At 45.3% G+C, this 59,634-nt stretch overlaps 1 protein-coding gene across 1 annotated transcript; it reads right to left on the bottom strand.

Annotated features, from left to right (window-relative positions):
* Positions 1 to 34,368: 34,368 nt before the first annotated feature.
* UNC93B1 (unc-93 homolog B1, TLR signaling regulator) lies at positions 34,369 to 46,033 on the bottom strand. The gene is made up of 11 exons (XM_074272360.1): positions 45,763 to 46,033; positions 45,329 to 45,470; positions 43,330 to 43,483; positions 42,401 to 42,562; positions 41,948 to 42,077; positions 41,326 to 41,419; positions 39,162 to 39,286; positions 37,681 to 37,863; positions 37,221 to 37,494; positions 36,354 to 36,472; positions 34,369 to 35,608 (listed from the first exon to the last, which is right to left on the bottom strand). Exons 1-11 carry the CDS (start codon positions 45,865 to 45,867, stop codon positions 35,282 to 35,284), a joined length of 1,815 nt encoding a protein of 604 aa, XP_074128461.1. The 5' UTR covers positions 45,868 to 46,033; the 3' UTR covers positions 34,369 to 35,281.
* Between the last annotated feature and the right edge of the window lie 13,601 nt (positions 46,034 to 59,634).

The raw sequence follows: 59,634 nt of genomic DNA on the forward strand, positions 1-59,634 counted from the left end.
ATCAGTGCTGGGTGGTCCCACACTCACAGAGTAGCACTGTGTGACATGTTGGGAAAGTTCCAGTTCTCAGAGAAAGAGATCGCCTTCTTTTCCCTTGGTCCCCCTCCTTCTACGTGGCCATGTCAGCTTGTCAGCCTAAGAGATGTGGCCACTGTAGCTGATCCAAGTAGAGTAACTCTGAGCCCCCACCTCTCCCCCAAATTTAAAATATTTCACTGGCTCCCAGATATAGGCCCTTGGAATAATGGAAGCATCTTTCCAAAGAGAGTCAGAATGGGCCTCTCTGTGCCTTATTCTTTGCATTGAATAAAAATGTCTCCTCTCTCTTTCCCCCCTAGGCAACCAAAGCCTCGCTGATCTGTACAAGAAAGCTGAACATTATATGTGTTATAGGAAATTAATAAATATTCATCAGTTTATTTATGTTTACTTATTAGTTTATTTCTTACTTTATTCGTTTACTTTTCTTGCTATGTTCTGAGTCCTATGCTAAAGAAAAAGAAAATGTTATTTTAGCAGCTGAAGATTAATTGTAAAGATAAGAGTTTGAAGAACAGGAATCCATTGGAAGGCATTTCAAGGATATTTTATTTATTTATTTGCTTTAAAATTTTTAAAATTGACTTTGTTTTTCTTTTTTTCTTATTTTTTATTTTTTTATATATTTTTTTAAATTTTATTTATAAATTTTTTGACAGTATGTATGCATGAGTAATTTTTTTAATAACATTATCCCTTGTATTCATTTTTCCACATTATCCCCTCCCTCCCTCTACTCCCTTCCCTTGATGACAGGCAATCCCATACATTTTACATGTGTTACAATATAACCTAGATACAATATATGTGTGTAAATACCATTTTCTTGTTGCACATTAAGTATTAGATTCAGAAGGTATAAGTAACCTGGATAGATAGACAATAGTGCTAACAATTTACATTCACTTCCCAGTGTTCCTTCTCTGGGTGCAGTTGTTTCTGTCCATCATTGATCAGCTGGAAGTGAGTTGGATCTTCTTTATGTTGAAGATCTCCACTTCCATCAGAATACATCTTCATACAGCATTGAAGTGTACAGCGATCTTCTGGTTCTGTTCATTTCACTCAGCATCAGTTGATTTAAGTCTCTCCAAGCCTCTCTGTATTCCTCCTGCTGGTCATTTCTTAGAGAACAATAATATTCCATAACCTTCATTCAAGGATATTTTAATATTTGCAATTCAATTGCAGTATTTCAGGAAACAGGAAAGGAGGGCTTGAACAAGGTGGTGGCCATTGAGAAAGGGACAGATATGGATGCCATGGAGGCAGAAATGTTGAGATGTGGCAGCTGAGGGGGTGAGAGGAAAAGAATGAAGAGAAGCTTTGAAGAAAGGCTTTGGGACAGCTCATCACTGCAAGAAATGTTTTCCTTGTCCACCCCTTTGGAAGTCCCTCCTATTTCTTCTGGTTCTCAAGTCTTCAAGGTCCCAAAGAAGAAGGCTCACCCCTCCTTTACATAAGAGCCTTTCAAATACTTGAAGGGACCTGTCATGTCCCACTTAGGTCTTTCTTTTCCAGGTTAACCATACCCAGTTTCTTCAGCCCCTCCTCTTCTGGGCTCTGCCATCTCTTCTCAAAGTCTTTCTTAATCACAAGGTCCCAAACTGAACCCACTACTCCCAGGTGAGATCCAATTAGGGCCCAAGGTATTGGGACAATCATCTCTACCTTCTGGGAAGCTCCACTTCTCAGTGCATCACATTGAATAATTTTTTTGGCTTCTCACTGAGATTGCAATGATCCAAACCACCAACCTCTTTCCAAACATCTTCAAGTAACCTGCTCCCTCTTCTACTTGTGAAGTTGATGGGTTTGTGCTTGTGCAAGACTTTGCATTTGCATATTTTGAATTCAGTCCAATGCTCAAACCTGCAAAGAGCCTTTGGAACCTGATGCTATCATGTTAGTCAATTAGTAAACAAGCATGTGTTGGGCGCCTTCTAGGTGCTAGGAGCTCTTCAGACTTCTTCGTGGTCTCCCCAGGAAGAGATCAGTCCCCATGCACCAGGACCAGGATACCAGTTGCTGCCCAATTTCCATCACTCTTCATAATGGCTCAGTCTTGCTTCCTTTGGCCACTTGTGGGCATTTAAATAAGCACCTGGTTGGAACTTATATAATCAATGATTCCATCTCAGCAACCCAACTCAGATTTCTTTGCTTTACCTCCACAATCCAAAGCCCCAGCCACTCCCAGAAACTCCCATTAATTTCTCCCCTCCCTTTCCCACCAACTTGCTTAACACTCTAAAAGATAAAGGGATAATTTAGGGGAGGGTGTGGGGGAAGGGAGGGAAAACTAGAGCATAAGGTTTTGCAAGGGCTAATGTTGAATTGTCCATGAATGTTTTGAAAAATAAAAAACTTTAATAATAACAATAAAAAAGATTAGGGCTAGATATGTACATTTAGGGGTTACCCATATAGGTCTTGCTTCAGTCAAGGGACCTGCAGTGTCTTCCAGCTCCCCAAAGGGTGGGCGTCTTCGCTGGAACTACTCTGTAGAAGAGACATTCACATAGTCTATTAGGCCTTTTGGGGGCACGTTCCCCAGCTGTTGCCCTAGTGCTGGAGGAAATGTCTGTGTCTGTTCTTGCTACCTTTTCTCAGCAAAGATCCCTTTGTAAAAGCTAATAGGTGCTCATTGGCTAAATGATGTTGAAGCACCCATTGCCCATTAACAGTAGAAGGAACATACAAGAATGGGGGGTGGGGAAGAGCTGAGCCAAATGGCAGAAAGATGCCCCAATCTTCTTAAGGATACCCTAAACCATGAAAGGGAGACACAACCATAATTAGGGACCCAAATGGCCTGTGAGACTGGGCAGCTGCAGGAGAATGCCCCCAAATTTCTATGATCTATATAGATAATGCAAAAGTGCATTAGAAAGAAGTGTAGACAAAGTACTTTGGGGGGTTTGAGAAAGTTATACTAATCAAGGGGACCAGGGACGACCTACTGGGAAAACTCTTATTGGAGCTCAGCTATAAAGTATGGTAAGGAAAGCCACAAGCAAGGAAGGGGTGAAGAGATTTCAGAAGTGGCCTGGGATGCAAAGAGCATGACTCGGGCTCAGAAGGCAGCTCAGCGTGGCCAAAGTCCCAGGTGCGTGGAGCGGGCTGACTGCCACATTCTGAGCTTCCTTTAATATCTCCTTTATTGGCCAGTTCAGCAAAAATGGATTGGGTTCCTACAATCACATTAGAGACAGCTAGGAGGCGCCAACTCGGATCATCTAAAGCCTAAAGACAGGGAGACCTGAGTTTCAGATGCTTACTAGCTATATGGCACTTCTCTGCCTCGGTTTGTTCACCTGTAAAATGGGGAAAGTAATATTTCCTAAGGTAATTGCGAGAAGCAAATGAGAAAACTTTTGTAAAGTTCTTGGCCTGCGACCTGGCACATAGCATAAATATTATTATTCTATAGTATACAGTGCCTTGTTTTGAGTTCTGGGGGTGTTGGCAGATATACCCTGCCTCAAAAAGCTGATGGTCTAGAAAAAGGAAGGAGGCAAATCAGGGATGAATATAACAAATAATGGCTATCATATGTTGTCTTAAAAAACTGTCGAGTGGGAAGGGGATTCTGCCCCAGAGGACAAAACTGGAACAGGCAGGCAAGATGGGGGAGGAAAGTTGTCCCAGAATGATCGCCGAACCCCATGAACCATCCCATCCTTCTTAGGCCAACTTTCCTAAAGAGTTTTCGTCCATAAGATCCTTCTCATCCTTTTTACGTATAGTTAGAAATCTCCTCTTCACAAATCAAGGGTGCCAATTGGACTCTGCTGCGTTTCCCCAAGTTTTGAGATACCAGGGCATTTCTCAAGATGTCCATCACTTGATCAATTCTGATGAACGTGGCTCTTTTCAACAATGAGATGATTCAGGGCAATTCCAATGAACTTTTGACAGAGAGAGCCATCTATACCCAGAAAGGACTGTGGGAACTGAGTGTGAATCACCACTAAGTATTTTCATTCTTGTTGTTGTTGTTTTGCATTTTGTTTTCTTTCTCATTTTTTTTCCTTTTTTGATCTGATTTTTCTTGTACAGCAATTATTGTGGAAATATGTATAGAAGAATTGCACATTTAACATATATTGGAACATATATTGGGAAGGGAGAGAGAAAAACTTGGAACACAAGGTTTTGCAAGAGTGAATGCTGAAAACTATCTTTGCATGTATTTTGAAAATAAAAAGCTGTTATTAAGAAAGATGTCCATCACTTTGACTTCTGCTGCCAGTCAGTCAGTCAATATTTATTAAAGACATACTATATGTTAAAGCCTTTGTTGAGCACTGTTCCTCTTTGTTAGTCAGAATAAAGTTACCTTTGGATGTTCTCTCATTTTGAGGAGAAGAATTGAAATGATCAGCAAAAGGAGGGGAAGAGTAGCTGCTCTCCTTTTGACAGAGATAGAGAGACTTTAAAAGATGTCTGTAATCACTCAGATCATTTTCTCTGGGTCCATCCAGCTTAGGCTCTGTCTCCCAAACTCCTCCCATAATTCTTTTTTCTCTATGAAGTCCCAGTGTGAGAGAGCACAGATGACATTTTTTAATGAGAAGGAAAAAAACCTTCAAGAAATCCCATGGGCTATTTTAAGAGGAAAATAAGAGGAAAAGAGAAAAAAAATTTAAGAGGAAATTTAAGAGGAAAAAGAGAGGAGAGAAATTACCTCTTGAATCATGGATTCAGCAGTTCTTTGAATTTACTCACTAGGAATTAGAAAGAAGTCATTTTTTATTTTTTAATTATGAAATTTCAGCTAACTTTTCTCCTAGTACCTGCTAGTGCAGGATGATAAATTTTGTCCCCCAAATTATGATGAGAGTAAATTTCTGAAACAGGAGGAAGTTATTTATATAAAAGGTTCCTTTCCACAGGGACCAGAGGACATTTGGCTACTTCTGGGACAAAAGGTCAGCTTGACCAAAGCCATCATGCTCCCTAAAATGATCACCCTCACTTTCCACCTCCTCTACAGTTTTCTTGAATGCACTGATTCACAAAACTCCTCTCCCCCATAGGATGCAAGCTCCTTGAAGATTGGGGATGGGGTTGCTTTTTATTGGTTCTCCCAGGGAGATGACAGACACTGATTTAAACACATTCTGGGGGTGATCAGGGAGGACTAGCACCTCTGCTGGGAGCCCTTCTTGAGGAGGCTCATCCATTTTTGGTGTCCACCTGGCACTTAACTCTCACCTGTGGCTCCAAGAAACTGTAGCCATACCCTGGGAAAACCTCCCTGGCAGACAGGCTAAAGCAGGTTAAGGGTAACAAGAGCCTCAAATCCATCGGGGAGCAAGGAGAGCGGCTATCTCAAGCATGGGATGCTTCCCCCAACAGACTGGGTGGATTAGAACAATTTGTTCCAAGGTCCTGAAAGAGGCTGAAGCCGGGGCAATGGAGCACTTAGAGCTTGGCGAAAACACTGAGGATGCTGAGGTCATCTGCCACATCCCAGACCATCGTCAGTCCTCCTGACTTTGGGATCCATTTGCCAAGTCTGTTAATTTGAAATCATAGGGGTGGAATGATGGGGTAGAACGATTTGGGTACTCCCATCCAAACTTTTATGAAGGGAGTCAACTCCTGAGCTGCTCAGGAGTCTGGGATTAATGCTGCTCATTATGACAACAATGTCATCACCGCTCTCATTGATAATAATATTTAATAATATTTATAATTTAAATAATTATATAATAATTATATAATTAAATAATTATAGTACGATTATATATGATATAAATATAACATAATAGAATTATAAAGTAATAATATTTATAATTTAATAATTAATACTGATAATGATAACTACTGACTTATAAGAGAGTCAATAGAGTGTACTGGACTTGAAATCAGGAATGGCAAGGTTCAAATCTCTCCTCAGAGAGATTTGCTGTATTGCTGTATTACTTACATTACTAAATTATGGTACTTTATATATATATATTTCTATATTTCATCATCCGTAAAATTATCAGCTATACTGCCTTTGGATTTTTCCATCAAGCCTTCCTTCCTGAGGAGACTCATTGGAAAGATTATTAGCCATATAGTGGCTGGGCTAACCCAGGAGGTCAGAACTATCAGGGGAACAAATATGGGAGGCAGAGCTTCTCGTGGTTAGTGCTGGAGAAATGAAAGAAAATTCCCTCCTCTCTTCTAGGGAAGGCCCAGGGGTCATACTCCACATAGTGGTGACCTGACTTGAACTTTGGCTGATGGCTCCCAGGTCTAAGATTCTTGTCTTTGGAGGGCCATCATGGCAGTCTTCAAGAAGCCAACACCAACCCCCTCTTTCAATTCAATCGGGGAAATTTCTTTCATACTTCATAAAAGGATAACAGGACAGAGATACTTTATTCTTTTTCTTTTTTAATTTAAAAAATTAAAATTTTTATGTTAATCAATTATTCTTTATTAAATATCTTCTCAATAAGTGATTTGTTATCCATTCAAATAATTTGAAATTAATTTAATTTAATTTTTTTCAAATGTTAGCTTTTCTTGTTATATTTTAAAATTAAATTCATTTTTTATCTCATTTTTAGCTCCAAATTCTCTTACCTTTCCCTCCCTGCTACAAGTAGGAAAAGTGAAACGAAACACATTTCCACCTTAATCACCAATTAATCAGTAAGCATTTATTAAGTACCTACTATGTGCCAGGCCCTCTGCTAAGATTAGGGATACAAAGAAAGATAAAAGACAATCCTTGCCCCGAGAAGCTCATACTATAATGGGAGAGACAATATGCAATCAAATATGTACAAACTACAATTATAATAATACTAATAATATCCACATCAATAATGTTATAATATACTAATTATAACATTTATGGTGATGATTTAATAATATTATAATAATAAATATTTGATGAAGAAAAGACATTAGAATTAAGAAGGAAAGGCTTACAAGGTAGAATTTTAGTTGGAGCTTGAAGGAACACAGCTGAGGGAGAACATCCCACACGTGGGGATCAGAGAATATTCTGCAGCAGAGATGGAGACTGAGACATTGGGGGGAATCCACACCACTAGATCAGAGAGGACATGGTTGGGAGTAAGGTGTAAGGAAACTGGAGGGAGAGGGAACTTGGCTATATGGCCGGCTTGGAATGGCAAACAGCATTTTGTATTTGAGATAATATGGAGCCAAGTTTAAAACAACAGCAATAACAGTAGTTGCAGAAACACTAATTTAACACATAAGCCTTTCATTACCTCAGTTATCTGCTCCTTGTAGTTTAGTCACTCACGTCCAGCTCTTTATGACTCCATGGACCACAGCACCCCAAGCCCTTCCATTCCTCCATTATCTCTCAAAATCTGTCCAAGCTCGTGTTCATTGTTTACACGATACCGTGTCTCCATCTCATCCTCTGTCATCTCCTTTTCCTTTTGCCTTCAGTCTTTCCCAGCATAAGGACGTTTCTAATGAGTCTTCTCTTCTGGTTATGTGGCCAAAGTTTTTGAGCTTCAGTATTTGACCTTGCCGTAAATGATCTAAATTAATTTGTATAAGATTGATTGATTGATTGATCTCCTTGTTTTTTAAGGGAATTGCTAAAGTCTTCTCCAGCACCACAGTTGGAAAGCATTGATTCTGCAGTTGCTCAGTTTTCCTAATAGTCCAACTCTTCCAGCCGTACATTGCTACTAGAAAAACTCTAGCTTAGATTAGACAGAATCTTGTCAGAAAGACAAATTTTAGAATTTAGAATCCTTACGAGAAGCAAATATCTTTTAATTTCATGACTATAGTCTCCATCTGCAGTGATCTTTGAGTCCAAGAATATAAAATCTGAAACTGTTTCCATTTTTTCTCCCTCTGTTTGCCAGGAGGTGATGGGACCAGTTGCCAAGATCTTAGTTTTGTAAATGTTAAGCTTCAAGTCAGTTTTTACATACTCCTTTTTTTTCACCTTGCTCAAGAAGCTTCTGAAGTCTTCTTTACTTTCTGTCATCAGAATGTTATCACCTGCACATCTAAGATTGTTAATATTTCTCCTGTCAATCTTAATTCTGGCTTTTGATTCATCCAGTCTGGCATTTCACATCATGTACTCTGACTATATGTTACGTTAATAAGATGATCATATACAGCCTTGTCAAACTCTTTTTCCAATCTTAAGCTAAGAAGTTGTTCCATATTCTAATTGTTAATTCTTGGTCTTCATACAAGTTTCTCAAAAAACAAGTAAGATGATCTGGTACTCCCATCTCTTTGAGGACTTCCTAAATTTTCTTGTGATCCACACAATCAAAGGCTTTAGTGTAGTCAATGAAGCAGAAATAGATTTTTTTCTGGAACTTCCTTGCTTTTTTTCATAAACCAGTCAATGTTGGCAATTTGCTCTCTACTTTCTCTGCCTCTGAAAACCAGCCTATTATATTTACTGAGGCAGAGGCAACGTAGTGGAATAATGTCAAGGTCTAGCCTGAGTTCTCCCCCAAACACTTCTAAATTCCTTTTAGATACTGTCTCTTTAAAAATTCTCAAGTTGCAGAGCCCACAAGAAGACAGTGTGAACCAATTTTCCACTTCAAGACAACTTGGAGCACAGTCCAGAACAAACTGCACCCAGCCTTAACAAACCAGGAGCAGGCCTTGGGAAGTAGCAGCTTCTGGAAGAATGTAAAATGAGGGTAAATTATCTCACATAAAAGAGGCAAGAAAAAATTTTACAATGGAGGGGAAAAGGGGAAGATCAGGGACCTTTCTCACAATACCAGAGCAGAAAAGAGTACTTGTGGTCATTCATAACCAGAGCACAGTCCAGGGGAGTAATAAACATGCTTCTCCTTTGATTTTACTATTTTGGAAGAACTGAAAACTTATAGGTCTCTAGAAGTATCTCTGAAAACAGCCGCACAACATCCCTGAAGGTTGGGAGTGTACTTTCCACCCTGACAGCACAGCTCAACTTTAACAAAGAGTTAACAGTCAAGTAACAAGCTGGGCAAATGAGCAAACAACAGAAAAAAATTCTGATCATAGATAGTTACTAAGGTGACACATTCAGAAGAAGAAGATACCAAGTCAAAGCTCATACCTCCAAAGCCTTCAAGAAAACTATGAATTGATCTCAGGTGGTAGGAGATCTCAGAAAGGATTTGGAAAATCAAGTAAGGAGCTGGTTTGAGAAATGAGAGTGATGCAAAAAAACCATGAAAAATGAATCAACAGCTTGGTAAAGTAAACCCCCCAAAATACTGAAGAAACTAACACTTTAAAAATAGTAAGGAGGTACAAAAAGCCAATGAGTAGAAGAATGCCTAAAAAGCACAATTGGTCAAAAGGGGGGAAAAGGTACAAAAGCTCACAGAAGAATACAATTTCTTAAAAATTAGAATTGAACAAATGGAAGCTAATGACTATATGAGAAATAGAGAAACAATAAAGCAAAACAAAAAAAATGAAAAAATAGAAGATAATGTGAAATATATCACTTGAAAAAACAACCAATCTGGAAAGTAGATCCAGGAGAGAGAATTTAAAAATTACTGGTGTACCTGAAAACTGTGATCAAAAAAGAACCAGGACATCATCTTGCAAGAAATTATCAGGGGAAACTGTTCTAATATTCTAGAACCAGAGGGTAAAGTAGAAATTAAAAGACTCCCTCAATCACTCCCTGAAAGAGATCCCAAAATGAAATCTCCCAGGAATGTTAAAGCCAAATTCTCAAGCTCCCATGTCAAAGAGAAAATATTTGAAGTAGCCAGAAAGAAATAATTCAAGTATCATGGACCTTCAGTTATGACAACATAAAATTTAGAATTGAATTAAAGGGCTTGGAATATGATATTATGGAGAGCAAAGGAGCAAGAATTGCAACCAAGAATCATTTATTCATCAAAACTGAGTATAATCCTTCAGGGGAAAATGTATATTCAATGAAATAGAGGACTTTCAAACGCTTTGATGAAAAAAATCAGAGCTGAATAGAACACTTGACTTTCAAATACAAGACTCAAGAGAAACATAAAAAGGTAAACAGGAAAAGTTAAGTCCTTTAGATTCCTACATGAGAAGATGATACTTTTAACTTTTAAGAACTTGCTCATGATTAGGACAGTTAGAAAGAATATATGTATACACACATAGCGGCATGGGCAAGAGTTGAATATGAAAGGATGATATCTAATAAAATTTTAAAATGAGAAAAGAATGTACTGGAAAAAGAGAGAGAAGTAGAATGAGAGTAAATTTTCTCACATAAAAGAGGCAAGAAAAAAAAAAACTTTTACAGTGAAGGAAAAGAGGGGGAGAGGAAGGAGAGTGATTGAACCTTACTTTCATCAGAATTTGTTTAAAGAAGGAATAACAGTTATCCAGTTTGGTATAGAAAGCTATCATATCCTACAGGAAAGTAGGAAGGAGGGGATATAAGAAAGGAGGGGAGGGTTAATGGAAGAGAGGGTAGATTGGGGGAGAGGATAGTAAAAAGCAAAATGCTTGTGAAGAGGGACAGGATGAAAGGTCAGAGAGAATAGAATAAACAGGGGAGGTGGAAAATATAGTTAGCAATGGTAACTGTGGGAGAAAAAAATTGAAGCAAGTTACTTTGAGGCTGGGGTTAAGTGACTTGCCCAGGGTCACACAGCTAGGAAGTGTTAAGTGTCTGAGATCACATTTGAACTCAGGTCCTCCTGAATTCAAGGCTGGTGCTCTATCCACTGCACCACCTAGCTGCCCGCTGCAAGTTACTTTCAGTTGGGTATGTCAACTTTTCTCAGGCTCATCAGACAGCCATTTTGCTTTCTTGCTCTTTTTTTTTCCCTTGGAAATTTTTTCTTTGATGTTGCCTCTTGTACAGTATTGTTGACCTCTATCCATAGTCCTTCAGGCACTCTATCTGCCTATTCATCTATTAAATCTATTCATTACCTCCATTTCATATTCATAAGGAGTGTTATTTAGGTCATACCTATATGATCTGATGGGTTTTTTTCTACTTTCTTCAATTTAAACCGGATTTTGCAATAAGAAACTCATGATCTGAATCACAGTCAGCTCCAGAACTTGTTTTACCTGACTATCTAGAATTTCTCTACCTCTGGCTTCAAAATATATAATCAGTCTGACCTCTAGATGAGCTGATTTTCTGGTGATGTCCATGTGGAGAATCACCTTTGGGGTTGTTGAAAAAGAGTGTTTGCTATGATCACAAAACTGTTACTCTCCACTCTGCTTCATGTTGTCCCCCAAGGCCAAATCTGCCCTTTACTCTAATTGTCTTTTAATATCCTACTGTAGCATTCCTTATAATGAACCTGACATCTTTTTTTTTTTTTTTGGTGTAATTTCTGGAAGATATTGTAGGTCTTCCTAGACCGCTTCTGGCCTCTGGCACCAGAGGTTGGAGCACAGACTTGTGTTACTGTAAGGTCGAATGGTTTGCTTTGGATTCAAACACATTTGGTCATTTTTGAGATTATGCTCCAATACTGTGTTTCTACCCTTTTGTTGACTATGAGGGCTACTCCATTTCCCCAAAGGCATTCCTGCCCCCGTAGTAGTATATGTAGTGATTACTTGAATTAAATCCACCCATTTGCATCCACTTTAAGTTCACCGACATCCAAGATGTTCACATTTAATCTTTCCCTCTGAACCACACCCAGTTTACTCTGACCCACATCCATTCCAGATTCCTGTGCAATTTTTGATCTTTGCAGCATCAAACCTTTTTTTTCATAAAGGTGATGGACACATCCACAGCTGAGCTTCCTTTTGGCTTTGGCCCAGTTGTCTCATTACCAGTGGAGCCACTTGTAGTTTTCCTCTGTTCTTCCCCTGTACCATGTTGGACACCTCCTGACCTGAAGGGCTTGTTTTCTAGTGTCATTTCTTTTGTCATTTTAATACTGCCCATAGGGTTTTCTTGGCAAAGATATTGAGTGGTTCCTCATTTCCTTCTCCAATGGATCCTCTTGTCAGAACCCTCCATCGTGACCTGTCCATTTTGGGTAATCCTGTGATGGGTTACCCAGGGCAAACTCGCTGGTTTATTAAGCTACCAAGTCCCTCCACCACAACAAGGCAGTGCTCCAGGAGAAGTATCTGCCTCTTTCTGTGACTGAAAATCAATTCAGAAGCTGGGGGAGAATCATCCCCTGCCCTCATACTAATGTAACATGGAGGGACTAGATTGAATGACCTCTAAGGTCTAAATCTAGGATCCTGTGAAACAGAGAAGTCATTCAATTATCTGGATGAAAAGTTAGACTGACATCTCACTGAATAGGAAGGGAAAGAGGGCTTGCTGGAGGCAACTGGTTGCGAAAACTTTGGATGATCATTTAACAAGACTGGCCACAGGTGAGATTGGGATTTTTTTAAACGATCCAGCAAGAAGATAAAAGCCTGAAGAGCATCTCCTAAAAAAAAAAACAAAACAAAACAAAAAAAAAAAAACAAAGCAAAACCAACAACAGTGGTTTTTATGGGAAAACAGGAGGAAAATCCATAAAGGCAAAGGGATGATCTGCCTGCCCTCAGGAAGATGGAGGGTGGAAGAATGTGACAGAGAGCTAGAGGAAGAGAAGGAGGAGCATGCACTTGTTGCTGAGAAAAAGATTTGAGGCTCTTCCTGGGGAGCAGGGAAAAGGAGCCTCTGAGTATTATTATTATTATTATTATTATTATTATTGATATTGAGCTTGGATAGTGCATTGCAAATTTGTTTCACTTAAGCCTGTGAGGAAGGTAGAGCTGACATGATTATCTCAGTTTCACAGATAAGGGAACTGAGCCTCAGACATGCTAAGTCCTTGCCTGTGAAGGTCCAGTCGTCTCTAAGTTATCCTTCCAGACTGCCATCTCAACTCAATCTCCCTGCCAGACTCTTCCTTGCCCGGCTGCCCTCCTCTTTTATCCTAGCAGAGATTGGGCTAGTGAGAACTCAAAGGGGCTTGTGAGAACTCCTACAGTCAATGAACTTGCTCCTTTTAAAGGTGCAAACTCCTTTAAGCATATAAACACTCCCCCAGAAGTCCAAAGGTGCAAACTCCTTTCAAAAGCCTGAAGCAAAGATGTGAATTCTGAGCTAGAGAATTGTTTAGACAACCTGAGTTATCACCTTGTAATCCCAACATCTATCCCTTTCTTTTGATTTAGAACATAGGGTGGTCATGACCTTGAAACATAAATCCATCAAAATGGGAGGTATTACACATAATTACATAAATTACATAAATACATAGTAACATAACATGCTAGAAGTGATGTAACAAATAACATGATCAAATAATTACAAATTGAGAATTTATACATGTCCATAAGTCCATTGTCCATTAGTCTCATCTTGTGTTAGGAAATCCAATGATTCCTGCTGGTTTTAAAGTTCTTTAACAGTCTTATCTTGTGTTAAGGAATCTTTAACAGTCTCCTTATCAGCCATGCTCTTTTAGTGTCAGATGTTTCTTAGATCTTCTCCTTTGTTTTGAGGTCTTTCTCTTTTTCTGTCTCTCTCTGATGGACAAGGCGAATACAACTCATTGGCACCCATCTGATTCCTTCTCCATCTGAAGAAATACAAGCAAATCCTCTCCCCCAGGCAATTAACCTATCTGATCCTTCCATTCACCACTTTCTGGGTCTCTCCACATCTGGCAATTATCTTTTATTATTATTATTATTAATTTTATAATTATAACATTTTTGACAGTACATATGTATAGGTAATTTTTTTACAACATTATCCCTTGTACTCCTTCTGTTCTGAATTTTTCCCCTCCTTCCCTTCACCCCCTCCCCTAGATGGCAGGCATTTCCATACATATTAAACATGTTATAGTATATCCTAGGTACAATATATATGTGCAGAACAGAATTTTGTTGTTGTTGTTGTTGTTGTTGCAAAGGAAGAATTGGATTCGGAAGGTAAATAACCTGGGGAGAAAAAAAAAATGCTAACAGTTTGCACTCATTTCCCAGTGTTCCTTCTCTGGGTGTAGCTGATTCTGTCTATCATTGATCAATTGGAATTGGATTAGCTCTTCTCTATGTTGAAGATATCCATTTCCATCAGAATACATCCTCATACAGTATCACTGTTGAAGTGTATAATGATCTCCTGGTTCTGCTCATTTCACTCAGCATCAGTTGATGTAAGTCTCTCCAAGCCTCTCTGTATTTCTCCTGTTGGTCATTTCTTACAGAACAATAACATTCCATAACATTCATATACCATGATTTACCCAACCATTCTCCAATGGATGGGCATCCATTAATTTTCCAGTTTCTGGCCACTACAAAGAGGGCTGCCACAAACATTTTGGCACATACAGGTCCCCTTCCCTTCTTTAGTATTTCCTTGGGATACAAACCCAATAGCAACACTGCTGGATCAAAGGGTATGCACAGTTTGATAACTTTTTGGGCATAATTCCAGATTGCTCTCCAGGATGATTGGATTCTTTCACAACTCCAACAACAATGCATCAGTGTCCCAGTTTTCCCATATCCCCTCCAACATTCATCATTATTTGTTCCTGTCATCTTAACCTGGCGATTATCTAAGGAAAGTGGAGCTGCTTGCACTGGACACTGCCCTTCTGGTGGATTATAAAACCTGTCTGCCGGAGCCAGTGCATCTTTGTCAAAAATTAGAAAATTAATGGTAGAGAGAACTAAATTTAGAAGTTCTCTAGGGTTACCTGTGGTGCCTTTAATAAAATTCTATTATCACCTTGTAATCATAACACTTGCCCATAGTCAGACAACAAAAATCTAAATTAAAATTTGAACTCAGTTCTTCTTGGCCAAGTGTACAACAGGGTTCTACTACCTTGGAGAAACTATTCTCGAGAGTCACTGGTCTTCAGGTATTGGCAGATCAGGGAGAAGCCAGGAACCATGAGCTAAAGATGAAATGAACAATGTTGAATGAAAACCAAGGCAGCTCCTTGTTAATGAGATAAATGCTAAGAGGTTCTCACAGGGTGAAGAACAAGGGCTCGAAACAGAACACTTCAAGACTTGTCAGACCAGCTAGCTATGCCCTCGGCTATTGATTGATGTGGGCCCCACGATGCCGCCAGAATTCAAGCAAACATTGCTAAAGAATATTTCTGAAGTCTTGGGCAAGACAGCAAAGACCTTAGAGCACACATTTCTGGGTGTGTTCTCACTGCTTCTAGTGGAAGTCAAAGGCTTCAGCAGAAAGGCAGGGGCGAGCGCAGCTATTAAAACATCTAGAGTCTGAAAGCGGGGTTTGGCTTTCTGAATCATGGCTTAAAATGTAGGAATCATGGCTTCCTGGACAGAGATGGAGGCCATCGGGTGGGGGTTAGTGAGGATCTTGCAGATCTGACCAGAGATTTTAAACTGAAAAGGATGGGAGAGAGAGAGAGAGAAAAAAAAAAAACTGGCCCCACGGGTTCACCAGGTTAGGATGCATACAGACTAATGGCAGCAAGGAAGAGGAATAGATAAAATCCAACAAAATAGAGGGAAAATGCATGGCCTCAGATGTCTATACACAAATGTCACTAAACATAGTTAACAAGCAGAGTGAACAAATAATGCTCAACTTGACCTCCTCTGCAAGACAAGCTGGGTGAAAAAAATAGAAAAAAGAAGTGAACGTAGCATACGTTTATTTATATTCAATCTTCATAAATCTTTTTTCTGGATGCAAGTGGCATTTTCTATCCAAATGATTGCTTTTTGACCCACTGAGAAGAGCCAAGTCATTCCTAGTTGATCATCACATAATCTTCTTGTTACTGTGTACAATGTATTCCCGGTTCTGCTTGTTTCTCTCAGCATCAGTTCATGTAAATCTTTCCAAGCCTCTCTATAATCAGCTTGTTCATCATTGAACAATAACACTCCATTACCTTCACATACCACAGTTTATTCAGTCATTCCCCAACTGAGGGGTACCCAACTTTTTAAAACAATTCATAGATACTACATTTCTTCTCTGATAGTTCTTGATATTAGAGTTGAAGATAAACCCGAAAACTATGTGAAATCAAGAGACTTTGCACCTGTGAAGCTTTGCCAAGATCTGCCTTGCTTTTCACCAGACAAGTTATTACAAGGATTCAGTCAAGATATGGAGACTGAAGCATGGTAGAAACTCAAAGTAAATAAGCAACATATTTAGATGAGTTTTTGCAATACTCTGATTTCTTGTGACTGGCATGGGGGGATACTCAACAGTCCAGAGGCTATAGATGGAACATAAAGAGACGATTAATTAGCCCATATAAGAAAAAGTGGATTCCTCGTCAAGATGAAATATCTCAGGCCTGAAGGACGGAGAAACCAGATGAACTCAGCATGCAACCTGAATGGCTAGAGGAAAGCTTCCAGCAACTTGTTTCAGACTATAGGAGGATACAAGGATCAAGATTTTTGTACAAAATATCTGAAGGTTTCTGTACATTGTGCCATGGAATATTGTAATAGCTTCTTAATTGAGAAATCTTATGTGATGCTTGTATTTATATTAAAAGCTATATTTTTCTCTTTAAAAAACTGGAAAGGGTAGACGGAATAGTTATTAGATGAATCTCCTGTTTATCTGAAATAGACAACGGAGATCTAAAATATCTCTCTCTCTCTCTCTCTCTCTCTCTCTCTCTCACACACACACACACACACACATAAGGATGGAGGCAGTGGGATGAGGTGGGAGGGAATAATAGCTGTTTCTATTTGTGCCTTTTTTTTTTTTTTTTTTTTTTTGAGGCTGGGGTTAAGTGACTTGCCCAAGGTCACACGGGTAGGAAGTGTTAAGTGTCTGAGACTAGATTTGAACTCAGGTCCTCCTGAATTCAAGGCTGGTGCTCTATCCACTGCGCCACCTAGCTGACCCTGTGCTTTTTTCTTAAGAGGACCAAGAACACAGTAGTCTAGAGTAATAGCTGGGAAGAAGTGGTTAGAGGAAAAATCACCTAAAGGAGCGGGAAGGATGCTGAATTATCTAAGATAAGCAAAATTGGGTCTTACCTAATGTAGATCACCAGAGGTATGAATCGATATCTCTAGAATTTGACCCATCCCCGTCCAAAGCAGACCATGATTTTCCACCTTGCAGGGAACTAGTAGTAGGGCATTTTCTCCTTTTCTCACTTATCTCCAAGTTAACAAGTATTTCTTATGCACCTACTATGTGCCAGGCACTGAGCTAAAGCACTAGGAAGACAAAATAAAAAGGAAATAATAGTTTTTGACCTTAAGGAGCTCAACATGAGAACAACTACATACATACAAATCGCAGACTAAATCGGAGATCTCAGAGCTCTCCAAACTGTACCTTGGTGGGTGAGAATATCACCCACATCCCAAGAATGTTACTCCCCATGCTGGCAGACAGACTCTGCTGCTCCAACCCTCTCTAGAAAAAGCACATTGAGAGTTCTACTGGGCTCCGTCCTAGTCAGACCGGAACTGGAATATACCAACGTTCAGTTCTGGTCAGGATGGATATTCATAAACTGTGATGTGTCCCAAGGAGAATGAAGGCTCTGGCGCCTCTTCCTCATCAGCATTGGATAAAGGAACAGGGCAGCTAGGTGGCGCTGCAGTGGATAGAGCATTGGAGTGAAGAAGACTCATCTTTTTCAGTTCAAATCCGGCCTCAGACACTTGCTATCTGTGTGACCCTGAGTTTAAGTTTTCCTGAGTTCCCTCATCAGTAAAATGGAAACGGAAGTGGCAGACCATTTCAGTACCTCTGCCAAGAAAACCCCAAATGGAGTTACAGAGAGTTTGGATTGGGGGTGTTTGGCCCGGAGAAGAGTTTCAGGAAGAACACAGGCACTGACTTCCAGTGTTGGAAGGGCTGTTCTGAGAAAGAGCAGGATTTGGTCTCACGTGGCATAAACAAGAGTAATGAGTAAAAGCTGCAAAAAGACAGGCTCAGAGTCAGGAAAACTTCCTTACAATGAGAGCTGTCTCAAAGTGCTGCCTCCAGAAATGAGATAGAGCCTCACTGGGAGGTCTCCAGCCCAGGCTGAGTGACCCGTTGTCAGAAATATCATAAAGAAAATTCAGGGGCAGCTAGGTGGCGCAGTGGATAGAGCACCAGCCCTCAATTCAGGAGGACCAGAGTTCAAATCTGGTCTCAGACACTTAACACTTCCTAGCTGTGTGACCCTGGCCAAGTCACTTAACCACAGCCTCAGGGGAAAAAAAAAAAAAGAAAATTCTTAAGTCAAGATGACCTGAGTTCAAATTTGACCTCAGGCACTTAACACTTCCTAGCTGGGTGACTCTGGGCAAATCACTTAACTCAGCAAAAAGGAAAAAGAAAAGAAAAAGAAAATTCTTATTTGAGTAGGAGCTTGGACCATGTGGACCCTGAGTTACCTCTCAGATCTCGGCAAATGCAATTCTAGGATGTCAAGACAGACATTTCCAAAAAGGTGTCATCCCTGAATTCTGGGTTTCAATTTGTTGCGAGGAAATGGGAAAGGACAAAAGCCAAGTGGTCATTTCCATTCTCTTCCTTGAGTCTCTCCTTGAGAACAGGAATTGTCTTTTACCTTTCTTTGTTTGAGTGTATCTCAACCCAGGTGAGATACCTACAAGAGTATCATTAACTGGACGTTCTGAGTCTTCTGCCATTTCTCCGGCTCCCAATGTTCTATAGTGTTCACTGGCACATAGCAGGTGTTTAATAAATGTTCATTGACTGATCGTCTCCTAATCTACATAGTAATTCAGTTCCTTCATTTATTCCACAACCATTTATTGTGTCTACTAAGTTCCAGACACTATGTATGGAGTTATGGAGAATAAAGCAAACAGATCTTGCTTTCAAGGAGTTTACATTTGAATGAGGGAAACAACATGTGCACTTAGAGACAAATATGAAACATAAACAAAATCCATACAAAGTGATTGTATGGAAAGTAGGAGACATCTGACAACTGGAAGAACCAGGAAAGAGGCCCCCAGAGGGGATAAGGCTTGGCCCAATTCCTGAAGGAAGCTAGAGAGTCTAATCAATTAAGTCAAACAGTGAGTGTGGGTGTGTGTATGGGATGATGTATGAATGAATACACATCATGGTAGCCACACTAGATGCAGAGCCAAAAAGTGCACCTGGAGATAGCTTACAACTCCTCTAGACTCAGCTCTTTATCATTTTCTCTCAGGTTTCAGAGTCAGTCTAGGAGGTATGTTCTGAAATAGTCAGATTTTTTTTTTTTTAAGAACCAAATTATTTAATTAATTCAAGTTCCTCTTTTTCCCAGGAGTACCACCTTAAATACTTTAAAACAGAGAATTTAGCAATTCACTATTAATGGCTACATGTTTTATTAACACAATCTTATAATATGAAACATGCATCAAAACCAGGAAACAGAAGAACCATGCTTAACAGTTGCAGATTTAGGAATATTACGTGGGCTTAAATTTTCCCATCTTCCTCAATTCTCTCTCCCCTAGTCAGTCAGGGAAGCAGAAGAAAAAAGTGCTGAAATCTAAGTCATGAGTGGAAATTTTTCTAGCAATGACTTCTGGAAAAGATGAGGAGGAAAAAAGCTGTAAATTGAATTTAGTTTGTTTTTAAGAGCTACAGCTACAACCACTGTGGATGCTGCTGATTTAGCCTTATCCAGTCTTGAACAGGATCCTGGGCACAGGAACTTTATTCCTCCTCCTGGAAGCTCACCAGGTCAGCACCTTGGGCTGCCTCCTCTTCTCTTGCTCATACCTACCTTTTTATTTTTATTTTTTTAGTTTTTATTTACCAGATATATGCATGGGTAATTTTACAGCATTGACAATTGCCAAACCTTTTGTTCTAATTTTTCCCCTCCTTCCCCTCCCCCAGATATCAATTAAATACAATATTAGTATGCATGTCCATACAGTTATTTTGCTGTACAAAAAGAATCAGACTTTGAAACGGTGTACAATTAGCCTGTGAAGGAAATCCAAAATGCAGGCGGACAAAATTAGAGGGATTGGGAATTCTCTGTAGTGGCTCATAACTACCTTTATTCTGCTTCTTATCACATGCAGGGCAAGTAGAGAATCCTCCTTTATCTTTTGCTACCACTGCATACCCCTTCCCATCTCCATGCCTGGGAGGAGAAAATTCCCTCAAGTCATAGAAATTAGAGACATGGGGACCCTGGAATACACTGCAGTCCGCCAAGCCTCTGTGATCCCTGATTCTTCAAAGTCTCTATGACCCTAAAAAAACCTCCAGAGTCTCTATAATCCTGGGAAGATCTACCTAAGTCTCATTAAACCTTGGATGTCTAAGCATTTATTAAGCACCTACTAGTGCCAGGCAATGTGTCAGGAGCTGGTGGTATAAATAGGTGCCCTGCTGGGGGTAGGGGGGGATATAACACACACATATATTGAATCATTCATTTCACGGAAGCAGTAGTAAGGAGAGAATGCATTCCAGGCGTAGGGGACAGGCAGTGCAAAGGTCAGTTGACAGTAACACAGAGTGGGGAGAGAGCAATGGATAATCAGCCTGGAAAGGTAAATTGGAATTTAATCATTTAAGGGCTTTACAAGCTAAAGAGATAAGAATATTTTGTCCTTTAGGCAACAGAGAGACACAGCAGTCTCCAGAATAGGAGAGGGGGATGGTCAGAGCTTTGCCTTAAGAAAATCCCTGTATGGGAAATGAATGTAAACTGTTATTTTTACCTTCTGAATCCAATTCTTCCTGTGCAACAAAAAATTCGGTTCTACACACATATATTGTATCTAGAATATACTGTAATATATTTAACATATATAAGACTGCTTGCCATCTGGTGGAGGGGGTTGGGGGAGGAAGGGAAAAAATCTGAATAGAAGTAAGTGCAAGGGATAATGTTGTAAAAAATTACCCATGCATATGTACTGTCAAAAAAATGTTATAATTATAAAATAAAAATTAAAAAAAAAAAATCCCTGTAGCAAATGTGTGCAGGATGGTTGGGAGAAGGAAGAGACGAGCATTTAGGCGACTAAGAGGAGAGGAATCCTGGGCAGGTCCAGGAGCTGAGTACCCACCTAATAAATGAGAATTATCAAGATCCCAACAGGCAGTGGCCCTGCTTTAGGGATCCATGAGGTTTGTCACTTCCTTGATGACTTGGGGACATATATCCCACCCTCCCCCCTTGAATATCCAAGTGGTCAACGTCCCTGCAGGAGGACCTGAGCTACAACCAGGCTGCCCTAATTAGAAGCAATTCACTAGGGCTCCCAGTGAGAAAAAATCCAATTCCGTTTAGGGCATTCAAGGACAAAGGCCAGGTCAAGCCAAAGAGTTTCAGTAACAGAGCTTTTGAAAACACCCTCCCAGACACAAAGGAAGAGCTAAGGCCCCCAAGGTTATCGGTATTGGAATCATCTGGCCACAAGGTTAAAAGTGACAGCCGTGCTCCTCTCTACTAGGGGATAAATGTTGTCTTACTTGTATGGGAGCCTGCTTACCCAGACCCCTCCAAGAACAGAAGAAGTCCTGGAAGGCAGACCCCTCAGCCAATCACTCGGCAAGCATTTGTTAATAGCCCACTATGTGCCAGCTATGGTGCTAAGTGCCCGAGATAGAAAAGCAAGAGACATTCTGCTTTCCAACAGCCCCCAGCCTAATGGGAAAGACAATGTGCAAATAACCGTATATATTTATCATCTATAGTAACAAGAGATATGCCATGTAAATGAGAGGTAACCACCCGGGGAAGGTGCTCACTGTGGGTGTGGGAGTAGGGAAGGGTTCAAGAAGAGCCTGTTACTGAAAGATAAGATTTAAGATGACTCTGGAAGCCAGGAGGTGAAGGTGAGGAGGCTCAGCATTTGAGCCCTAAAGAACACTGCGGAATCCCTCAGTCTGAGACGGACTGCCATGTGTAAGAAACAATAAGGAGATCTATATCATAGGGATGTAGAGTATAGGGAAGGGAGTGAAGGATAAAACCCCAGAAAGGTAGAAAAGAGCCACACTGTGAAGGACTTTGAATGTCAAATAGTGAATTGTATATTTGATCCTATAATTGATATGGAGTCCCTGGAGAATATAGGTGATTTGTGCCTTGGCACAACTGAGTGCCAAATTTGGCAACTGAGTGGAGAATGGACTGGAGGCAGGCAGACCCTGCACTAATTGAAGAGTCCAGGCATTAGGTGATTGCATCCAGGATGGGAGCCAAGGAAACGTTCAGGAGACTAGCAAAGGAGAAATCAACAAGAGATGTTGAAGAGATGAGACAATAGATACTGCAAAAATGAAATCAACAATAAATATTGCAGAGGTGAAATCAATAAGATATGATGCAGAGGTGGAATTCACCAGAGATGTTGCAGAGGTGAAACAGACATGTTGCAGAGGTGAAATTCATAGACCTTGGTCATAGTTTAGATGTGGAGCCCGAGAGATAGTGAGAAATAGACAAGAGATGATGCAGAGGTGAAATAGACATGTTGCAGAGGTGAAATTGATGAACCTTGGCCACATTTGGGTATAGGATCTGACAGATAGTGGGGAAGTTGAGGATGATGCCTGTTTCAAGCCAGAGAGATTTGAAGAATAGTAGCATTCTCTATAATAATGGGAAAGATAAGAGTGGGGGAGGGTTTGGGGAGAAACATATTTGGGGAACATGTGGAGTTTAATGAGCCCACAAAACGTCCAGTTTAAAATGTCGAATAGGCAATTGCACATGCAGGCTGAAGGATGAGAAGTCAGAGCTCATTAAATAGATCTGAGGGTCATTTGCATAGAGCTATAATTAAATCCATGGGGCTGATATGATCACCAAATGAAACAGTATGAAGGGAGATGGCCCAGGGAAGAATTTCATGAGATGTCCACGGTTAGCAGTGTGAATCTCCAGCAAAGGAGAGTCAAAGACTTAAGGGGGGCAGCTAGGGGGCGCAGTGGATGGAGCACCAGCCCTGAATTCAGGAGGAGACGAGTTCAAATCTGGTCTCAGACACTTAACACTTCCTAGCTGGGTGATCCTGGGCAAGTCACTTAACCCCAGCCTCAGAAAAAGAAGGGAAAAAAAAAAAAAAGACTCAAGGCAGAACAAGAGACAGCAGTATCACAGAAACTTCAAGAGGAGAAAGTGTCCAGCAATCAATGGGGTCCAAAGCTGCAGATGGAAAACAAGCCCTTACAATTTGGCCATTAAACGATCCCTGACTTAGACACCTTAATTATATTCACCAGGTAGTCGGAGTTCCCTGATGCCGATGGACACATCTTTCAGCACAATGATAATTGCAGAAGTTGTCCTTAAAGCAAAGGGAAAATCCACCCTCTGTGGCCTAAACAAAAGAAAATGATCATTAAATTGGCCTCAGAACTCACAAGTCACCTCTGTGAACCCTCACAATAACCTGTGAGCTCCAGGCATTCCCCCCTCTCTGGGGGCCAACACTCACAGCCACTTCTCCATTAACGAGGCGGGTGGGATTAAAACTGTCCAACCTAAAATAAAAGACTGGGCCAAGCTCTAAGTCAGTGACACTTTGTGAAGGGGCTCATGGTCTCCTCTCAGGAAATGGATCCCAGCTCTCCCTCATAATCTAAGATGTCCAGGACCTTGTTTTTATATCCAAACATGCAAAAGAGGCCTGTAAAATACAGAATCCGATTGGGGGTAGACCCAATATACGACCTATAGGATTCATGTAGAACATCAAACCAATGGGGACAGAGTAGGCATCCAAATGAATTATTTCTCATAGAGGGTCGGACCACAGGCCTGTGGAGTCTCTTTCAGCTCTAGCTTTCTGAGGCTGACTTAATCCTCATGTATAAAGGTACCAAAGTTAAGCCTGGAGCTGTGCCCTTTCTCCATGGATATTTCACATTTTGGGTCAGTGTCACAAGACCAGAAGAAATGGGCCACAGGTAATCTTAAGAACAACAAGAGCAGTAGGTGGCATTTATATAGCACATCCATGTTTACAAAGAGATTTACAAATATTATCTCACTTTATCTTCACAAAACCTTTGGAAATAGATGCTATAGTTATGCCCATTTTATGGATGAAAAAAACTGAGGCAAGGAGGTGAAGTGATAGTCATCCTGCTAGAGTTTGTGGCTGGATTTGAACTCAGGCCTTCTTGACTCCAAGTCTAGAGCTTTATCACCATAGTATCATCAAGCTGACTGCAATAATTGTGAGTTTTAAAAATACATTGTTTGATGTTGTAATTATAAATGATAGGGCTCCAATATGGAGTCCCTTGGGCTAAGGACTGCAGATATAGAGGCAGTAAAGACAGAGAGCCTGTACTATCCAGATGTTCTAACTCATTCATCCAATTGCTGGTCCCCATTAGGAAATCCCCCACCCAAGTTGGGGACTGATGGGGGACTTGGAGAATTTCCCCAGCATATCAAGGTCTGAGTAGGAACATCCCCTCCCATAAACATTGCTTATTCTCAGCCCAGCTCATCTTCAAGTGCTCAGCCCCCACTGAAACATGTACTGCCACTGAGATCTCTGCCCCGTCCCCTTCCTGCCCTCCCTTCTGCCTCTTTCACAGGAGCAGTCCTGGCCCATGAAGTCTCTGATTTCTGCCTATCTACATTACTATATAATTATTTTACTTATCTTTTAAATTTCTTAATTTACTTTTATTTTTATTAGTTTTATATATGTTTATTATAATAATATTGTGTGTTATATCTAATAATAATAAAATAAATTTACTTAGAAGATACTATATTAAAATATAACATTACTATATAATGTGAAGGTCTCTTTTTTTTTCCCCACCTGCTTACTATATTGCATGGTGATAAAACATATTCATAGCAGCCTCCCGAGAACCGATATTCTGGAAAATCTCATATCCAGTTCTTTGCTGTAATCCGGTAGCTGTGAGACCAAATGAAGCCCTGGCTAGGACACGTCAGGAGGGCTGGGGACAGACAGCTCTCACTGTGGAGAGGGCTGGAACTCTGAATCTAAGACAGCAGAGCGCTTAAGGCTAATTACCTACTCTAGGTGTGATAATGGTTCTATAAACATATGGTGATGTGATGGCTGTCCTCATGACTGGAGCTGAATGTGTTATGATGAGGTAATTGTAGGCAAGGATTGGAGAGCTGAGGGAAAGAGTCAGAGCCTCTCTACAGAAGGATGTGGAGGAGAAAGGACTTCAGGCTCCAGACTCCAGAATCCAGGATCCATCTCTGATGAGCCACATGGTAGCTTGTCTGCCCCCTTCACTCCTCCTCCTAAAGACCAAGCAATTTGACTGATCCTGACTCTGACTGATCCTGAGGCCCTCCAGGGAGTTAGCCCGGACATTATATGGCTGCTCAGGCTATGTAGTCTTATTGGGCAATAAAGGATAATTAAAGAAAGTATGAGTCCATCATTGTCATTGTCATGAGAACGAGGGGAACAGCCCTTCAGGAGAGCACAGATTTCAGAGGTGGGTACACTCATGTTGGCGGAATCTAGCACAGGCTCTCCAGTAGCCCAACACAGCCCTCACCCGCCCAGTGTTTGGGGAATTGATTTGTGAGCATTGTTATCCTCATTATAATTCTTCCCCTGAGATGCTGAGCACATCTGGAGGAGTGCATTAGGCCCACTGATAAACCAAGCTAGTGTAATTCATCTCTGTATAATGATCTTTTTATTCCTACCTTGTTGATTCCCCCTGAGCTATAAAGTGAGAGGTTTCGATTGGGGGACCTCCAAGGTCCTTTATAAGTCTAAATCCATGAGCCTGGGAGTTGTTCCAAGCTTTCTCTTCTTTCCTCCAGGTCCAAGATCCGTGCTTTCAAAATCTCTCTCCTCACCTTAAATGCATCTTCCTTTAAAAAAAAAATCTGCTTATACATGTACATTAATTTTAAAAATATTTAATTTGTGAATCAAGTTTGGAGAAAAAATCAGAACAAAAGGGAAAACCAGAAAAGAAAAAAAAAAAAAAAAAGGAAAAAAAGTGAACATAGCATGTGTTAATTTATATTCAGTCTCCATCCTTAAAAAGAAAAAAAGGGAGAAGGAAGGAAGGAAGGAAGGAAGGAAGGAAGGAAGGAAGGAAGGAAGGAAGGAAGGAAGGAAGGAAGGAAGGAAGGAAGGAAGGAAGGAAGGAAGGAAGGAAGGAAGGAAGGAAGGAAGGAAGGAAGGAAGGAAGGAAGGAAGGAAGGAAGGAAGGAAGGAAGGAAGGAAGAAAAAGAAGGAAAGAGAGAGAGGGAAGAAGAGAGGGAGGGAAGGAGGGAGGAAAGGAGGAAGGGAAGGAAGGAGGGAGGGAGGAAAGGAAGAGAGGAAGGAGGGAAGGAAGGAAGAAAAGAAAAGAATGAAGGAAAAAAGAGAAGGAAGAAAGGGGAAGAGGAATGAAGGAAGGAAAGGAGGGAGGAAGGAAGGAAAAAAAGGAGGAAAGGAGGGAGGAAGGGAGGGAAGGAAGGAAGAAGAAAAGAAAGAAACCCTACAAAACCAGTTATGTACATTTCAAATGTACAGCTGAGTTACACCATAAGCTCCCCAACTAAATCACAAACTCCATTTCCCATCCCCATGCCTTTGCACTGGCTGACCCCATGCTGGCCACAGGAGTCTTTTCCTCCTTGACTCTACCTCCTAGAATCCCAGGCTTCCTTCTCAGCTCAACTTTCCCCTTCAAGTCTTCTCTGCGCCCCCAGGTGCCAGCCCCACTCTATACCCATTATCTCCACAACACCAAAATTTGGGGAAATGGTCGGGATGGTGTCTTATGAGTCCCGCACAAATTGGATTTGGGGAGGCAGAATTGCCCGAAGTTGTCGGCCAGGGGCAGGACAAAAGTCAGGATGGATGGCCATGGCCCGGGATGCAGTGGTCAGCCTTGGTGCTTCTCAGCGTCCCTTGGCACCTGCTTTCTACCTTTGTGGCTATTGTGTGCCTGTTCCATGGGGGGAGATGCTTGGGGCAAATGTCCCCGACTCACTGATGAGCCTGAGAGCCTTTGGTCACCCTCAGGCTGCTTTAGCCCTTCTGCCAAGATGGTTTTATTGGCGTGTGGTCACTTGGAGCCACAGGTGAGATCCAGATGGGCCCCTCACGCCAGAGGAACGTGTCCTCCCTGAGCACTTGCCTTGGCAGTATCCATGGCAGGGATGTCCATGTAGGTGATGGGGAGCTGCATGCTTTGCTAGCGCTAGCTCATGTTTGGGAGGCTCCCCAGGGAAGTGTGGAGGGGAGAGCTCTTAGACTGACCACCAAGCTGGAGGGCCACAGAGCCGTCGTGCTGCCCCATCGTTGTACATCTGTGAAAGATGGACAGCCTATGAGCGCCACGGGATCCAGGAGCCGGGATCGTTTCCTTTTGAGTTGTCTTAGGAAGAGTCTGAAGATCCCCTGGAGGATAAGTCACCAGACGCCGAGGCCCTGAGTGCCCAGCCTTCCGACTCCACGGCAGGGAGCACAGCCCCGGTGGGCCGGCCACAGTGCTCCAATGCCAGCTGGGCACTTGCCAAAAAGAATTCTCACGGGCAAGCGCTCACAGGTGGTCAGAAGCAGCAGCACAAGGACACTCTCAAGGTCTCCCTAAAGAACTGGAACTGATTGTGAGACATGGGAGACAGGAGCACAGGACCGCCCAGCATGGCGGACCCACAAGGGGCTGGGCTCCAGGATTGAAGAAGCCCAAAAGGAACCTGTGACACACAAATTTAAAGACAGAGTCTGAACAATCATAAAAAATAAGCTGGGGGAAGGGGGGGAGTGAGCTGAGATTACAACCCAAGACCCAGGGAAGGATGTGGTTTCTTTGAAACAAGAAGTCTGAAGGCGGGTGGGGTAGGAAGAGAGGGAAATAAGGAGTTTGGTTTTAAGACACTAAGTTGAGTTTAAGAAGTCTGCAACATCCAATTTGCAGCAGGCGATCGGTGATGGGGGGGGTCTCTGGGGATTTCATACCCATCCACCGCCTTCCCCGGAGATCAGCTCCCCACCTCGGAAAGTGTGTCTGCTGAAGCCGCCAGTGGTGTCTGGTGCAGGTGGGACCCCACTGTGTCCTCCCCTCTGTTTAAAAACCCTGATCTCCGGCAAACAGGCAGGAGAGCATTATGGGCAACTGTCCAGGTTCCCAGTCTCAGTCTCTGAGGAGTTATAAACACTGACCTTTTACTTCTTTCCCAACATTTCAAAACATTGCATGTGACGCAGTCTTGTCTAATCACATACAAATCACATCATATACATAAACATATAAATACAAATCCCAATTTGTCCCCGGTGGAAAGTTAGGGAGATTCAACAAAGAACATGTCACAGTTCGGCAAGGATTGCCGTGTTCTCGGTATACAAATACCTGTCTTTGCACTCAAATGGCCTTCCTTAACTCAACATCCAAATTTTAAAAAAAGAAAAAAAAGAAAAAAAGAAAACTGGCTGCTTCGCTAGGAAAGAACCAGATCCCTTCAGGATTTTCCAGAGCATGAGGAACTCTTCCTGAAGAGATTGGGACCCTGGGCCTCTGACCCTCCCTCATTCATAGCTGAGGAACCAGACTGACTTGACCTCATGCCTGCAATTAGGCTCTGATTCCTGAGGAAGCTGGATTCTCTACCTTCTTCCTCCTTCATTAGACCTTGTACCTGTCTCCTGTACCCTCACTCACAGAGCAGGTTCAATCATGGAGTAATTCCAAAGGAAAAAGATAAGGAAGCTGTTTATCTCAGAAAGCTGAGTCTAGCATAATTCCAGAGTCTGCAAGACCCCTATAAGAGATTAGGGACCAAGGGTGGTCTGGAAGTCACTCCATCAACCAAACATCCGAGACAAAGATACTTCCATGATTCTCTCCAACTGGAGTCTGAACAAAATTTTCTAAGCTTCTTCGTCTATACACCAAAATGTTCTAGGGAGTTCAGGCAGATTTCCTCCAGTTCCTTATTCCAAATGGGGAACCCCAAATTTCCCTCAATGGATCCCTTGGAAGGACAATCCAATTGGAATTTCACACATCGCTTAGAACAGACTTTTCCCTACAGAAAATAGCAAACAAGGTCAAATGAACCTTAAAATAACCAGAACACACGAGAAAAGTGTTCCATCAACTATAGCTTAATCACTTAAGGCTTCCAGACACATAAAAAATTATTTACCCTATGAATCGATAAGGCATAAGGATATTCAACAAAGTGAGCATTCTGGGTTCTTTTAAATGCAACAAGATGGAGGGGATGTGGAAAAACTGGGACAATGATGCATTATTGGTGGAGTTGAGAACTGATCCAGACATTCTGGAGAGCAATTTGGAACTGTGCCCAAAAGGCTCTCAAACTGGGCATCCCTTTGATCCAGTAATGTGACTACTGGGTCTGTGCCCCGAAGAGATCATAAAAAAGGGGAAAAGGACCCACCTGTGCAAAAATGTTTGTAGCAGCCCATTTGTGGTAGCAAAGAACTGGAAATTAAATGGATGTCCTTCAGTTGGGGAATGGCTGAATAAGTTATGATATATGAATGCAATGGAATATTATTATTCTATAAGAATCATTACATTATTAATTACATTTTAATACTTATTTATTAAATCTAAATAAATATTTAAAACAATTAATTATTTATTATATTAATGTTATTATTATATTATTATTATTCTAAAAGAAATTATGAGCAGGATGAGAGAATCCTGGAGAGACTTATAGGAACTGATGCTAAGTGAAGCAAACAGAACCAGGAGAACATTGAACACAGCAACAACAACCCTGTATCAATGATCGGCTATGATAGACTTGGCTCTTCTCGGCAATACAGTGACCCAAGACAATTCCAATAAATTTGGGGTGGAAAATGCCAATCACATCTAGAAAGAGATCTATGGAAACTGAATGTGAGGCAACCCAATGTTTTTTCACCTTTTTTGTTGTTTGCTTTTTCTTTCTCATGTTTTTAACCTTTTGGTCTGATTATTCTTGCACAACATGACAAGTATGGAACTGTGTTTAAGGAATGACCCATGCGTAACCTATATCAGATTGCTGTCTGTCTTAGGGAGGGAGGAGGTAAGGAAGGGAGGGAGAAAAAATTTGGAACACAAAATCTTACAAAGATGAATGAAATTATCTTTGCATGTATTTGGAAAAATAAAATAAAAATGAATGCAACAAAAAAAAATGTAAGCATTGAAAAACTGAAATTGAAGTGACTCCTAACCACTTCCTCATTAAAATGTCTGCTGGGGGAGATCCAAATGATGTACTGTCAGACAAATTAGAAGGAAGACATACCCAGGGTTAAAAGACCCTATCAACCCTTACTCAAGGTCTTTCCTCCTTACTGACTCAACTCATTGGTTACTGCTAGCCTACGTGATAAATTGGTCATGCTCAGAACTTTGTTTTTCAGCTTACCATAATTCTCCAAAAGCAACATCTCTCAACCACCAGCTATAAACAGTCAGCCCACAAGAATTTACTGAAAACACAAAGAAATGTAAAGAATTCCTTTTCTCAAAGAACTCATATTCTAATGGGGAGAAAGCATTCAGACCACTGTGTACAAACAAAATATAGAGAGTTTAAATGGGGGTAGTCTCCTGAGGGGAAGGATGGAGATTAAGGAGCAATGGGAAAGGTTCCAAATTTCTCACAGCAAATTCTACAACTTTCAACAATATGATCTTGCATTCTGTTTTCTTTCTCATTTTTTCCCTTTTTGTTATGATTTTTCTTGTGCAGCATTATAATTGAGGAAATATAGAGAGAATATATATGACACGTGTTTAACATATATTGGATTACTTGCCACCTGGGGAGGGAATGGGGGAAAGGGTGGGAGAAAAAAAAATTGGAAAACAAGGTTTTGTAAAGGTGAATGTAGAAAACCATTTGTGCATGTGTTTTGAAAATAAAAAGCTGTATAAAAATAATATAAGAAAAGGGAAAATAACAATACAACAAGTCATAATTAATTAACATGTACCAAATGCAAAAGTTTGAAAAATCATTTCAGATGGAATCATCTTATTGAACTATAAGTAAAAACAATATTTTTAAAACTGTATAGTTATAAGACGAAGAAAGAAAGAAAAAAGGTTTTTACCCATTTTTCAGTGCTTTTACAAGATTCCTGAAAATTTAAAGGGCTCAAGTTTATCTCTGATGAGGCTCCACATACAACAAACATACTTTGACTCACTATCCCAGTTACATCTTCCCTTCAGGATTCTGGGGTACTCTCAGAGGTTTGGAGCTGGGTGGTGCAGAATCCTGGATCTGGACTCAGGAAAGCTCCTCTTCCTGAGTTAAATTTGACCTCAAACATTTACTAGATGTGTGATTCTGGCCAAATCACTTCACCCTGTCTGCCTCAGTTTCCTCACCTGTAAAATGGCTGGAGAGGAAAATGACAGCCTCCTCAGGGAAGAATAAGGCTGAACAACAACTGTTAATGAGCCATGGGCTCGAGCTCCCATTGGTCGTGTCTTCCTGTTTCCTTCCCTTCACCTTAGTGGGGAGTGACTAGATCTCCATTACATTTTGGCTCTTCACATCAATTAACTTTTCCAAAGGACCATTTACTTCTAAGCTAAAACGAGAGCAAATCTGCAAACACCTCCCCTGACTCAGCACCTTAGGGACATCCTCTTACCTCAGTTCCTACATAACACTGGTCCCTCGGGTCTAATTAACTTTTTAGGATACCCATGTCGACTCATTGAGTTTACATCAACTAAATACTCCAAATTATTTCCATCTAAGCCTCTTATTCTTGCTCTGATTCCACACTTTTTTGGTTTGTTTGTTTTGTTTTAACTAAAATTTAGGACTTCACATCGATTGCACAGTTCCAATATAATGAGCTCTCTCTTTTCTCCAGATTGAATGTTTGCAAATGTGGATTGAAAGCACCACCAATAGGCTGGGTAGGAACAAAAAAATCAAAGAACAAAATACTTCATTGAATCATTCTTAGTTCCCCAGAATTGAAGGCACTGTGTGCCTAGAGGGGTGTTTTGCATGCAGTAGGCACTTAATAAATGTCTGTTACATTGAAGCCAATGGAATCTCCCAGAGCTCCTCATACCTGTAGAAAAAGGAGCATTTCCTGAATATTCACTCCTCCCAAAAAAAAAAGGCGGCTTCCCATTCTGGCCACTCTCCCTGAGTCGTTGCCTCCACCTTTTGTAACTTTGCTTGGATGGACCTAGAGGTCCCCTTTCCACAGCCTCATCTGTGACGTGTGTGGTAAGCTGCTGCCATCTGCTGGAGTGGTCCACTCATGCTCCAGCTTTTTATTTTTCCCCAAGAAGATGGAAGGAGGATATTGTTCTGCTCTGGTCAATCTTCCTGGGAGAGATAGTCAAAGCAGACAAAAGATAGCTAACGAGACCATTTCTTTGTTTTATTTTATTGATCTCTTCCTTGTAGTATTTTGATTTCCAAACCTACCTAGCCCCACTCCACATCCACCTCTGCCTGATGTCATCCCTAAAATAAAAGGAAATTAATTTAAAAATCATCTCTGAAACAGAGTCCCCTGCCCCAGCCTTCACTCCTAGCTGAGTTTGGGAGGGCAGATTTCTTTAACTCCCATCATTCCTCTGGGAGGGATCTGCTTCCCCCTGTATTCTTGAAGGTGGGGGAAAGGCCCTTGTTTCACTCACCCATTTATTTCTGCTAAAAGTAATCTAATTAGCATTGTTCTAGTCAACAAAGAAAAACTGACACTGAAATAAAAATGGCAGGAACTCCATCTTAGAAATAAAAGAGACCCCGTGGGCCCAGGGAGGTTGGGGTCTCCACGTTTTCCCTCTAAGGACCCCTTATTTCTGGTCTGTCATGTAAAATAGGTTCAGCCCTGCGGAAATTGAGACTTTCTCACACTTCTGGTTCTTTATGATCCCACCCCAAAGCCCAGAGGAAAATGACTTCAAGCTTAGATTTTGTCCAGTTGGGACTCCATTTTGGAGTTTTCTTGACTAAGATGCAGGTGCAGTTGGACATTTCCTTCTCCAGCTCATATTAAACTGAGGCAAACAGGGTGAAGTGACTTGGTCAGGTATCTGAGGCTAAAACTCAGGATGATGAATGTGACTCCAGGTCCAGCACCTTGTGTGTTATGGTGCCCCCTAGTGTCCCTAAGCATAAATTTGACTTCTGTCTAAGGTGCCTCCAAAGGGTATCAGAAAAAGTACTCATTGTACAAAGGGACAAAATAGGACGGCTATTTATTGGAGAGAGAGAGAGAGAGAGAGAGAGAGAGAGAGAGAGAGAGAGAGAGAGAGAGAGAGAGAGAGAGAGAGAGAGAGAGAGAGAGAGAGAGAGAGAGAGAGAGAGAGAGAGAGAGAGAGAGAGAAATACAAAGAGTACAAAAAAAGATTATATATAAAACAATCAATTTCTGGGTTTTAAGTTAATTAAAAATATTTTTAAAAAGAAACATTTTATTTTGAAATGTAAAATGATCAAAACCACAATCATTTCAATATACAAAGATCATAAAAGAGAATTTAAGTGCATCTTAAATTTAACAAGATTGTAACAAAATTGTCCTGATGTTTGCACTCTTCCTGTTTTCTTCTGTTTTTAAAGGTTTTTATTCATGCTTTTCTTTTTTTGAACTCAGTCGTCTTCCCCGATTTCCCCCAATAGAAAGCTGCCCTCAATCAGTAGCAGAGCGAAAGCAAACCAAGGTGGGCCGCGGCCGACCCCACCCGCCTCCGGCCGAGTTCTGGAGCTTGGGGCGGGGCTGGATTCAGGTCCAGACATTTGACCTGAGGGCCATCGCCGCTCGGGCTCCAGCGTGGTCATCCTGGCCTCCGCTCCCGCACGTGTACTGCCTTTCCCACTGGACCGGACCTCTTCTCTTTGTAGCCCCCGGTTTTGGCACATAGTAATAAATGCTTCCTTTCCTTCCTTCCTTCTGTTGACTGGCGTTAAGGGAACTTAATACTCTCCTCCAAGCCCTGTGAAAGTCGGCCACGAGGAAGAGAAACTAGACTTTGGCCGAGTGGCCCCCATCAGGAGGAGGGCTGGGGGAGGGCGCATTTCCAGCTGCCCTATATTTGCCTTGGCCGGCCGCCCCGCCCGGAGCACACCCCTTAGCTCAGCCCGAGAGCGGACCACGCCATGCTCCTCCTATTTACAGACCGCGAGCTCCCTGAGGGCAGGTCGGGGAGGGTTTTACGCTCGGCTCCCCATCCCTTGGCTGGACTTTTGCCCTGATTCTTAATAAACGCTTGTTAAACGCCGTGGGGAAGCGCCTGGGCTTCCAGAGGAGGCAGTGCCCCAGGCTGGAGTTCAGGGCCCGATGGCCCACGGTGGGGAGGAGGGCGGGGAAGGAATAGCTCCCTCCTGGGGCCCCTCCCGGCTCCAAAGGGGATTCTTCTTCCCCCCCCCCCCCCCCCCCCCCCCCCCCCGCTCTCCGGCCACCACAAGGGGACAGTAACCAACTGGCTCTCCCACCCAACGGCCGCCATGACTTAGGACTGGACGGAGCCCGAGGTCATCAAGTCCAACCCCCGGTGTTCAGACTCGGGGGCCAGGACGGGAGGGTCCCCTGGGATGGCGAGTCCCTGAGGGCCTTGGGCACAGCGTCTGGCACGGGCCGCCTGGCTGAGTGCCCCAGGGCAGCGGGCAGTGCCCGGGCCTCTGGCACTGCGGCCATCTTGAGCCGCCCCCGTGCCCACGTCCCTTCTCCTGCCACTTCCTCCCTGCCCAGACGGAGGCAGCCGACAGAGATGGCTCCCACGTAAGGCAGGGACTGAAAATAGTGGGGGGGGGGGGGGGAGAAGGGGGGAAGGGACGGAGAAGTCACCCTGACCTGGGGGGCGGGGCGGGGACCAAGGCCACTCCCCCCCAGCCTCAAAGTCAGCACAAGGGTCCTCCAGCCGCTGGATTCAGGCTGGGAACCTGGGCAGCTCCGGGCCCAGGCAGGAGTGAGAGCAGCTGGAGGTTGGACCAAGTGGGCCCGGTGGGCCTGGGCCCGGCCCGTGAGTACCTCGGGGCCCTTCTGCCTCGCGCTGACCCTCCCCAAAAGGAATTCCAGTTCATCCAGGCTAGGAATCGGGAGGCTGCTTGCGGTGGCTTGGTGGACGCCTCCCACTGAGAGGCTGGCAGGTCGGGCCGTTAGAGGTTCCTCTGGGGGCCGCCCATTTCAGAGATGGGCCAACTGAGTCCAGGGAGAGGGCTTACTTCCGGTGTGCCGAGGACTAAAGTGGTGAAATCCGACTGGAACCCTGCCGCCCGGCGGCTCTGGGTGCCTGAGGTGGGGAGGGGGCGGGACACAAAGGGGCGCCGGGCGGAGGGAGCCCGGGCCGCCACCGCTACTCGTGCCCCGGCCCGTCCTCCCCATCCAGCGCCTGCTCATAAGGGCAGCGCCTCCGGGCGGGGCCCGGCGCCCCTGCTCCCGCGGGCTCCCCACCGCCGTCCTCATCGTCCGAGCCCTCCTGGCTGCCCGCGGTGCCCTGCTCGTTCTCCGAGCCCGTCTCGTCCGAGTTGTCGTCCTCCAGGTACCGGTAGCCACACACCTTGTGCTGCGGCCGCGGGATGCGGGGCAGGCGGTAGACCACGCGCTGCTTAAGCTTGGCTTCCATCCACAGATAGGAGAACACGGCCACTATGATGGTCAGCAGCAGGACGGTCAGCTTGGCCTTGTGGGAGAAGCAGGGGCTGCTGGGACTGGCGGGGCAGGGACTGCCCTTCCCCCCACATGCCCCTGACCCCAGCCTGACAGGGGCTGCCTTCCCCCCCCCCATGCTCCTGACCCCAGGTGGACAAGAGCTGCCCTTCCCCCCACCATGTGCTGCTGACCCCAGCTCAGTAGGGGTGACCCTTCCCCTCCAGACACACACACCGGACATGCTCCTGAGCCCCACCCTGTTGGACTCAGTGTCCCCTCGCCCCACTCCGAGCACATGTAGCAGCGAGCACCAGTCCCTGCTGGGAAGGGGGACCCTTGAGTCATCCCCTCCCAGGAGCCCTGCCGGCTGATTCCTCCCCACAGGCAGCCCCGGGGCCTTCCCAGCCCAGGCCTCCCCTTTCACTTCCTCCACAGCCCTCACCACGGGTCCAGAGAAGGCTCTTCTGCAAATGCCTTTGCCTTCCTGGGGCCCACGCCTGGGGGTGACAGGATGCCCAGAGAAGCCTGGACAGATGCCCAGGGCAGCAGTCGGGAGAATCCCAGCTAGTTTTCTGTTTGTTTAAAGTTAGCAGGAATGGGGGTGAGAGGACCCAGATCTCTTTGGAAACAAAAGTGGGGGGAGAAAGGAGGTTTCTGGAAACTGTACAAAGACGAGCTGCCTGAACGACAAAATGAGTTGTTGTTCTGTTGGTGTCCTGGCTTCCCAGGGGTCCACTCTGACCCCCCATTCCACATACACATACCACCTGTCTCACCTTCATGGGCAGGTTGGAGCCCAGGTAGACCACAAAGATGGCGAGGGCCTGACACCAGTGATAGATGGTGAAGATGAAATCCTGACGCTCTTTATCTTCGTAGAGAATCCCAAGGAGGGCTGTGGGGGGCAGAGGGCATGGTCTGTTTCTCTGCCCAGGATCCCTGGTCCAGGCCTGCCCCTCTGGGTCCCCCATACCTCCCCCCTCTTCAAACCTCAGATCTAGGCCCTATGTTTCCCTCCTGTGCAGCCCCTCATTGGCCTGGTCACCCACAATCCATCTGCAGGGCCCCCCTCTCTGTCCCAAGCCCCCCATCTGTAAGTCTTGTCCCATAATTCTGTTCCTCTTGACTCCAAACAGTCGGGGCCCCAGGGAACAGAATAAGTAAAGCCCTCAACCTGGAGGCAGAAGACCTGAGGACAGATCCTGGCTCCAGTCCTTCCTAGCCATGTAATCTGAGGGACTTGGATCTCTTCTAGCCTCAGTTTCCCCATCTGTAAACTAGGGGAGCTCCTGGTAGCCGCTGCCTCTCAAAGATAACAAGCAGAGGGTGCTTTCACACCTTATGGGGCTCTACAAGGGGAGCTATTCTCATGAGGGGCGGCTAACTGCCTCAGCAGACAGAACACCCAGCCTGAAGTTAGGAAGACCCAGCCTCCCGAATCCAAATCCAACCTTGGAGCCTTACTAGCTGTGTGACCCCGGGCAAGGCCCTTACCTGCCTCAGTTTCCTCATCTGTAAAATGAGAAGGAAATGACAAAGACCAGTGTCTTTGCCATGAAGACCCCAAAGGGGACGCGACTAAAATGGCCCAACATGGAGACTGGATGATGACGTGCCCCTCCATCCCCCACCACCGTACTCACTACTTAGCGAAATCTTGTTGAGGGCACTGCCCACGCCCCAGACCACAGCCACCATGTAGAAGACCCAGCTGTGGCTGACCACTTGCGGGTGGGGGGCCCAGAAGAAGAAAACCAAGATGAGCAGCAGGTGCACGGCCGCCCCGGCCACCAGGGGCACCTGGCGGGGCAGCCACAGCTGGAGGAGCCCCAGGCTCGAGAAGATGGCAGCTCCAAAGCCGTAGGCCATGAAGATGTAGGCCAGGTATTCCAGCCCCAAGGAGCACACACCATAGCCCTGTGGAGAGAGAAGGATGGAGGCCTCTGAGCCCCTGGGCCTTAGGGAGCCACCCCCCTTGGAGCCAGGCTAAGCCCCTGGCCTGCAGAGGGCCCAGAACTGTTAGGGATAGGGATTCACAGACCCAAAGGGCGCCCTGAGCCCCCGGGGAGAGAGGGTCCCAGAGCCAGGGAGCCCGCAACGTACCAGAGTGAAGCCGGTGCAGACGAAGAGCACTTCAAAACCGCTGTAGACGAAGAAGGGGAAAAGGTGGCGCAGCCTGTAGTCGCGCATGTGCTTGAAGGGGAGCTGGAAGATGTTCCCCCAGCCCACACTGCGAAGGTCGATCTCCTCCGTGGGCCGGTAGGCAGAGCCACACAGGGCCAGGATCTAGGGGTGCAATCACAGCTCCTGGGTCCCTCACTCCAGGAACCCCCCCAAGGACTTTTGGTGAAATGACCCAGAGACATCAAGAGAGAAACAGAGACACAGAGAGAAACACAGAAAGAGACAAGAAGAGAGACAGAAAGAAACAGACACACACAGAGAGAGAGAAACAGACATAGACAAGATTGAAAAACAAAAATACACAGAGAAACAGACACAGAGAGAAACACAGAAAGAGACAGGAAGAGAGACAGAAAGAAACAGACACAGAGAAACAGACATAGACAAGACTGAAAAACAAAAATACACAGAGAAACAGACACAGAGAGAAACACAGAAAGAGACAGGAAGAGAGACAGAAAGAAACAGACACAGAGAAACAGACATAGACAAGATTGAAAAACAAAAATACACAGAGAAACAGACACAGAGAGAAACACAGAAAGAGACAAGAAGAGAGACAGAAAGAAACAGACACACACACAGAGAGAAACAGACATAGACAAGACTGAAAAACAAAAATACACAGAGAAACAGACACAGAGAGAAACACAGAAAGAGACAGGAAGAGAGACAGAAAGAAACAGACATAGAGAAACAGACATAGACAAGACTGAAAAACAAAAATACATAGAGACAGAGATAGAGACAGAAAGAGAAACAGGCAGATACAGAGACAGAGATAGAGACACGCACAGAGAGAGATGCAGACAGAGATAGAAACAGAGAAAAACAGACAGACATACACACAAAGATAGAGACAGAGACAAAGAAACAGACACACACACAGAGATAGATAGAGATGCCCAGAGACAGAAAAACAGTTACACAGAGAGACAGAGAGAGATAGAGACAAAGAGAAATAGAGAGAAATGAACACTTAAGAGAAGAAATCAATGCTCTCAATACAGAATTTAAAAAAGTATAATAGCAAAAATTGAATGTTCCATGGGGAATTCTACAAAGTAGAAGTTTTGAGAAAGAAAATATATTTGAAACACAAAGATAAAAGAAGAAAGAATTAAAAGAAAACTTGGCAAAAGAGAAGTAAAAGCCCCTCAAAATATGAATTCCCTACAACAGAATGTGCAAAGAAATTTCTTGCACCGCCTGGCATGGGCTCGGTGCCTCCTTTGGGGCACAGGAGTGGGCCAGCTTATGCTATCCATAGGGACACCTTTTCTGGAAGACATCCCACAGTTCTCCCTGCCTTCTACCGCCCTTCCTGCCCCAATTCTTGTCAGATTGCCCTTTTCTGCTCCAGCTTTCCCAGGGAGAGCCAGGGCCGAGGGAGTCCCTACCAGCAACATGGCCAGGAAGGCCACCGACATGAGCACACTCTCGACCATGATGAGGTTCCGGCTGTGGGGCAGTCTCTGCAGCACAGTCTTGTTGAAGCCGATGAGGATCCCAGAGCTGTTGGTGCCTGGGGGACACGAGAGGCCACAAAGTCACCATGGGACGGGACAGGATATCCAAAGCCGCCCCAGCCAGAGCTGTCCTGTCATGGGCCTGCCGCTGCCGCCTGGACCAGAGACTGAGGTCAAGGCCACAAGCTCTGTCTCCTGAAGCACCGCTGAGCTTTAATTCTCGTCCAAGGCTAGAGGCCGAGCTTCTCAGCCCAAGCCCAGCTCCTGCTGGGCCCAAAGGCCTGACCCGTGGCTCCGGGAGCCATATCACAAACCCGAGATGATGTTCTTAAGGAGAACTGGGCAGGAGGATGTAGATGATCCAAAGCAGCCCTTCCCATCCTGAGATCACAGACAAAGCACATGTCCAGCTGGGGCCGGGCAGATAAAGGGTTGCTGAGACACCCGGAGCCTCGGCTTCGACTGTGTTGGGGCATCCGCCTTTCATGGACTAGAACCAACAGGGGCTTTGGGAATCTCTCTAAAGGGAGCAACATTCCCTCTTCTCCAAACCCAAGCTGCCCTTCCAGGCCCCCTTTGCCAGGAACTCATCCCTGACCACCTCAGTCCAGCTTGACAGGTTTCTTCGAAGCACAATTATTAACGGAAGGGACCTCAAAGTCTGTCAAGTCTTCCTTTTACAGATGGGAAAAGTGAGGCCCCTGAATCACATAAATAGCAAGCCAGGGATTCGCACTCAGGTACCATGACTCTAAGTCAATCAGCATTCCCACCGTGTCCTTGACCTTCGAGGACACCGGCTGTCATGGCACCTCTGGCAAAACTGGCCTGTTGGCCAGTCAGTGCCTCCTACCCTTGGAGGTCTCCCAAAGACATCCTAGACCCTCTTCTCTTCTCCCTGGCTCCTCCCCTGTCCTGCCTGGGGATCTCATTAGCTGCCATCTCTCTGCCAGAGCTATCCATCCTGCCTGAACTCTCTCCTGAGTTCCATCCCACATCGCCAGCTGTCTGCCAGATCCCAGCCACAAGACTTCATCTCCACGAGTGTGCCGAGCATCCAAGGCAATCCCGATAGAATTTGGGCGGAAAATGCCCTCTGCCCCCAGAAAAAGAACCACGGAAACTGAATGTAAGTTGGCATATGCTCTGTTCCTGTATTTTTTCTGTTTTTTTTTATTTTTTTTATTTTTTTTTATCTCTCTCATGGGTTTTCCCTTTTGTTCTGATTTTTTCTCTCCCAACATTATTCATAAAACAATGTGTGTTTTAAATAAATAAAATTGAAAAAAAAAAAAAAAAAAAAAAAGGATGTGCCAACCAAACCTGTCTACCTTACAGTTCCCAGAAGGCCTTTCATCTTCCCTTTCTGGGCTTAGTAGTCTCCTTTAAGGGGCAGCTCGGGACCACCTCTCACACGAGACTTTCTCGGATTCTCCCAGCCCTCCGTGTTACGCCCCTAAATGTGTATTTGGCCAATGTGTCAACTTGTTTTAGCTGACTAGATTTATTTGTTATAAAGAACGGCTTCTTTTGGGGAAGGGGTCAATTACTAAGAAGTGATAGATCAAAAAAAAAAAAAAACTTAGCAAGAAAAGAACATCAATACCACATTGAAAAATACAGCAAGAAACAAAAGAACAAGCTCAGAGGGGGCCATAACTGTTCAGGGCAATTTTGTTACTAGTGTGTTAAACCAGCCACTCATTTTAAAAAGAAGTGAATTGCTTCACAGACAATCCACTTTTCACTTTAGCCCACTGGGATATTTGTGGGAGCTGATAATCAAATTCGGGATTTTCCCCCTGAACTGCTACAATCTGTCCCCGTGCATTTCTGCCCAGGGGAGTGGAGGCACTTTGGGGGCACGGGATTTGTGGTACCTCAGACACTCCCATAGCACCTACTGTGTGCTAAGCTCTTTTCAAACATGATCTTATTGAATCATCATAACAACTGTAAGAGAGAGGAGCTATTATTAGCCCCATTTTACAGATGAGGAACTTGACTTTGGCTGCAAATAGCACATGCTTAATAGATGCTTGTAGAATTGAACTGAGGTTGGGCCCCTCCCTCCCCAGCCAGGTCTCAGACTCACCACAGTTATGCACATGATAGAGGGTGTGGTTCCGATCATACAAGTATTTGTTGAGGAAGAAGACCATGGGACCCTGGGCACAGGCAAAACTGAGCTGCAGGAAGAGAGAGGAGGGGGCTGGTAGGGGCGGCCGTGTGATCCCCAGCCATGCCCCCATAACCAGCCTTCTGGGGCATTTCTGGGTCATGGACTTCAAAGGAACCCTGAAGCCAGAGGGGAAAACTGAGGTCCAAAGAGAGCGAGCCATTTGTCCAAAGTCATGCAGGTGGAGCTGAGAGACTATGCCGGGTTCTGCCACGCTAGATCCACTCCAGCCCCTCACAGTAGGCCCCAAAGCTGAGGGGCCGGAGGAGGAGATGTTTTCCTCACAGTCTGGGAGGGTGGGGTTCCAGAAAGAGAAGGAAAGGAGACTTCCATGATGGTGGTCCGCCCCCGTCAGAGACAGGCTCTGAACCCCAGTTTCTCCCTGCTCCAAACCCAGTGCTCCTTCACTCGCCATCCTCAAAGGCCTGGGTACCCCAGCAGAGCCAGGGGAGGCTGGAGGATCTGGGGGTTCTTCTCAGGGCACTGCTCCCTGGTCCCAAGGCTTCCCGGCTCCTGCGCCCCTCTGGCCCATGCTCACGTGGAAGAAGCTGTAGAAGATGGTGTGGAAGACGACAAGAAAAGGGGTGTGGGTGCCCCGCGGGGGCCGCCTCTGCTCCTGCACGTGCTCCTCCTTGTAGTTCACATACTCGTAGTATTTCTGAGACATCCTGCCAGGAACAGCGAGCATGGCACTGAGAGGAGCACCGGCCTCGCCCCCGCCCCCTCAGCTCTTGCTGCAGCTCCCACCATTTCCTGCTCCAAATCCTCACCCAAGTGGCCATCATCCCACTTCTTTGGACACCCCTCCCCCGGCCATCTCTCCCATCACCATGGTGGCCATGTCTCTGTGCACCCACATTATCTGTGAGCTCCCTTCTGGCTGCAAACTCTGCCCCCCACGAGTGCCCAACGTGATCCTGGCAGACACCCCTCCTCTGGCGAGCTAAAGGGATCACGGGGCCACCCCGCCCTGCCAGCCGGCCCCACTCACCGGGTGATGTAGTTGCCCATGGAGGCCCAGAGGGGCACAATGGCCACGCCCAAGGCAACCGCGGAGGGTACCAGCGTGTAGTATCGCTCCCAATAGTTGGTGGACACAAAGAGGGCATAGATGCCCACGGCCAGGAACATCACCCACTTGGTGCCAAAGAACCTGCCAAGGGCAGAACCTTTATCCTTTGGCCCTGGTGGAACCATGACCCTCAGGGCCGGCACCAGGTCCACCGGTCCTGGCAGTGCCTTCAGGCATCCAGCGCCAAGGTGGCTGCTCGAGCCCGGCAGGTTCCCACAAGCAGCAGCCACCTGCACCCCAAGTCTCCGAATCCCATCATGTCTCAGGCTTAGGACCCGAATTCAAATCCCACCTCTGATTCTTGGCCCGTGTGCCCTTGGGCCAGGACCACTTACTCCTCTGGCCACAGGGCTTGTCTGGGAAATGAGAAAGGGGCCTCTCGAACCCCTTGCAGCTTTAGTCCGGAGGGACAGGAAAAGGGAGGGCAGCCCAACATTAGCACCGGGTCTGGATTCCAGTCCTGACTCTGCTTCTACCGCGGGTAACCTGAGCCCCTCTGTCTGGGTCTCATTTTCCCAAATGGTAAACCAAGGACCTGATCCCCGAAGGTTCACCCAGCTCTGAAATGTGTCCCTTAAGGTGGCAAGGAGACCTATGTGAGCTTCAACCTAATAAGCATTTATTAAGCACCTACTGTATGCTGGGATAAACTGGGGAGACCAAAATGAATCAATGCCTCCCATGTGGTCTGGGGTGGGGGGCTACCCCAGGGAAATGCAAATTGCATATGATGTGGAGGTGGAAGGAACCTGGCAACTGGAGGGGGTGGGAAGGAGGATCCCCTTTGTAAGGGTCAGGCAAGCACAATTGAGATGTAAGTGGATCCCTGGGTCAGAGGGCGCCCCCACCTGATGAGCACAGGGGTGTAGAGCAGCGCCACCACCGGGGTCACGTTGATGCCCATCAGCATCTTGCTGTCGATGTCGGGGAGCCCCATGCTGCCGTACTTCACCTCCCGGTAGGTCTCATCATAGTGCAGGATCATCTGCATCTGGAGGAGCCCTGGGGAGGATTCAGGGGGGTTAGACTCAAACTCGCCCGCCCTGAGCCAAAGCCCCCGGGAGTGGGCCCGGCTTCTGTGGGGGCGGAAGCATCTGGGACCCCGAGTCCAGGAGCGGCTCGGTGAGCCGGGGGCAACAGGCGGCGGCTCTTTGCCAGGGAGGGGGCCCAGGAAGCATTAAGGCTCATCACAACTTGGGGCAGCCGTACGTACAAAAACCGTGGTGGGCACAGAAGGGGGGGGCCAATGGGGGGGGGGCCAGAGGGCCTGGCCAGGGAGGGGCAATGCCCTGTACCTCTAGCCTGGCCCTTTTCAAAAGCAAAATGAGGGGCTGGGGCCCTGGAAATCTTCCAGCTCTGACACTCTCTGTTCCCTGCTCCAGGCCCCCAACTCCGGCATTCTGGGTTCAGAGGTTCCTCCGAGCTCTCAACATCCGGGAATCTGAGCTGCTTCTCCTGGGCCCCGGGCTCCCAGCCAAGGGTCCGGGCAGCCCCAGAGCCCCGGGGGTGGGGGAAGGGGGAGGGGAGCCCCCCACTGCTTGCCCACACAGTCCCACCTCCCGCAGCTGTCGGGGAGAGGAAGTGGAAGAGGAACTGGGCCCCGAGCTGTGGCCCCCGACGGCCGGGGTCAAAGTCTCTCTCAGGCTGCCCAGTGCTCGCTTCCTCATCAGCGTGGGAGGAGTCAGAAAAGAACCCGCTCAGATTCCCCCCCCCCTTTTTCCCATCTCTAAGGTCTGCCCAGAAGCGAGCTAATAATATCTCCTGCTGGTCTTCAAGTCTGCTCTCATTGGGCTCCCGGCCCCAGAGGACCAGTGGCCGGCTCTTCTGGCGGGGAAAGTGAAACTTAGAAAGGAGAAGTGACTGGCCCAAGATCACAGGGGCTAGGAGTCAGGCTGGGCCGAGGTTCAGACCTTCCAGCCCAGGGCTCCTTCCCTGCAGCAGTCCTGCTCCAGAAGCGAGGCACCTGGGACAAGGGAGCCCCAAACCTCTAAAGTGGAGGCGGCTGGGACAAGGAAGGGAGCCCCCCAACCTCTAAAGTGGAGGCAGCTGGGACAAGGAAGGGAGCCCCCCCAACCTCTAAAGTGGAGGCGGCTGGGACAAGGAAGGGAGCCCCCCCAACCTCTAAAGTGGAGGCGGCTGGGACAAGGGAGCCCCAAACCTCCAAAGTGGAGGCAGCTAGGACAAGGGAGCCCCGAACCTCTAAAGTGGAGGCGGCTGGGACAAGGAAGGGAGCCCCCCAACCTCTAAAGTGGAGGCAGCTGGGACAAGTTAGCTAGCCAAACCCTACTCTGCGCTCCCAGTGCTTGGCTCTGCAAAGCTGCTGCCTTAGGGCCCAGTGGGATCCATGCAGCCGGAGCTTGTGAGCTGAGGACCCTGAGCTCTCACTGACTAACCCCTGCCCCTCCCCCCAGGCCAACACTGTTCACTGGGGCCGACCCGTCCCCTCCCTGGAGTGAGCGGTCCAGGAGCAAGTCCGTTAGAGGAGTCACTCCACTGAGTATTTATGGAGCATCCCAGCAGCTCCCGTGAGCCAGTGACTCCCCAGGGGGCTCTGGCCATAGCCAGTGGGGCTGGATCTCTGACAGACTCTGGCCTGGGACCCCACTGAGGAAGGCTGGACCCCACTTTCCATCAAGGACCCCCTCTGGGGCTCTCTTAAGGACCCTGTGAGAGCTGGAAGGAACCTCAGGATCTTCTCTCCAACCAGACCGGTTTTATAAATAAGGAAACTGAGGCCCCAGGATGTGCCCCAAATCATTCAAGCCTTAAGTGGGGGGTGACCCAAAGCTGGCCTCTGGGCCTTGGCTGAGGAGAGGGCGGGGGAAGGGAGGGCAGGGCCCCTCTTACCCAGGTACACGCTGTAGGTGAGCATCCCCCCAATGCTGGCGGACAGCACGTTTTTGATGACGCCCAGCCTCTTTCTGCGGTAGTATCTGCCTTCTTCCTCCTCCTCGTTGTAGTCGGGATAGGCTCCCACAAACTCGTCCAGCTGTGGGCCGCCAGAACAAGGGCCTGGTCAGGCCGCAGAGAGGAGGGGCCGCGGGAGCTCTGGGCCCCAAGGCCGAGGCCCCCCTCCCCAGGACTTTGCTGGGGCCTGCTCCTTCCCGGGGCCTCCCCATCGGGGGCCTAGCTCCCCAGGGCACTGGCTAACAGGAAGAGAACAAGGCCACACCTCCATGCACACCTGGGGAAACTGAGGCCCAGAGAAGGATGGGGCTTGCCCCGAGCGATTGTTGGTGGGAGTCCAAGACCCCCGGGACGGCGCCCTTCTCCAGCCCTACCTCGGGCCCGTCCGGGAGGACCCCGTCGGGAACTCCAGCTCCGGGCTCCTCCGCCAAGAGGCCGGCCGCTCCGGCCACGGGGTACAGCGGAGGCTCGGCCTCCATGGCTGTGGGCGGCTGCTGTCCTCCACACGGTCCGGGGCCTCCCCAGAGGGCGGGTCTCCCGTGGCCCGGCCCGGCTCTCCAGCCGCCGCACCGGACCCGAGGGGCGCCCAGAGCGCAGCCAGATCTCCCGGTCCTCCCTGCCTCCCAGGCAGACTGCCGGGCCGGGAGGCGGGGGCAGGGCCGGGGGCAGGGCCGGGGGCGGGCCCGGGAACCGGGAACCAGGAACCAGGAACCAGAACTTGTCCCCGCCTCCGCCCTCCGCACCTGAGCTCTCGGCCGGCTCCCCAAACCCGCAGGGTCGCGGGGGATCCCCGCCGGCCCTCCCCCGCCGAAGGCGGGCCCCAGAGCACAGGATTCCAGTCCAGCCCCGCGACAGCCGGGGAAACCGAGGCCCGAAAAGTTCAGGCGCTACTCCCCAAGCCACAAAGCACCCAACCCATCATCCCCCAAGAATTACGGCGGCCGGAGGGCTCAAGTCCAGATCCTGGCGGCCGGGCGGACCCCGCCCCCCTCCGCCCCCCCCGCCCGGCAGCCCCGCGGATCCGCGTCTGGCCGACCTCTGGTACCTCCCCAACGGGGTGACCCTGACCCCGGAGGGACCGGAGGAGAGGACGCCGCCAGCGCCCCGCGGCCCCAAGGCGCTTCTTCAGATGCTAATTACTGTGGAGAATAAAGCTCGGAAGCCGGCTCGGATTCCACTTGTCTTTTTGAACCTTTTCAAGGTATTTTCCCCATTACACATAAAGCCACTTTTCGGCACCCGCTTTTGGAAGCTTTGAGTTCCAAATTTTTCTCTTTTACCCTGACACCCCCCCCCCCCCGACAGCAAGCACGCTGGTATACGTTAGACATGTACAACATCTTTAAATACATTCCCCAAATAGTTTTTGTGAAAGAAAAATCAGAACAAAGAGGGGGAAACACGAGAAAGAAAGAAAAAGAGAAGAAAGAAAAGGGGAAAATAGTGTCCACATTCAGTCTCCAGGGTTCTCGCTCTGGAGGTTCCATCTTTGGAATTGTCTGGAATCACTGCCTTCCGGAGAAGGACCCCGTCCAACCCGGTTGATCATCGTATTATCTTGTTATTGGGTACAATGTTCTCCTGGTTCTGCTCCCTTCACTCAGCAGCAGTTCCTGAAAGTCTTTCCAGGCTTTTCTGAAATCAGCCCGCTCATCCTTTCCTCTAGAACCACAGTGTTCCATTACACTATATCCCCCTCATCCTTTCCTCTAGAACCAGTGTTCCATTACACCACGTCCCCCTCATCCTTTCCTCTAGAACCACAGTGTTCCATTACACTACATCCTGCTCATCCTTTCCTCTAGAACCACAGTGTTCCATTACACTACATCCTGATCATCCTTTCCTCTAGAACCAGTGTTCCATTACACTACATCCTGCTCATCCTTTCCTCTAGAACCACAGTGTTCCATTACACTACATCCCCCTCATCCTTTCCTCTAGAACCAGTGTTCCATTACACCACGTCCCCCTCATCCTTTCCTCTAGAACCACAGTGTTCCATTATACTACATCCTGCTCATCCTTTCCTCTAGAACCAGTGTTCCATTACACTACATCCCCCTCATCCTTTCCTCTAGAACCAGTGTTCCATTACACCACGTCCCCCTCATCCTTTCCTCTAGAACCACAGTGTTCCATTACACTACATCCCCCTCATCCTTTCCTCTAGAACCAGTGTTCCAGTACACCACGTCCCCCTCATCCTTTCCTCTAGAACCACAGTGTTCCATTACACTACATCCCCCTCATCCTTTCCTCTAGAACCAGTGTTCCAGTACACCACGTCCCCCTCATCCTTTCCTCTAGAACCACAGTGTTCCATTATACTACATCCTGCTCATCCTTTCCTCTAGAACCAGTGTTCCATTACACTACATCCCCCTCATCCTTTCCTCTAGAACCAGTGTTCCATTACACTACATCCCCCTCATCCTTTCCTCTAGAACCAGTGTTCCAGTACACCACGTCCCCCTCATCCTTTCCTCTAGAACCACAGTGTTCCATTACACCACGTCCCCCTCATCCTTTCCTCTAGAACCACAGTGTTCCATTACACTACATCCCCCTCATCCTTTCCTCTAGAACCAGTGTTCCAGTACACCACGTCCCCCTCATCCTTTCCTCTAGAACTACAGTGTTCCATTACACTACATCCCCCTCATCCTTTCCTCTAGAACCAGTGTTCCATTACACCACGTCCCCCTCATCCTTTCCTCTAGAACCACAGTGTTCCATTACACTACATCCCCCTCATCCTTTCCTCTAGAACCAGTGTTCCATTACACCACATCCCACTCATCCTTTCCTCTAGAACCACAGTGTTCCATTACACTACATCCCCCTCATCCTTTCCTCTAGAACCAGTGTTCCATTACACTACATCCCCCTCATCCTTTCCTCTAGAACCACAGTGTTCCATTACACCACATCCCCCTCATCCTTTCCTCTAGAACTACAGTGTTCCATTACACCACGTCCCCCTCATCCTTTCCTCTAGAACCACAGTGTTCCATTACACTACATCCCCCTCATCCTTTCCTCTAGAACCAGTGTTCCATTACACTACATCCCCCTCATCCTTTCCTGTAGAACCACAGTGTTCCATTACACCACGTCCCCCTCATCCTTTCCTCTAGAACCACAGTGTTCCATTACACCACGTCCCCCTCATCCTTTCCTCTAGAACCACAGTGTTCCATTACACTACATCCCCCTCATCCTTTCCTCTAGAACCAGTGTTCCATTACACTACATCCCCCTCATCCTTTCCTGTAGAACCACAGTGTTCCATTACACCACGTCCCCCTCATCCTTTCCTCTAGAACCACAGTGTTCCATTACACCACATCCCCCTCCCCCTCATCCTTTCCTCTAGAACCACAGTGTTCCATTACACTACATCCCCCTCATCCTTTCCTCTAGAACCAGTGTTCCATTACACTACATCCTGCTCATCCTTTCCTCTAGAACCACAGTGTTCCATTACACCACGTCCCCCTCATCCTTTCCTCTAGAACCAGTGTTCCATTACACCACATCCCCCTCATCCTTTCCTCTAGAACCAGTGTTCCATTACACTATATCCCCCTCATCCTTTCCTCTAGAACCACAGTGTTCCATTACACCACATCCCCCTCATCCTTTCCTCTAGAACCAGTGTTCCATTACACTATATCCCCCTCATCTTTTCCTCTAGAACCACAGTGTTCCATTACACTACATCCCACTCATCCTTTCCTCTAGAACCAGTGTTCCATTACACTATATCCCCCTCATCCTTTCCTCTAGAACCACAGTGTTCCATTATACTACATCCCACTCATCCTTTCCTCTAGAACCACAGTGTTCCATTACACTACATCCCCCTCATCCTTTCCTCTAGAACCAGTGTTCCATTACACCACATCCCCCTCATCCTTTCCTCTAGAACCAGTGTTCCATTACACTATATCCCCCTCATCCTTTCCTCTAGAACCACCGTGTTCCATTACACTACATCCCCCTCATCCTTTCCTCTAGAACCACAGTGTTCCATTACACTACATCCCGCTCATCCTTTCCTCTAGAACCACAGTGTTCCATTACACTACATCCCACTCATCCTTTCCTCTAGAACCAGTGTTCCATTATACTACATCCCCCTCATCCTTTCCTCTAGAACCAGTGTTCCATTACACCACGTCCCCCTCATCCTTTCCTCTAGAACCAGTGTTCCATTACACTACATCCCACTCATCCTTTCCTCTAGAACCAGTGTTCCATTACACTACATCCCCCTCATCCTTTCCTGTAGAACCACAGTGTTCCATTACACTACATCCCGCTCATCCTTTCCTCTAGAACCAGTGTTCCATTACACCACGTCCCCCTCATCCTTTCCTCTAGAACCACAGTGTTCCATTACACTACATCCCACTCATCCTTTCCTCTAGAACCAGTGTTCCATTACACTACATCCCGCTCATCCTTTCCTCTAGAACCACAGTGTTCCATTACACTACATCCCCCTCATCCTTTCCTCTAGAACCACAGTGTTCCATTACACTACATCCCACTCATCCTTTCCTCTAGAACCACAGTGTTCCATTACACTACATCCCACTCATCCTTTCCTCTAGAACCACAGTGTTCCATTACACTACATCCCCCTCATCTTTTCCTCTAGAACCACAGTGTTCCATTATACTACATCCCCCTCATCCTTTCCTGTAGAACCACAGTGTTCCCTTACACTACATCCCCCTCATCCTTTCCTCTAGAACCAGTGTTCCATTACACTACATCCCCCTCATCCTTTCCTCTAGAACCACAGTGTTCCATTATACTACATCCCCCTCATCCTTTCCTGTAGAACCACAGTGTTCCCTTACACTACATCCCCCTCATCCTTTCCTCTAGAACCAGTGTTCCATTACACTACATCCCCCTCATCCTTTCCTCTAGAACCACAGTGTTCCATTATACTACATCCCCCTCATCCTTTCCTGTAGAACCACAGTGTTCCCTTACACTACATCCCCCTCATCCTTTCCTCTAGAACCACAGTGTTCCATTACACTACATCCCCCTCATCCTTTCCTCTAGAACCACAGTGTTCCATTACACTACATCCCCCTCATCCTTTCCTCTAGAACCACAGTGTTCCATTATACTACATCCCCCTCATCCTTTCCTGTAGAACCACAGTGTTCCCTTACACTACATCCCCCTCATCCTTTCCTCTAGAACCACAGTGTTCCATTACACCACATCCCACTCATCCTTTCCTCTAGAACCACCATGTTCTGTTATATTCATATCTCAGAAATTATTCAGCCATTCCCCAACTGATGGGCATCCACTCCGTGGCCAGTCCTTTGGCTCTACAAAAAGAGCTCCTGGAAAGATTTTTTTTCACATGGCTGTCCTTTCTCCTCATTTATGCTCTCTCTGGATAGACAAGGTAGTGGTACTGCTGGGATTTCTTATTTTTCTTAAACCTGTTCCCCCTTTGTGTCAGATGAAGGAGGTGGGCAGGTGCCTTGTAATTCTCAATCCGAGACCTTCTGGCCCAGGTCACTAGAGAGGAAGAAGAACAAGAGAATTCCTACAGGACAGCTAGTCTGATTCCTTCATTTGTCAGATGGGAAACTGAGGCCCAGAGAGGAGATGTGATGGGCTAAGGTACCAAGATGCTAAGGCAGCAGAACCAGGATCCAAACTCTCAGCTCCTGCCTTCCCCTGTGGTGCTCAGGTTTTAAGTCCCAAGGAGCCCTGAGTAATTCCACAAAGGGTTCCAAACAACCCCCCTCCACAACGAATACTTTCTTTAAAAAAATTATTAAGCATCAATACAACCAATTATACACTGAATTGAATTTCAATGCATATAGTAGTAGGATAGTGATATTCCATCCTGTCTTTAAACCTGAGTTTTAAACCTGATCTCAGACCCGTATTAGCTGTGTGATCCTGGGCAAATCACTTATCCCAGTTTATCTCGGTCTCCTGGGCTGCAAAATGGAGACAATAACCTACTTTTTGAGGTTGTTCTGAGAATCAAATGAGATATCTGTATAGTACTAGCACAGTATCTGGCACATAGTGGGTCCTATCGAAATGTTTCTTCCTTTTATTTTCTCCTATATGTCTATAATTATGTATATAATTAATGTATGTTCCATCTGAGGAAAACAAAAGTCTTTGGAGATTTCTTTTTATTCCTCAGATTCGCTGGTCTTAATTGCACGATAGTATTTCCTTACAATAATATACCACAATCTATCAAACCACTGACTTATTGTTGGACTTTTAAGTCGATTCCAGCTTTGGGGGTTTTTGCTTTGATTTGGTTTTTGCAATTATATACGGGGCTACTATTACAATCTTTAGGTCAGGAGTTGGGGTTTTGTGTTGTTTTGTAACACCATCAGGGTCTATTCAACAATGGAACCATTTAGGCAAAGGATGTAATTATTCTAATAATCTCCCCTGTGTGAGGCACAATGAAAGAATAATGAAAGCCTGTAATAATGAAACCAAGGGAGGTAGTGCATTTCCCAGAATAGTGGGTCTCAGAGAAATGGGAGAAGTTTCTAAGACTCCATTTCCCATGAGACTGTGGGCCTGCAGCCCTGGGAGGTTGTGTTATAGGAAGACAATCCGAGTAACAGCCTGGGAAAAATAGAAGCCATTCAGTGCGTTAGCATTATCCAAGGCTGCAGTGACAGCATCCATCACTTGGGGGCCTAGTGTGTTCCTGAGACCGAAACAAAGACCCCTCCTTCTTTGGTAAGAAATGGTAGAAATGAAAAAGTCATTCTCTCAGGCTTTCTTTGTAGGAAAGAAGGAGGATAAATTTTGAGATATGTTTTTTCTTTTGCTTTGCTTTCTGTCCAATTAAATATTTTGATTTTTTTTTTCCTGAGGCAATTGGGATTAAGTGACTTGCCCAGGGTCACTCAGCTAGGAAGTGTTAAGTGTCTGAGACCAAATTTGAACTCAGCTCCTCCTGACCTCAGGGTTGGTTCTCTACCCACTGTGCCACCTAGCTGCCCCCAATATTTTGATTTCTTAATGTGCATTTCCTTCCTGGTCAATTAACTAGGTACAAGGAGACTTCAGATGACCTCAGGAAGTGCTTTAGGTGTCTGAGTGAGTGAACGTTCAAGTCAGTTCCATTTTTCATGTAGTCACATCAGTATTTTTTAAACAACAACAAAAATCGTGGGCCATTTTCCTCTTCTTTTCATAAAATAATCTACAGACTAATGGTGAGGATAGCATGCCGTGCCCCTGTTGAGATGCCCCCATTCACTTTTTGACCTCATTAGTGCCCACCATAGTCAATAATGAGTTATTGGGAGAGAATTTTTGCTGATTCAATTTAGATTTTGTTGGCTTTGCTTTTCATTGAAAAAGTGGATATGCCAGTTCCAATTGATCAATGATGGACAGAATCAGCTACACCCAGAGAAGGAACACTGGGAAATGAGTGTAAACTGTTTGCATTTTTTGTTTTTCTTCCCAGGTTATTTTTACCTTCCGAGTCCAATTCTTCCTTTGCAACAACAACAACAACAACAACATTTGGTTCTGCACATATATATCGTATCTAGGATATACTATTAGATATTTAATATGTATGGGAATGCCTGCCATCTAGGGGAGGGAGTGGAGGGAAGGAGGGGAAAATTCAGAACAGAAGGGAGTACAAGGGATAATATTGTAATTACCTATGCATATGTACTGTCAAAAAATGTTATAATTATAAAATTAATTAAAAAAAAAGAAAAAGAAAAAGTGGATATGTTCATGCAGGAGATGAACTAAAAAAAAAAAATCCAGTAATTTGGTCATTACTCTGAACCTCAATCCCCCAGAAAATGTAATCTTTCCTGGGATGATGTGGCCCCATAATATATGAACACTATCGTTTGTTCTTCTTTACATGGCAAATATCAAAAAACACTAGAACAGAAAAAAAGAGATCACATATGAAGCCCCCACTTCCACCTCACACAGCTTGCTTTGTTTTTCAAAATCCTAGGAGCAATTCCACATGGCTTTTCCAAATGTCCTGCTCTTCTGCCTCTCTTCTGTATTTGTATCGCCACAATGGCTCTCTTTACTTCTTTTTTAGTTGTTTTCTTTTTCTTTACCACCCTCGCTCCTCCCCTTTTTCTCTACACCCTTCCCCCACATCGGGAAAACAAACAAATCTTTGTCCAAGTAAGCATAGTCAGATAAAACAAATGCACACATTGTGTCCCCTTGTCCCAATTTGGAGCTTCCACATTAGGTGCATTGTAATAAGGCAGAGCACCTACCCAAGGCGTAGCCCAGTGCCTAACACACAGTAGGAGCTTTATATAGGCTAGCTGAGTGATTGACTGCCCACGTTGAACTAACCCATAAATCTACGGTTGGTGGAACATGGGTTACATCCAAGAGGATTTGTCTTGACTCTTAAGGGATTGGAGGGCGTCAAGTGGAGACTAGTGGTACTAATGGATCTCATTAGTTGGCCCCATTTGGTTGCGGTTCATTTGAGGTTTGTTTGTTTTTTTCTGGACAAATACCATTAACAACCTGGAAAATGACTCGAAGAACTGCTGTCTAACTGTGTGGATATTGCTGTGTAACTGTTTGCGGCAACATTGTGTAAGTGTGAGCTCGAGGCGTTGCGTAAGTGTACGTGTGTTGAAATGCCATTGTCTAATTGTGTTGAAGTAGTTATTAGAACGCGGCTACCCCTGCATGGGATGAGGAGAGAACAGCTCACATTTGTAGGGCACCTACTATGTGCCAGGCCAAGAGCTTTACAATGGTTATCTCAGTCTCAGACCTGGGAGGCGGGGCTGTTATGATTCCCATTGTACAGTGAAGGACACTGAGGCATCCGGAAGGTCAATGATTTTTCCCAGGTCACACAGCAGGTGGGTGGGTTCAGGTGACTCCACTGTACCTCCCGGCTGCCTGAGGCTACTGTTGGCGGGTGAGCTGTCGGGGATGGATCTCCCCCTCTCCTCGGAAGGGGGACGCTGGGCCTCTTGTGCGGGGGGCCTGAAAACAGGGCTTCCCCAGCTGCCCAGAGAGACCCTTGGGGCAAGTGCCGCTTGTGCGAGAACCGCGGGACCCCCGCTTCCAGCCACGGGGGCTACAAGCAAAGTCCGGCCTGGGGGGAAAGAGGGAGCTGCCCAGCTGCGGGCACCCTGGATGCCACGGACGCCACGGCGGCTCAGGCTACGGGACAGCCCCGCTGCGGCCAGCTAAAGAGAGGCCGAGCTGCTGACGCGGGGGGCTCCGAGCGTCAGAACCTCCAGCAGAAAGAGAACCCGCCGTGCAAGTGGGGGTCGCGGCGCCCGGGGATGAGGGGGGCCCTGGAAAAAGGGGGACTAACCCAAACAAGAGGGCGAGTCCCCAGGAGCTCAAGGTCCGCCCCTCAGAGGGCCCTCTGCTGTTGGGGGGCAGGGAAACCCCCAAGAAGCAGCCGGGCCACAACGAGCATTGATTCTCTCTCACAGACCCTGGACGGGACTGAACAACCAAAAGTGCTTCATAGAGAGACGGCGAGGTGGCGCCATGGAGCACGGGCTCATCTTCCCGAGTTCAAAAATGACCCCAGACGCTTCCTGGCCGAGGGATCTCAGACCAGTCACTTAAGCGGTCACTAAAATGGCCATAGCGCTGAGCCAGAGGTTCCACTACTGGACACACGCCCAAGAATCGCCCCCATCCACGCACGCTCCAGAGGCACCATTATATGTCTGTGTGTGTATTCATACGTGTGCGTGAATATTCGTGTGCATGTTTATATGAACGCGTGTGTGCGTGAATATTCGTGTGCATGTTTATGTAAACATGTGTGTGCGTGAATATTCGTGTGCATGTTTATATGAACGCGTGTGTGTGAATATTCGTGTGCATGTTTATGTAAACATGTGTGTGCGTGAATATTCATGTGCATGTTTATATGAACGCGTGTGCGTGTGAATATTCGTGTGCATGTTTATGTAAACATGTGTGTGCGTGAATATTCGTGTGCATGTTTATATGAACGCGTGTGTGCGTGAATATTCGTGTGCATGTTTATGTAAGCATGTGTGTGCGTGAATATTCATGTGCATGTTTATGTAAACATGTGTGCGCGTGAATATTCGTGTGCATGTTTATATGAACGCTTGTGTGTGAATATTCGTGTGCATGTTTATGTAAACATGTGTGTGCGTGAATATTCATGTGCATGTTTATATGAACGCGTGTGCGTGTGAATATTCGTGTGCATGTTTATGTAAACATGTGTGTGCGTGGATATTCGTGTGCATGTTTATATAAACATGTGTGAGAATATTCGTGTGCATGTTTATATAAGCATGTGTGTGCGTGAATATTCGTGTGCATGTTTATGTAAACATGTGTGCGCGTGAATATTCGTGTGCATGTTTATGTAAACATGTGTATGCGTGAATATTCGTGTGCATGTTTATGTAAACATGTGTGCGCATGAATATTCGTGTGCATGTTTATGTAAACATGTGTGTGCGTGAATATTCGTGTGCATGTTTATGTAAACATGTGTGCGCGTGAATATTCGTGTGCATGTTTACGTAAACATGTGTGCGCGTGAATATTCGTGTGCATGTTTATGTAAGCATGTGTGCGCGTGAATATTAGTGTGCATGTTTATGTAAACATGTGTGTGCGTGAATATTCGTGTGCATGTTTATATGAACGCGTGTGTGCAGTTATAGCAGCGCTTCTTCTGTGCAGGCAAAGACCTGGAAACCCAGTCGCCGCCCATGGACGGGAGAACGTCGGAAAGAAGTGTCCATCAGTGCAATAGAATATGACTGAGCTAACTAGGAGAAACAGGTGGAAAAAACGACAGAGAAGCAGAGGAAGACTTCCATAAACTGCTGCAAAATGAAGACCAGGAGACAAGAAACCAGCACTCCTTGTCTGTAGGTGTTAACCCGAGGACAACAGTGTGAATCACAAAAACAGAAGAGCCAGGAAAGGGCCCTGCCCTCCGTCCCTCAGGCCCTCGTCCCTGCAGCGCTGGGGCTCGGGAGCTAGAGCTTTGCCTGGTATTTTTAAGTATCGATCAGTTTTGCTGGATTGTTTCTCTTCTTCGGCTTTTTCTGATTAAAACAATTCTGGGGGTGGCCAAGAGGGAGGATGGAACAACAACAACAACAAAAAACAACCTAGTTTAACTAGAGGAGACTGCCCGAGGCAGCCGAATAAGCAATGAGCCAAGGAAGGTGAAAGGAAAAGGAGTTTTTAGAGGTGGCAGGTTATAAACCTGTTTTTAAAGGCTGGAAGCAATGAAGCTGACAGATCATGCCAGAAAGGAGGCCCCATGGAGAGGAATAAACGTGGGGAGAGACGTGAGGTAGCCGGCAGACCACCTGCAGGCTAATGCAATAGTCTAAGCCAATCAATTGACCAATAAACATTTATTAAGCACCTACTAGGTGCTGAGATACACAAGAGGCAAAAACAAACAAACAAACAAACAGAACTGCCCTCTAGGAGCTTACAGTCTAATGAGGAGACACTAAGCAAACAAATATACAAAGCAAGCTATTTCCTGGATGAAAGGGAAGTGATTCACAGAGGAAAGTCACTAGAATTAAGAAGGCTCCAACTCTTCCTTTCCAATCCAATGTGCATTAATTAGGCGCCTGCTATGTCCCAGCTCGATGTTAATGCTGGCTTTCACAGCTGCGAAAACTCTGAGATAAGAGACTATCCCGGGGAGAGGATAAGGATGGGGACTGAGAAGCAGCTATGGTATTCGGCTCCTCGGGGCTCACCAGTCACATTAGGAGGAGCCGTTTATGTGATCCGGGGGGCGCGATGGCTGATTGAATTCAGAAGAGAAAGAGAAGGGAGAGGAGACACCTGTTGGGGACACTGTTTAGCCACGAAAGGGGGCACAGACTCAGAGCCAGAGGGATGGAAGGATCATGAATGAGAAGCATTTTTTGAAAGATGGAGAAAATATGGGAGTCAGTCCCCTTTTTATTTTATTACATAGCCTGTGCATCTTAGCTACACAATGGTTTAGTCTACTACTTTCAATCCTGGGCTTACTGAACACATTTTTTCTCTTTTTTTTTCTTTCTTAACCCCTCCCAAGAGGGGTTAAGTGACTTGCCAGATCACACAGAGAGGTCATATCAAGTGTGTGAGTCCAGATTTGAACTCAGGTCCTCCTGTCTTCAGGGCTGGTGCTCTAGCTACTGCGCCAATTAGCTGCCCCTAACATTTCTTTCTTTTTAAAAAAATATTTATTTAAAACTAATATAAAATGAGAAAAAAAATGAAAAAGAAAGACAAAAAAAGGAAAAAAACAAAACACTGTCATGTGCCCAGCAGAACATCAGGGAGAATTCAAAATATGTAACAGTTAATTTTCATTTCAAGAAAGCATAGATAATAAAAGAAGTCATTACTCACAACTGTCCACCTTTTCTTTGCTTCCTTGTTGGTTATTCTTTGATTCTTTTTTTTTTTTTTTTTTTTTTTTTTTTTTTGAGGCTGGGGTTAAGTGACTTGCCCAGGGTCACACAGCCAGGAAGTGTTAAGTGTCTGAGACCAGATTTGAACTCGGGTGCTCCTGAATTCAAGGCTGGTGCTGTATCCACTGAGCCACCTAGCTGCCCCTCTTTGATTCTCTATTATGTACTTTTCACTTTATTCTTTTTTTCTCCTTCCCTCCCCCCTACCTCTCCCAAGCAGGCTACAGTTAAGCAAAGATTATATTTATGTGTATAAATATATATATATATATATATATATATATATACACACACATGCATACCCTACATGCATACTTACATACTTACACACACATATATGCATGCATAAATATATATACACATACCTGCACACACATATATGTATCTATACCCATATACATATGCATTTACACATATGGAGACATTCATCTAAAACAATATTAAATACGGCTGACATATAATAGAGATTTCTCTCTTGATTGAATCTATAAGTTTGACTTTGTCTGAGATCAATGATTACCAACCCTACTTTTTTTTTCCTAATAAATTCTTCTCCTATCCTTGTCATTGTGTATATGTAGAGCTCTGATTTCCAACCCCTGCTAAGTCTTCTACTTTCATTCTACTCTTTAACTTGCCTTGCTTGCTATTACTTCACCTCCCCTGACCCATGGATCTCTCCCATTGTCTTTTATAGCATTTCTTTCAATTAATATTCACCATGATTTTCAAAAACAGGAATATCAATAGCAGCCTATTCTCCACTGCTCCATTAAAACAGGAGATTAAAATTAATGTAATATACATTTCATTATAATTACATATTAATATATTATGTTACACATGTGTGTATATATGTAAACCCATATTAAGCATGTTTCTATTTACCAGTTCTTTCTCAGGAAGTAGATAGGATCTTCCCTCATACGGCCTTTATAGTTAATTTGAGTATTTATAATACTCAAAAATAACTTAATCATTCACAGCGATGCTTTCAACAATATTGTCATTACTGTATACAATATTCTCTTGAGTCTGATCATTTTACTCTTCATTATTTCACACACATTTTTACATATTTTTTCCAAAATCAACCTGCTTATTCTTTTTACAATAGCTTTTTGTTTTCTAAAATACATGCAAAATATTTAGTTTATTACTACTGTCTCAAGAAGTTAGTAACATTTATCTTCAGTCCTCTGGAACCATGTTTTAGTATTGATTGGATCAAAGTTCTTTCAAAGTTGTTTGTTTTTACAATGGTGTTACAGAATAAATGGTTTTTATGATTCAAAAAAAATAAAATACATGCAAAAATAGTTTTTAACATTCACCCTTGCAAAACTTTTATATTCCAATTTTTTCTCCTTTTCTTCCCGCATTTCCCTCCCCTCAGACAGCAAGTAATCCAATATAGGTTAAACATACGTAATTCTTCTAAACATTTACATATTTATCATGTTGCACAAGAAAAACAGATCAAAAAGAGTGGAAAATGAGAAAGAAAGAAAAAAAAACAAATAAGCAAACAACAACAAAAGGTGAAAATACTATGTTGTGCTCCACACTCAGTGCCCACAGGCCTCTCTTGGTGCAGATGGCTCTCTCCGTCACAAGACCACTGGGACTGGCCTGAATCCCCTCATTCTTGAAAAGAGCCATAAATGTGCTCTCTCAAGTCCATTACAGTTGATCATTGTATAAACTTGTAGTCATGCATAATGACCTGCTGGT

The sequence above is a fragment of the Sminthopsis crassicaudata genome, chromosome 6, assembly GCF_048593235.1.
Source record: "Sminthopsis crassicaudata isolate SCR6 chromosome 6, ASM4859323v1, whole genome shotgun sequence".
Taxonomy (NCBI): domain Eukaryota; kingdom Metazoa; phylum Chordata; class Mammalia; order Dasyuromorphia; family Dasyuridae; genus Sminthopsis; species Sminthopsis crassicaudata.

Excerpts from the sequence above, each read along its gene's own strand:
- UNC93B1 (XM_074272360.1), bottom strand. The coding sequence starts at position 45,867 with ATGGAGGCCGAGCCTCCGCTGTACCCCGTGGCCGGAGCGGCCGGCCTC. Across the intron at positions 42,563-43,329 it reads TACACCCCTGTGCTCATCAG|GTTCTTTGGCACCAAGTGGG; the intron begins GTGGGGGCGCCC and ends TGCCCTTGGCAG. Across the intron at positions 37,495-37,680 it reads TCTGCACCGGCTTCACTCTG|GGCTATGGTGTGTGCTCCTT; the intron begins GTACGTTGCGGG and ends CTCTCTCCACAG.